At 40.1% G+C, this 70026-nt stretch overlaps 7 protein-coding genes, 2 long non-coding RNA genes and 1 pseudogene across 13 annotated transcripts in view; 6 read left to right on the top strand and 4 right to left on the bottom strand.

Annotated features, from left to right (window-relative positions):
• The window catches only part of LOC137733248 (protein JINGUBANG-like), a 1568-nt gene extending 114 nt beyond the window's left edge, over positions 1–1454 (top strand). The window contains exon 1 of the mRNA XM_068472394.2: positions 1–1454. This exon is cut by the window's left edge and continues 114 nt beyond it. Coding sequence (XP_068328495.2) covers positions 1–1248 — 1248 coding nt within the window. The 3' untranslated portion in view covers positions 1249–1454.
• A 6785-nt stretch (positions 1455–8239) lies between these two features.
• LOC148695432 (uncharacterized) lies at positions 8240–9214 on the top strand. The gene is made up of 2 exons (XR_015964908.1): positions 8240–8431; positions 8622–9214. It is a non-coding gene; the product is annotated as an uncharacterized LOC148695432 (long non-coding RNA).
• A 24066-nt stretch (positions 9215–33280) lies between these two features.
• On the bottom strand, positions 33281–38400 carry LOC137734872 (ubiquitin carboxyl-terminal hydrolase 24). The gene is made up of 7 exons (XM_068474182.2): positions 37966–38400; positions 36785–37447; positions 36442–36629; positions 35314–35561; positions 34535–34680; positions 34194–34370; positions 33281–33819 (listed from the first exon to the last, which is right to left on the bottom strand). The coding sequence occupies exons 1-7, from the start codon at positions 37978–37980 to the stop codon at positions 33634–33636; spliced, it is 1623 nt and encodes a 540-aa protein (XP_068330283.2). The 5' UTR covers positions 37981–38400; the 3' UTR covers positions 33281–33633.
• Positions 38401–40487: 2087 nt separating this feature from the next.
• Positions 40488–41668, top strand: LOC148695431 (PKS-NRPS hybrid synthetase cheA-like; annotated as a pseudogene).
• Positions 41669–45773: 4105 nt separating this feature from the next.
• On the top strand, positions 45774–51194 carry LOC137733780 (glycosyltransferase-like KOBITO 1). The gene is made up of 11 exons (XM_068472964.2): positions 45774–46232; positions 47214–47363; positions 47560–47612; positions 48184–48292; positions 48418–48552; positions 48701–48745; positions 49406–49593; positions 49680–49821; positions 50243–50289; positions 50418–50505; positions 50654–51194. The coding sequence occupies exons 1-11, from the start codon at positions 45882–45884 to the stop codon at positions 50939–50941; spliced, it is 1596 nt and encodes a 531-aa protein (XP_068329065.2). The 5' UTR covers positions 45774–45881; the 3' UTR covers positions 50942–51194.
• Positions 51195–52152: 958 nt separating this feature from the next.
• Positions 52153–53539, top strand: LOC137733864 (uncharacterized). Its single transcript, XM_068473061.2, has 2 exons — positions 52153–52480; positions 53142–53539. The coding sequence occupies exons 1-2, from the start codon at positions 52202–52204 to the stop codon at positions 53253–53255; spliced, it is 393 nt and encodes a 130-aa protein (XP_068329162.1). The 5' UTR covers positions 52153–52201; the 3' UTR covers positions 53256–53539.
• EMB3131 (Pentatricopeptide repeat (PPR-like) superfamily protein) lies at positions 53531–56976 on the bottom strand. The gene is made up of 2 exons (XM_068473059.2): positions 54607–56976; positions 53531–54228 (listed from the first exon to the last, which is right to left on the bottom strand). The coding sequence occupies exon 1, from the start codon at positions 56974–56976 to the stop codon at positions 54823–54825; it is 2154 nt and encodes a 717-aa protein (XP_068329160.2). The 3' UTR covers positions 53531–54228; positions 54607–54822.
• Positions 56830–61336, top strand: LOC137733863 (putrescine-binding periplasmic protein-like protein). 4 transcript variants are annotated; one of them, XM_088697332.1, is made up of 10 exons: positions 56839–56969; positions 57151–57233; positions 57354–57446; positions 57753–58202; positions 58306–58466; positions 58611–58859; positions 59607–59741; positions 60033–60215; positions 60470–60631; positions 60727–61336. In XM_088697332.1, the coding sequence occupies exons 4-10, from the start codon at positions 57863–57865 to the stop codon at positions 61144–61146; spliced, it is 1650 nt and encodes a 549-aa protein (XP_088553458.1). In that variant the 5' UTR covers positions 56839–56969; positions 57151–57233; positions 57354–57446; positions 57753–57862; the 3' UTR covers positions 61147–61336. The 4 variants fall into 4 exon arrangements, with proteins under 4 accessions (XP_088553455.1, XP_088553458.1, XP_088553456.1 ...); XM_088697329.1 differs by lacking the exon at positions 57354–57446 and having other exon boundaries at positions 56830–56969; XM_088697330.1 differs by lacking the exon at positions 56839–56969 and having other exon boundaries at positions 57104–57233.
• A 734-nt stretch (positions 61337–62070) lies between these two features.
• Positions 62071–66864, bottom strand: LOC148695430 (uncharacterized). The gene is made up of 5 exons (XM_088697188.1): positions 66589–66864; positions 66181–66271; positions 63862–64174; positions 63634–63761; positions 62071–62375 (listed from the first exon to the last, which is right to left on the bottom strand). Exons 1-5 carry the CDS (start codon positions 66862–66864, stop codon positions 62179–62181), a joined length of 1005 nt encoding a protein of 334 aa, XP_088553314.1. The 3' UTR covers positions 62071–62178.
• A 1290-nt stretch (positions 66865–68154) lies between these two features.
• On the bottom strand, positions 68155–69648 carry LOC148695429 (uncharacterized). 2 transcript variants are annotated; one of them, XR_015964782.1, is made up of 2 exons: positions 69257–69648; positions 68155–69083 (listed from the first exon to the last, which is right to left on the bottom strand). It is a non-coding gene; the product is annotated as an uncharacterized LOC148695429 (long non-coding RNA). The 2 variants fall into 2 exon arrangements; XR_015964781.1 differs by having other exon boundaries at positions 69292–69648.
• Positions 69649–70026: the final 378 nt, after the last annotated feature.

Raw genomic sequence — 70026 nt, 5'->3', positions numbered from 1 at the left:
CCCTTGCTCTCTGCACCAGCAACAAGCACCAGCAGCAGCACCAGCAGCGAGGCCGATGACAGCCCGCCGGATTCAGGCCGCTTTTCGCTCCAAGATCATGTCAAGTATCAATTCCCCTGCGTACCCTTATCCAGGTCCTTCTCGTATCGATCGTTGGCGGTGCTCCCTGGACATGTAGGCTCGGTTTCGTGCTTGGCCTTGTGTGGTGAATTCATCCTCAGCGCCTCACAAGGCAAAGACATCATAGTCTGGCAACAGCCGGATTTAAGGCCTTTCACGAAATTCGGACAAGGCGATGGCAGCGTCAAGGCGGTTGTTGCTGTCGGGAACAAGGTGTTTACAGCGCACCAGGACAGCAGGATCAGGGTTTGGAAGGTTTCGCGGAGGTCGGAGAATGTGTTTAGGCTTGTCGACACGCTTCCAACAACGAAAGACTATTTGGGTAAGTTCATGAAGCAGAGTAATTATGTCCAAACTCGGAGACATCACAAGCGATTGTGGATCGAACACGCGGATAGTATATCGTGTTTGGCTTTCCATAACGAGTTGATTTACTCTGGTTCATGGGACAAGACTCTGAAGGTGTGGAGAATCTCGGATTTGAAGTGCGTTGAGTCGATTAAGGCTCACGACGACGCAATCAACGGGTTGGTGGCAAGTAAAGGGACTGTGTATTCTGCTTCTGCAGATGGGAAAATCAAAGCTTGGGGAAAAGAGGGGAAGAAGAAGAGCACACATTGCTTGAAGGGTATTCTGGAGGGGCACAAGGATGTTTCGCTTAACTCCGTGATCGTTTCAGAGGATGGGAGATGGGTTTATGGAGGTGGCTCCGACGGGTTTGTGATGGGATGGGAAGCGAGTAATAGCAATACTAATGGTGGTGATGTTCAAAACAAACTTGTGGTAAGTTGGAAGCTGGTTTGCGAAACAAAAGCACATGGGATGGCGGTTTTGTCGATGTGTTTGATGGGGGAGATGCTGTGCAGCGGCTCGGCGGATAAGAGCATCGGCATATGGAAGAGAGAGGCTTTCGGTAAGCTATGTAAAGTTGGGGTAATTAGCGGCCATGAAGGACCAGTGAAATGCTTGCAGGCAGCACCAAATAACGTCGGCGGTGGATTCATGTTGTACAGTGGAGGACTTGATAAGAGCTTGAGAGTTTGGTGGGTTGCAAAACCCTCTAAACCCAGAGAGGAAGATACCAATTCAGTAAAAAGTTCAGAGCAATTTCCCATTATTTTGTGCTAGGATACATTTGAAGCACCCATCTTTTTTAATGGTGTGTCTGCAGGGCCTTCAAGCAGAGGGACTCTGTTCATAGTTTCAGAAAGATTAAAGAGTTTACAGAGGTAGAGAAAGGTCAATTTTGAAGCCTCAAATGTTTTGGAGTTGGTTTTGGGTTTGTGTTTATGTTGTAACATATTTTGCTCATATATATATGTTTTTTTGTTTAACTTGTTTTGAGAGATTTGTGTGTAAAGTTCTAGGAATACATTTGCAATCAATTGTATTTAGGATTTTCATGATTCAACAAGTTTTAGAGTCAATAACATTTTTTGTAGTTACATATGTGATCACTTGTGTTGCAGTTTTTGAGTTGCTACCTAAGAACTATCAGTAGTCTAATGGATGTTTGTCACGTATTAAAAGTGCACTACTCATCTGCTGAAGAAGATAAACTCTTGTACAACTGAGACATAATCTTTGTGGCAGGAATCATTCAATAACTATTTTGTACGCATTCAAGAAGTCACCACTTATCTAATAAATGTTCGTCACGTGATTTCTTTGGTTACAAGAGAGTTTCCCTCCCTCTGAAAACTGACTGAATTCTTATGAGATGAATCTGAGAATATGGTAGGCAGGGTTAGATCAGCAACATAAAACACTAATGATGTTGTTTAATTCCCAAAACCCCACCAATAGGGTTCTCCTACTGGATATATAGTTTAGTATTCTACGTCGCCACACTATCAATTGTCATCCATGATGCATTCAAATAAAAACTACACGAGAACGGTACATGTTATATTATATGGTAATTTTATATGAAACTGATAATTTTTCAAGTTCTTCTTTTCTAGATTTGCATCATATAGATGCTGTGTATCTTCCACTTGACTATTTCTTTATAAAGATCATCTTCTGTTCTTTATCAAATCAATTATTCTAAAACAACCAATTAATGCATTGCAATTATTGTCCTAACAAAATGAAGTGAATGTTGTTGAAGGTGCATGGACTAAAAGGAGTTTTGATTAGGAGTTGAGTGATCCAATGGGCTTTCATTGCACATGTATACAATCATTGTGGCGTTCTGTATCAACGATACAATGTCATGCGAAGAGAAACTTAACACTGTATCATTGGGACCGAATAATATGGTGATGGTATGTCCATATATTGAAATTTGGTCTCCAGGTACTAATTCCTCTTCATAGATGGTGTCTACCGATGGATAGATATTTAACTTATAAGTCTCATTTGGTGGATATTTAATTTATGTGAGATAACTAAGTCCCTTAAATCAAAGATAAAAAAAATTACTACGATCTCCTAATCTCGGAATCTAGGCCTAACGCTCGTAATATGGCCCAATTGTGCAGTTCACCACATATCAAGCATTTACTCGACAAATTATGCAATTTTCAAACATTAAAGACATATTGAACCCCTAATGTCATTAAAACTATATTTTGGTTGTAAGAGAGAATCTTTCATACCGCCTGGCTGCCAACCTTGGTCAGAAAAGCATCGCATTTAAAAAATAAGCTTTAACAAATGAAAGGAATGCCTCTATAGTTTCATTATTTTTTTGCCTCTATAATTTCATTCATTATTAGTACCAAATAAATAAAATAAATAAAAAGAAAACTTGAGCTCGTCTAAGTAGCAGCTACTCTACTTATCGAAGCCGCAAGCGGTGAACCACCAAATTTATTGGTTCAACCACCACCCAGCAGGGAGGGCCTTCCTTGTAACATGCATACATGAACACCACTTTAATATTATATATTCTGCCTTTGTTGCTGCAAGACTCAGGGAGGGACTGTCCGGATTTCATTGTCCACATCTCAATACATAGGTAATTCGGACCACTGAAATTGAATTCGCGCATTAGTTGTTCGCTTTCAGGTTGGGCAGTAAGGGGAACAAGTAAGACTCATTAACAGACTCTCTAGCCTCTCTTTCTCCATCTAATTGATTTATGTTCATTCTAGGGTAACAAGATGGTTAGAAGCGGTCCTTATGAACTTATTCCATGACCCGATTTTCCTAGTCCTTTGATCCTGAACAGTAAGATTTGAAGAAAATCCAAATTACTCAGGAGGGCCAATGGATTGAATTGGACCCCTATTTATTATAATAAAACAATAAAACTATAATAAATAAAAATAAAATATGAAACTTGAGCTAGAATTGTTTAATTGGTTCATGCGAAAGGAAGCTACCAACTAAAGCTACAAATTAAGGTGATGTTTTCATCACTTGAACTTGGTTTTTTAGATTAATTAATATAAACAGCCCTCTAATTTGGACCATCCTACAAGTATTAGTGGAAAATCAACTAATCAAAGCAATGCAGAAGCACTTTTTGGAGCAAAAGGGAAGGGACCACTGCACAAGTTGAAGCAAAGCAAGCGGTCGGGTTGTGAAGTTTTGGGAAAGAAATTATTAGTAAACCCTTTAGAAGAATTGTGCTTTTGGGAATTTCAATTAATTTATTTGGCTTTTGATGTTCGATTCACTTGTTTAAAATGCGTTTGTTATGTTACATATGCATGACATAATCGAAGGCATAGGTTATGACTTGATACAATAGAGTCAAAACATCTCTTTATCTAAAAGAAATGGTGCTCAGTGAAACGATCCAGATTCCACACTAGGTTACGGGTTGGGGAGATAGCGCTGCTCTGTGAAGGAGAAAAAATAACGTCAAATAGAAATGAACATGGTTTTACAGCATGATCACTATATCTTTTTTTTTTTTTCTTTATCTCTCATCTGTAGTAGAATCCGTAAATTTGAAGATTTGAGGTTTTAACGATTTTATGTGACAATTTGATTGGGTGCAAAAAAATTTAATTAATTTAATATTACATTGTTCTAAAATAATTTTGTAAACATTTTGACAATAAAAACTTCAAATTCTAACACCAAATTTATTTCTTTACAAAAACATAACTAGAATGGCTCCATTATTGGATTATGTCATGCCTATATCATGACTCCATTATTAGATTATGTCATGCTTATATCATGATCAGTTATTTCTTATCTAAATAAGATTTCAAACTCTTTATAACCATTAGATTAGATTTCCTTATCTCAATATCATCCATTGAATTGTTATCCATCTTCTATCTCTGAGTATAAAGTTGAGGTGATCTATTGAGGTCTCTATCCGCCTTTTTTTCATACTAAATCGCACCCCCACTCTTAGCTCCATCTTCTTGGAGGCACAACTTCTCCTCCACACAAATCCATGAATCACACCCTCACTTTCAGCTCCATCTTCTTGGAGGCACGACTTCTCCTCCACACAAATCCATGAATCACACCCTCACTTTCAGCTCGATAAGTCATTCATCTATCTCATTCGCCGCGAGACCGTCTTCGAATTCGAATAGTGTAATCTTCCACCACATACACTTCGTTCCTAAGAGGCTGCAACTCCCTATGGTATGCTGGTTTTGATATTTGGGGTTGGGGTTTGTGATCTAGGAACCTATTTTACTGTTAGTTCTCAACTTATTTTAACTCTCAAGTTTAGGGTTTACATATAGGTAGTATTGTTAAATTTCAGGTAGATGGACCGAGGGCCTACTCTAACAACACTGATATTGTCCCTACTTGGCCACCTTCTCAATCCGTTAGGTGTGGGGTTTTATTGCAAAAGGCCTTGGTGTTAGTTAGAGTGGAGTAATTCTATTTAAAGGGCTTGTTAAGCCTTTTGGCCGATGTGGGACAAAGGAATTCTAATACTCCCTCGCACATGAAACCCCATTTTTATGGGTCACACGTGAAGTTTCACACATCAGTAACCACATGGAGCCAAGTTGGGGCTCACCCGTTCGCGCTGGGCTAGTGGCACGTGGCATCTTTTGCTCTATGTGGAGCCATGTCGAGGCTCACCCATTCGCGTGGGGCCAAAGGGGACTCACCTGTTCACGTGGCAGTACGAGCTCGTCCCTTAGCTCTGATACCATGTTAAATTTTAGGTAGATGGGCCGAGAGCCCACTTTAACAACTTCGATATTGTCCCCACTTAGTCACCTGCTCAATACGTCAGGTGTGAGGTTTTATTGCGAAAGACTTTGGTGTTAGTTAGAGTGGGGTAATTCTATTTAAAGGGCTTGTTCTCAAGCCTTCTGGTCGATGTGGGACAGAGGAATTCTAACAAGTATGATAGGATTTTTAGAACCTAAAGAAAGAGTATAAGGTTGTTGTAGTATCGATGCTCATGCAACGTCGTTCTCCACAAGGACTATTTCAATAATTTATGTAGAAACAATTCCAATTAACTACTTAAAATTAAAATTTGAGAAAAGAGACTTTGGAATTGGGTAATATTAAAAACGAATTTTAATTAAAAATAAATAGTAAATTTGCCCAAACTAATACGATAAAAGAAAATAGTTTTAAATACCAATTCATAAAAGCACTAGGGATCCACCATCACCTAGCAATCCTATGAATTTTAATTACTTATGGGTTCCAGCATCACCTAGCAATCCTATGAATTTTAATTATTTATTCATGCTAAGGCTCAGGGCTTTACCCTAACAAAACGAATTAGTTATGCATATTCATAATTAAAATCATAGAAAATATTATTATCAAGAAAAGGATTGAAAACACCTTAAAGTAAAAATCTGAAATCTTCAAAAACCCTATCAATTATTCTCTGTCTCCTAAATCGCATAAAAGAAACGTAGCACCTAAACTAAACCCGGCCAAAGCCTTATATCCCTAACATCCATCGCACAATCCCTAAAAACAAGGTCTTTTATTCCAACTAGGAAACTAAATAATAATAAAATATCTTAAAAAAAAAAAATAAAGTCCTAATTAAGTTAGGAGAATTTGCAAAGAAATTGTCCATCCATGTTTTAGTCTCAAATATCCTCCAAATCCGACCCATGATTACTTGTTTTGAAGATCAGAACGTTCTAAACACATCTCCAGAAAGCCACGAACCCATCAGATATCATCTTGGGCTCCAAAAATGCAATTCAAGCTCAAAACGTCACTTTTCCAGCACCGCGCATTACTCCTTTATTTTATTGCCAGAAAATAGCCGCTTTATGGAAAAATATGATATTTGGACACAATCAAGCTAAGTGACTCACGAACGCCTCCAACTAGAATTACTCCAAAATTCATTCATTTGATCACGTTTTGCTCCAGAGGAAATCGAAAGTCCTATATTGAAAATACAATTCAAAGTATCAAAATTCTTCCAAAATAATAACCAAAATATACTAAGAATAAGGTTAAATATAGAATATAAAATCTACTCATCAAAATACCCCCAAATTTAGCTTTTTGCTTGTCCTCAAGCAAAACAAATCTAGACAACAAAAATAAAAGCTAATGGACTAAAAACTTGAATAAAACCTAGCTAAAACAAAATTTTCACTTTCAAGTTGCAATCTATAGAAAATATTAAAAATCAGAACATCTTTTCAAAGTTCCAACCAATCCCACCACAGAGTCTAAAGCCATTTAGAATCAATTAGAAAAGAATTCACAAACTTCCTTCGGTGTAAAGTGAACCATCATACTTAAGGAGACTCGACCGAAACTCTTACCTCTCATCCCTTTCATTTAATTCTTCACACACTTATATAATCAATTTTTTCTCTCTATTTTTTTCTTCATAATAATTTTTTTTTTTTTTTAGTAACAATAGTGGTCATGCAACGTCGGTTCCCTTAAGCTTTCGATCCAACCCATGTAGCAAACTTTAGGTCAATGACTCCCAAACCACTAGGGCTTTACGGCATTAGATGTAGAGCACCCCTAAGGACTTATTAACTCGAGCTGAAAATGTTATGAAACCAACTAACCACCATGCCCTATGCCAAAACTCTACCGTTTATGTCACATCCCGGCTCGGGGCGGATCACTTCCCGGGCCCGCTCCACCACCGTAGCACGATATTGTCCGCTTTGGGCCCCGACTACGCCCTCACGGTTTTGTTTCTGGGAACTCACACGAGAACTTCCCGATGAGTCACCCATCCTGGGAATGCTCTCGCGCGCTACTCGCTTAACTTCGGAGTTCCCATGGAACCCGAAGCCAGTGAGCTCCCAAAAGGCCTCGTGCTAGGTAGGGATGAGAATATACATATAAGGATCACTCCCCTGGACGATGTGGGATGTCACAGTTTAACGCAAGAATCACTGTTAATTAGGCAGGACTGGCCCAATTACTAAGCAAAGCCTCGAGTGGGACAATTATTACTTCATTTATAACAACTAGCTTTACTTTATTTAGAACAAAAATTAAAATACACTTAGACAAAATGTAAATGTTCCAAACTCACTCCCCACAAACCATCTTGGTGTGATGTGCAAATTTTAAAATATAATTCATGAATGAGTGTCTAAGCAATGATAAATAAAAAAGACTTTACTGTGAGATTAATCTTCACTATATCCATTTGTTATACCGTTTAAAATAAACTATGGATATTAACTTAAAAACGAAAATTTTTAACTGACACAAAAATTAAAATACCCAAAACTTCTACTTTCCCACCCCAAACTTAAATCACACATTGTCCTCAAGGTGTGAAAAATAAAAGAAAAATAAAAAAAAATAAAAAGACTATTCCCTAGAACAACAAATTTTTGAAAAAAAAAAAAACAGCGAGCAAAAGCAAACAAAATAAACTAGGAAAGGAAAAATAAAAACAGAAAAAATAAAATAAAATAACAAAACAAAATAAAAGGAATTGGACACAGAAATTTGACAAGCGCTGGGATCGAACTCATGACGTGGTATGCTTGGGGGAAACGCGCTGCCCAACACGTACAAGCCCAATACATGTGTCAAACTCTAGCAACGGCTGCAATATAAAGATGTAGCAGCTTGATTTGTTATTTGAAACAAAAAACCCTAGCAGCGTTTAATCCAACATTGGATTTGCCCTCGAGCCCAGAGCCCTCTTCTGTCCATTCCCATCTCCTTTTCAGAATAATAATAACGTTGTTTTTAAGAAACCAAAGCCACTCTCTTTCTCTAGAAAAATCAGAAGGGCTCTCATTTCTCCAATCTCAACCCTCGCAGCCCTCTCTCATTTCTCTCAGCCTCTCACCCGACGCCCATTCTTCCAAACCTTCCATCTCACAGCCGCTTCTTCATACGTGTTTCTCTAACTCATCCATGGAGGAACAAGCGTGCAAAGCTAAGATGCATGAAGGTAAATCACTCCTCCATGTGTGTTAATTTGTTTTTTTCTCGTTTCCGATTTATGGTTGTGAAATGTAGCAAGATCTAACACATGCATGTGTTTAAATCTGTGTGAGGACCCTCCAATCTTGCAAAACCGAGACAAACAATAAGATAAAACATTTAGTTTGTTTTTTTCTCGTTTTCGCATGTTAATGAAGATGATGCAGAAGTGCCTGAAACGTCATTCCCTGAACAAGCGTCGGGTTCGACTCGTTATTCAATTAGGCATGAAGGGAAGAAGGCTTTTAAAAAAAAAAAAAGTGCTTCCAAAAATGATTATTCAAAGTACATTGAAGAACTTGCTCGCTAAGATGAATTGACTTTGGCGTTGGAAATGGCGAAATTTGAGGCGGATAAGGTTAGAGAGGAAGCAAAAGCTGCAGTTATTGAGAGAGAATTTCAAGCTAATGAGAGAGAAAGAGAGCTACTCAAGCAAGAAAGGGAACAGGTTAGAGAAGAAAAAATGGCTCAACGAGATCGTGAGATTATCAAACGCCTTTAGAAGGGAAGTCTTCAAATTCTAAATATTTTTAGAAATCGGAGAAAGCGGACGTGATGCGAAGAAGGCGTGCAAGAGAAACGAGAGCAAGACAAGATGATCCTAGCACCACAAGAGAAGATCATCCTAGCATCACAAATTGGTTAAGTGATGATGAATAGAGTAGTTTTTGTAATCGGAACTCATAATTTTCCAATCAATTTGGGTTGTAATTTATTATTTATTGAATATAGTACTTTATGTTGTTTCTAATTTATTGAATTTAGTACTTTATTTAAAGTAAGTAAATTTATTGAATTTGGTAAGTTATTTATACTAAGAGAATATTTATTTAAATGACAAAAACATACCAAATAAAATTACATAAACATACCAAATAATAAAAAACTCACTAAAGCTGAACTAAAAAAAACATACCAACTAAAATTAAATAAACACACCAAATAAAAACAAACACAATAAATGAACTTAATTATCTTCAGCTTGTTTCAATGTCCACTGGTGATTTATCAAGTCATTTTGCTGGGCATTGTGCATACGTGGCCTTTGAAGTGCAGTATATCGTTGAATGACCAATTCATTGTAACGTCTATCCCTTTCTAATGGCTCATGTTGCACGGGTTCTTTGGTGGCGTCATGAGCGTAATATATACATGTTCTTGAATTGTTCATCGTGTTTGGCTCATATTCATCAATGATATCATAATCATACTTATCTTCCACAATCATGTTGTGAAGAATGATGCATGTTATTATGATGGATCGAAATGACTCTATATCAAACAATCTGGCAGCACCTCTGACAATCACCCAACGAGCTTGGAGGATACCAAAACAATGCTCTGCAACCTTCCTACACCCCTCTTGACAGCTTGCAAAGTGTTTTTCCTTTGCACTTCACGGACGTGGTACTGTTTTGACAAATGTTGACCACCTTGGGAAAATGTTGTTTGCTAAGTAGCATGGACCGTCGTACATACGTCTGTTGACGCAGTACGTGACTTTTGGTGCATTTCCTTGCAGGACATAGTTGAACATTGGGGATTGGGTAATAACGTTGAGGCCATTTTGAGCTTCCGGAACCCCGAAAAAGGAGTGCCAAATTCATCTATCAAAAGATGTCACCGCCTTCAAAATGATATTTTTTGCTCCTTTTCTGTCCCCATAAGCACCTTGCCATGCACTTGAATAGTTTTTCCACGTCCAGTGCATACAATCAATGCTTCCAATCATCCCAGGAAAACCTCGCATCTCAGCCTTCTTCAGAAACCTTTGCAAGTCCATGTCAGTAGGTTTCCGGAGGTACTCTGCTGTGTAGATAGATTCAATTGCTTCACAAAACCCCATCAGGGACTCAAAAATGGTTGATTTCCTCATCCTCGTTATCTTATCCACTTGGTCTGCAGATACTCCATATGCAAGCATCTGCAAGGTAATAGTAATTTTTTGCTTATGAATGAGACCCATAGCACCAAAAGCATCATTCTGTTGCACAAAGTAAGAATCATGGTTGCAAACAGCAATCATAATTTTATTGAACAAATGTCGTTCCATTCTAAAAGGACGTCTTAAGTACGTATCAGGGAATGCACTATTATCGATAAAATAATTGTCTAAGAGTTCTGTACCTCGTCGTTGCCTGCTTCTATCAAGGTTTCCGGAACGGCTGGGCCTGCAGATCTGAACCACAACTTGGATGACTTGACGGGAATGTGAGACTCTGCCCATTCTTGCTTCATCATCTCTCCTTCTACGCTCCTCATCATCTTCCTTCTCATTTTTTGCCGCTTGGAGATTGAACATTACTTTTGATTGGTTAAACAATTCTTCCTCTTGCTGATCGAATTCCTACATCATCCTTGAGAAAGAAGAAGACGTTATAAAAAAAAAAGCAGAAACTATGAATAATGATAGAGATCTTGAGAAAATTGGTGTGAGATTTGTGAGGATTGATGGTGGATTATATGGAGGATTCAGAAAGGATTAGGTTGTAGATAATGCCACGTGGCATGCCGTCATTTGTTAAAAATTTGATGGAAATCTATCCTCAAAGATTGTAAATAGATTATGACACGTGGCGCGACGTGATTGGTTAGTAATCTTATCAAAAATCTATCACCAATAATTGTATTTTCGGATAATGACACGTGGCGCAACGAGTACGATTAAAAATCTTATCGGAAATCCATCACCAATAATTGTCTTTTCGGATTTTATGATAAGTGGCGCAACGAGAACGATTAAAAATCTTATCCAAAATTACAAATAAAATTGTTTTGTATTATTTAAAAAAAAAAAAAATACTAATATTTTATTGTTTATTATCATGGCTATTGAAGTACAACGGTGGAGATGCAAAAGACGATTACTGTTCATTAATGACAGTTACTATTCACTGGATTGATTGCATAGTATATTGCCTAGCGGGAGATTTCACACACTGGAACTACTCTTAGCATTGTTTGGTTTTCTCTTGAATGCTTATTTTATGATATTATATATATATATATATATATATATTTTTTTTTTTAATATCGTATATCGTGTCTTCGCTTTTTAAAATTTGATGTATACCAATGTCGTATCGTAGTGTGCAACATAGCCTAGAACCAATCTTTTCTCTCTGTTGTGTCTTTGTGTTATGCTTAGCTTTTCACCCCTCTTTGGCGCACCCTATTTATAAGTGTAGGGTGCGGTTGACACTCATAGTATGATTAAGTCTTCTAATCTATTTGGGATTAGAAAGCACACTTGCATTCTTATTCCGTTTTTGCTTTCAGGATTCATAATCTGATTGTACAAGAAAAATCTTTTTAGGACAAGAATGTGTGCACCTTAGCTTTCCTAATACGTTCTTAAAATAAAATAGGACTCTTTAACAAAAGACGAACCAAGTCATATGCATGAATTGGTGTGTTAGCTTGACAAAAATGTTTTTCTAAATTAATTACCCTCTGTGTTGGAAATATGTTCATGTATATTTCATTTGTCCTTAGTTGTGTAGTGTGCCTTGATACGATTTTGCACTTAAACCATAAACAAACAAGTGACTTTCGCCACCTCGATTTTCCAGGCCTCAAGTCAAACAAAGATGTGGAGAATTTTGACTCTTGCGGAACCACTGGAATAGTAGTGATTTTCTACGGATTTGTGGTTCCCCTAGAATCAAATCCAAAGCTATAGCTACGCATTTGTGATTTTCTATGGATTTTCTATGGATTTGTAGTGAGGATCTTTCTGACTAGACTTATCGGGCCGTTCAAATTTTATTTAATTGTTATAATTATTATAATTTTTAAAAAGATTATCTGTTTGTAACTGTTAGATAAAATTTAAACAGTCCGATAAGCTGGTTAGGAGGATCCTAATGAATCCTGATGGAGCGTTTGTTACTAAGCATCCATAAAGTGTTCGTAAAAGAGAAAAATAAAATAAAATATGCACTTCCACAGAGGGGAGGCTACAGGGGAGCTTGACTGTCAGGGCTATCAGGAAGAAGAACCATCCAAGTGATAAATAATGCAACTAGCTAGTACGATCTCGTGAACCCTCACCTAAGGCTCGTAAGTCGTAACCTACTCAAGGATCCTAGCTTCCGGACCACACCTGGAGCCCCCGAGACCCGGCCTCAAGAATCCTACGTTGGGACGCTGCCATCTGGCGTCCGCCTTGAGAAAGCCATTGGCGAATCTCGTCAGTCGTAACGGTGACAAATTTCCTTTTTCTTTTTTTAATATTAAAAAAAAATTAAAAACTTAAAAAATAGCACTTCTCCTTAGCTACCTAATAACACATAGTATACCATTCGTGTTTCGGCAACAAAAAAGATTTTGAGAAATACAAGGGAGACTCTTTCAAAAGTCAAAATCTATATGGACTTTCTGTCATCTCATGTACGAAGAGTCCTACTTTGAAGAAGTCTTATTGGCATTTCTCAAAGATTTTTCCTTATAAACATCCATACATTAATATCATTTTAATACTATATTTTTCTTCTTTCTTTGTTTTTTTTTTTTTTTTTTTGATGAACAATATTACATTCTGCTTTCGATGCTACGAGAGCTGGTTCGGTATGAGATACCAAATCGAAACTAGTATCTCAAATCCCAAACCGAAATTTTTAGGAATGAAAATTTGAAGATCAATTACAAACCAAATTTTCGGTAATCCCAAATTTCGGGAATCCCGAAATATTTTCAAGATTTCAGAACAAATCGGGAATCCCAAATTAAAATATGAAATTATGAATTGTTCTGACTTCAAGCTAAAAAAACCTTATCACCAGATAAAACCAAACAATGCACAAATAGATATAATCACAGAATAATCGATGTATCCAACCAGGATGACAAATACAGAACCAAATGAAGATTGATGAGTAACATGATCGCTTCAATTTTTTCACAAACATCTATATTCAAGGAGCACCGACGTGCTAAATAACATGATCACACCAGTACATTGTCAAGGAATCAATCAAAATCTAATCTGCAGGTAAAACCATAAAAATTGAGATAAATTGTATAAGTAAAACATCGTAAAACAAAACGAAATTTAAGGAATGAATTGAATTACACCATCTGGTGAGCTAGTTCCACTTGCAGAACTATTCTAGTTACGAAATTGAACATAAATACGAAGAGTGTTGCAAGGATTTAAGCACAGAGGTCTTCCATTCTAATACCATTCGAACCCTAAATTAATATATATATTTTTATTTCAGTTCAGTTCGGGATTACCGAACGAATGAAAATGTGAGACCGATTCCTATACTAAAATTTCAGGATTGATTCGGGATTGGGTTTAAAGAATTTGCAGCCTCCATCTTCAGAGAAGGCGATGATCCCTTGAAAGCCAGATTCTCCATCTTCAGAGAGGTCCCTTATTATTGCCGCAACAGGTCCTTCAAATTCCACCCATTTCCTCATCCTAAACTCTAATTTCCAAACGGTTATTCATTAATTTAAAATTTTTAATTTTGCATGCACGAGGGCGATGCGTATTTCTACAAGGTCTTCAAGGTGTACACGCAACTATGAAAATTTCAGCAAGAAACTCCTCCCCTGTTTTCTCATTCATCTCTCAGCTCTGTCTCTCTCACTCCTGAGGTACATGCCGTTGGATTTCGTTTGTTGTCTGAAATTTTTAATTGCCTTTCTGTTTTGATGAAATCCTGATGGAAATGAGTGCTCACAAGGCACTGGAGTGCCCCTGCAAAGCCTGAAAGCACTTTGACAGCTTAATTTTCTCAATGTCAATATCTCCATTTGTGCCACAAAACATAGCCCGACGCCTTCTTTGCTTGCTGATAGAATTTGTTGTACAGCTGTTTGGGCCTAAAATATTATTGCTAGGCCGAGCAGCAGGATGCGCTCGGCCCAAGGTGGTGACAAATAATATGGGCCGAATAATAAGGCCCGGGCCAGCTGGCAGGGTCAGCCAAATCCTAAAAAGTCCAGATAAATAGAAAGGTCGAGGAAGTCCTGGTACAACTAGGATTCTCGACCAGCAAGGAATGAAGTCCCGAAAAGAAGGAAAATTCAGAATCCCAGTGGGAGTAGGTTTGTTCGAGGAAGAGGCGAAGTGGGACAAGGACTCCCAATCCAAATCGGAGTCGGATTCAAGGAATGGGGCACTATAAATACAAGAAATCATGCAAACGGAAAGGACCTTCAACTCAGCATACAATTGCCCTGCGCAAAACCTCTCAATCACCTTGAGATTTTTCCTTTTCTTTTTCCTGCCGACACACCTTCAGTTTGGATAAACAGCACTGTGGAAGCAACCGGCGAGCACCTTCAGTTTGGATAAACAGCACTGCTGCCGCAGAATCAGCCGACCAAGAAGCATCTTCAGTTTGGATAAACAGCACTGCGTCGAGGCCGACCGATTATCTATCCAAGTCTCGGTCGAAGAAGGTTTTCGAACCTTTGTTGGCAGAGGTCACCTTACTAAGCTTTCTCGGCATAGTTAGGTGTTACGAATTACATTGCTCGGCGTACTGGTTGCCGAGTGGTTTTATGATTGGATACTCACAGGTGAGTTTCAGGGTTCGGCATTCCGACGGCCGAACTACGTTTACCATCAAGACATATATCACGTTCGAGTACCTGTGCCCATACACCTTGGTCTCGATTCGACGTGCTTATACTCTCACGAATATAATCACAGTGACCGAATCGGGCTCGGACGATTTGTGAACTCCGCAGAAGTAGCAGCCTTGTCTTCAGGCTGTAGAACCCAGAGACCGAGAGTGTTCCTTCCTCGGTCGTAATCGCAAGTTAAAAGAAGTCAGCAACGCGCTCAAAGCTACATCAACAGATTTTACTCCTCGGCCAGGCTCGGCCGACGAGTTGGCACGCCCCGCATTCGACCGAAGGACGTAGTTAGCTTATTAGTTACTCGGCCTGCGCGCCACGTAGGTTTTGTAATTTTTAGGATCAACATTTTGGCACGCCCGGTGGGACCATTGTGCTAAACCTTCGGAGTTCATGACCATTGAGACACGGTCTACGAAGCAGAAAACAACCATGGGAAAGTCAACAACTGACTTGCCAGTGCAAGGCCTTGGGCAGGATTTGCATTCTACAAAAAATCCGATCATAATTGCGCCGCCCGAGGCCACTAGTATAACACGCCGGGAGAGTGAAGTCTGTCTCGGCGGACAACCTTACAACCCCACAGTCCCGAATCAAACAGCTGGAATGTTCATGGAAGGGATTGTAGAAGATTGTGATGACGATGGTGGAGAAGGTTCCGATCCACCAACTAGGACATTCCTTCGGAGACGACTGGATGAACAATATCGTCAGGTCGAGCAGTCGATTGGTCAGAAGATGAATGATTTGCTAGACGCAATACGTAGTAATAGCGATACACAGACCAGAATGCTTGAACTACTAGTCAGTAAAGCTTTCGAAGATGGCCAGGTCGGCCAACCGCGGCAGCTCCCGACGAATGTGCCCATACCAGCCGAGAGAGGGTCCGCTCGGCCACAACCAGTCCCCTTAGAAAGAAGAGGACCAGGGAATAGAGCCGAGGGACCAAGCCAGGGAGAAGAAGTCGCCTCCATAAACGTGACCGAAGTCCAGAGAATGATTGATTCGGCCCTAAAAAAAGGGCCGAAGTTTCCAAAATTCATTCACCCGTACCCGGCTTATGTGGAAAGGTTTGAATACCCACGAGGATTTAAGATCCCCGATTTCAGCCTCTTCGCCGGGGAATCATCATTATCCTCACTAGAACATGTGGCTCGGTTCACAGCGCAGTGTGGGGACGTCAATAGTGATTTTTACAAACTACGACTGTTTAACTTTTCACTGACAGGCTCAGCTTTCGCCTGGTACATTAATCTTCCACCCAACTCCGTGCAGAGTTGGGAAGAGTTGGTCGAAAAGTTCCATGAACAATTTTATCGGCCAGGGATGGAGATGTCCGTATCCTCCTTGGCCAGGATGGCTCAAGCATCTGATGAATCTCCAATGGAATACCTAACAAGGTTTAAATCGGCCAGGAATTGGTGCCGAGTGCCACTCCCCGAAGTAGAATTCGTCAGGATCGCCCTCAACGGATTAGACGTGGAATACAAAAAGAAGTTTCTGGGGGCAAATATTCGAGATATGTACGAACTTGCTCAACACGTCGAACAATATGAGTATCTACTCCGAGAAGAGAAGATATCAAAGTCACCATCCCGGGGGACGTTGTATAAGAACCCCACGGTGAGCTATGCATCGGCCGAAAGTGAAGACCCTCAGTACGCTAGCGTGGATGCGGCCGAGATAATAATAGACAAACCCTATGTTTGCAAGGCTTTGGCACAAGTAAATACCAAAGACGCCAAAACACGTTTGACCGCCGAGGAAACGGCTAAGTCATCAAAAGTATACACTTTTGATATCACCAAAGCTGACGCAATTTTCGATCAATTATTGGCAGCAAAAATCATCAAGCTTCGGCCGGGGCATACTATCCCTAAGGCCGATGAATTAAAAGGAAAGATATACTGCAAATATCATAATTCTAATAAGCATGCAACCAATAATTGTGTTGTGTTCCGGGACACAATTCAAAGCTGGATTGAAAAAGGAAAGTTGAAATTTCCGGAAAAGATGGCGATCGACGTTAATCCTTTCCCTTCAACAACGATTGGTATGGTGGATGCTCACCTTCCCAAAAACAAAGGGAAGGCCGAATATGTCCCGGTGCAGCATATCCGTCGACCAAATGGTCAAACAAGACTAAAGCTTGATATCTTTTCAAATGCACCACCAACGGAACAATCGGCGCAACCCGCCGATGAGCCGATGACAAGGTCAAAATCCGACGGAACTTGTGGATCGAAGGTGTTATGTGACCATTGTAAAACACCAGTGGAGCCTGGAAGGAAGATATCTTCAAAACCACCTGCGGCCCCTACAACATCGTCGACAGGGTTAAGTCCACGGCATCAAGTGTTTGATCGACTCGGCCCACAAGTACGGCCGAAAGACCAGACCTCGGTCAGGCGGCGTCTGGATTTCGACGCACCTTTCTACAATGAGGATTATTACTCGCGCAATGCTAATAGTTCGGCCTCACCGGCCAATCGCAAAACTTTCAAACCACCAAGGACATCGGATCAACGCTGGTACAGTTACAATTCTCCGACTGGTTTGTATACGGCACTGTCCAAATCCCAAAAACGTCGTCGTCAACGGATAGATTGCATGGCTCGGCGACGAGGAGCGCAGGCCAGCCCGGCCAATCAATGGCAACCAAAACAGGCCGTGGAAGATAGTAGCGAACGGCCAACCCCGACTATCATGACCGAGTTAGCCGAAGGGAAGAAAGTAGCGGAGGCTGATTTCGAAACCACCATTGAGGAGGCTGAGAAACGTATTAAGATCCTTCTCCGGCCTGGGGAAACGAGAGCTCGTCTAGAGTACTTTACAAAAGAGGCCGAAAGGAAACTTTCTCCGTTACCACCGCGCGAGCCGCTTATCAAAATACGGCGCAACTTACACCCTCCGTTCCTCGGTGCATCCATGGAATACATGCGAGAATTTCATAAGAAGTACTCCGCAAATGACTTGTACGGACTCCCCAAGGCATGTCAGGAAGCCCTCGACTTGGCGCTAACTTGCCCTGATGCCGAGCAAATTATCCAGAAAACTTCTGATCCAGCCATTAAAGCTAGGTTTCAACATATCCGGGAGGCTCGGGTCCTTGGTTTTGAGGTCGATCCTTATACAGATATCGACGCCGCCGAATTACCCTTTTCGCTCGAAGACCTTCAGCATTTACGCTATCATTTCGAAGTCTTCTCGGCTGTATCACTCTTCGGCCTCACGGCCGACGAGGAAAAACGGATAGCACGATTGGATACCTATTTAGACACAAGGAACGCCCGTATTGCATATGAAGAACGAGCCCGTGTAACAAAGGACCAACGAAAATCTTCGGCAGTCCACATCGCCGAAGGAAATGGCTCACCCGGACTCGATTTGGTTCCCACGTCTCGGATACCGGCTCTTACCGAGGAACTCAAAAGTTTGATCGAGGATTTTCCGACGACTGCTACAGAGGATAATTCTCCGGAAGACGACGACCATGACCCCATGGGCCCCTCGGTCCTCGAACATATGGAGATCAGTATGGTCCACGTCCTACCAGCTGAATTCCAACCGAGTACCCACCAGTCAAGTTTCTTGGACGGGGACGTAGTTGCCGAGGAAGCAACACAAGTAGACTTCGTCGCAAACGACGACGATAGAGAAAACCAGAGCGGGGACAACCTTAAAGCCGCTTTGGCCGAGCTATTTCCCCGCTCCCCCTCGGTTAATCTCCAACACCTGAAGCCGTTGTACGTCACGGCTCACATCGAAGGATTTCCCATTTCTAAAGTGTTTGTCGACTGTGGAGCCACAGTCAACATTATGCCGATATCCGTCATGAAGGCCTTACGTCGTTCTGATAATGAACTCATTCCATCAGGAATCACTATGAGCAGCTTTGTTGGTGACAAATCTCAGACCAAAGGGGTGCTCCCGTTGGAAGTTAGCATTGCCGGCCGTCAACACATGACGGCATTCTTTATCATTGATTCCAAGACCGATTATAACGCATTACTTGGCCGCGACTGGATCCACCAAACCAGTTGCATTCCTTCCTCACTATACCAAGTCCTCATCTTTTGGGATGGCAAATCGGTCGTAGTCCACCCAGCCGATAACCAACCATTTGAAACCAACATGATTCAGGCTCGCTATTATGATGATCACGTCGGCTACATCACCCTCCAAGGCCTTAACGAGGATGGGCGGCCGACGAGAATTTCGGTACAAAAAGTGATTGAGGTCGGCGCCGAGACTGTCCAACAGGATTCGGCGAGACTTGGCTTGGCGAACTTGATCATCAATGCCGATGATTGAGCACACCACGCAAGAACGGCGTCAGGCCGCGGTTTCATCTACAATGGAACGTCTGCTGGCCCATTGGTACGCCATTACCAAGCAACCACATTCTGGCATCAATTTGATCGAATTTCTGGCCGAAGCAGATAACGGCCCCGTTCTATCGTTCGATAAAGTTCAGGCTGCGCCGGCCGAACTCGAAGACCATCGACCTCAAGTCAAGGACCCGTTAGAGGAAGTTAACGTAGGCACGGCCGAGGATCCTCGAACATTATTTATTAGTGCGTTACTCCCACCGTCCATGAAGGTCGAACTCCGTAAGCTACTCCATGAGTTTAAAGATTGCTTTGCGTGGAGTTATCATGAAATGCCTGGCCTCGACCGAAACCTTGTAGAACATAAGCTATGCATCAAGGAGGGGTGTAAGCCTTTTCGACAACCTCCTCGCCGATTTTCAAACGAAGTACAACTCGGCATTAAGGAAGAATTAGTTCGGCTTCTGAAAGCCGGGTTTATTAGGACCGCTCGGTATGTCGAATGGTTGGCCAATATCGTCCCCGTTTTAAAGAAAAACGGTGCCCTTCGCATTTGCATCGATTTCCGTAATCTAAATCTGGCTACTCCCAAGGATGAATATACGATGCCGATTTCAGATTTATTAATTGATGCCGCAGCTAATCATGAACTGCTATCTTTTATGGACGGTCATGCGGGTTACAACCAGATTTTCATCGCCGAAGCTGACGTCCACAAGACGGCTTTCCGTTGCCCGGGGGCACTTGGTACTTACGAATGGGTAGTCATGCCTTTCGGCCTCAAGAATGCCGGCGCCACATACCAACGAGCCATGAATATGATCTTCCACGACTTAATCGGTACAATCGTCGAAGTTTATATCGATGATGTGGTCGTAAAATCCAAACGTCGTCAAACACACCTGGACGACCTAAGGCAAGCGTTCCTTCGCATGCGCAAAAACAACCTCAAGATGAACCCGGCCAAGTGTGCTTTCGGTGTTTCGGCCGGTAATTTCCTAGGATTTTTGGTACACCATCGTGGCATCGAGGTCGATGAAAATAAAGCCCGCGCCATCATCAGCGCCCCACCTCCGACGACAAAGAAACAGCTCCAGTCGTTACTCGGGCAGATAAATTTCCTCCGACGTTTCATCGCCAATTCGGCCGGTAAAATGAAGGCATTCTCTACGCTCCTTAAACTGAAGGAGACCGACCGATTTGAATGGCGCGAAGAGCATCAAACTGCGTTTACGCAGATCAAGGTGGCCCTTTCCACTCCACCAGTGCTCGTTCCACCTTGTCGCAACAAACCCCTTAAGTTATACATTTCGGCAGCCGACGAATCCATTGGTTGCCTCCTCGCGCAAGATAATAATGTCGGGCGTGAACAAGCTATCTTTTACCTTAGCCGAAACCTGAATTCCCCAGAGATTAATTATGCACCTGTCGAAAAACTTTGCTTAGCGTTGTTTTTCGCCGCATCAAAGCTTCGGCATTACATGCTCCCCACAGTTACGCAAGTCATCGCACAAACCGACGTAATTCGTTACATGCTGACTCGGCCTATGGTCAAAGGCCGAATTGGGAAATGGACACTCGCCTTATCCGAGTTCAGCCTTCAGTATGTACCACAAAAGGCCGTCAAGGGACAAGCCCTCGCCGACTTCCTGGCACAACACCCATCCCCTTATGGTTTTGAGGGGGGCGACGTCGACATCGGTTTCGTCACCACACGCGATAACCATTGGACTATGCATTTTGATGGTTCCAGTACTTCGACCTCTGCCGGGGTCGGTATCGCAATTCAGTCGCCGGACCACTGCCGATGGTATTTTTCTCTCAAGTTAGATTTCAGCTGCACCAATAATCAGGCCGAGTATGAAGCCCTCATTATCGGCCTCCATGTTTTACACGATCTGCGGGCCCCTCGCATTCTCGTCCTTGGTGATTCTGAACTTGTGATTAACCAGCTGAACGGCGTGTTTCGCTGCATGAGTTGTACTTTAGCTCCCTATCACATGGTCACCACCTACCTGGCCGAGTCATTCGAACGAATCACGTTTGAACACATTTCACGTATTCACAATACTGACGCTGACGAACTCGCCCAGATCGCCTCCGGAGCACAACTCATGGGGGGCAAACTAGGTCGAATTGTGGGAATTGCGACCACGGGTCAACGATCGTACCCCGCCTTGATCAATCAGCAAACTCTCCAACGCGCACACGTAATACGTACAAGGGTAATGTCGCTCCCATCCCTACGAGAACGAGGAGATCCCATGGAAGTATGTGCCGTCGAAGTAGAACCAGATGATTGGAGAAAGACGATGTTACGGTACCTCGATAACCCCAATGGGAAACACGACCGAAGAACGAAGGTGCTCGCCACGAATTATGTGTCGTATCAAAATGAATTATATCGCAAGGGCGAGGATGGTTTACTACTATTGTGCCTCGGCCCACACGAGGCTGCCCAAGTAATGGCCGAGGTACATGAAGGAATTTGCGGAGCACACCAATCTGGACGAAAGATGCGCTGGTTGCTCCAACGACACGGTTATTTTTGGCCCAATATATTAAAGGATTGCATCGAATATGCACGGAGATGCGTATCATGCCAAATTCATGGACCCGTGCAAAGAGCCCCGGCCGTATTGCTACACTCGGTTACTAAACCATGGCCGTTCAGGGGTTGGGCTATGGATGTAATTGGCAAAATCACGCCGTCATCAGGGGCAGCGAAGCACGCATGGATAATTGTAGCAACCGACTATTTCACTAAGTGGGTCGAGGCAAGGTCATACGCCGAATTAACTGCTAAAGAGGTATGCAACTTCGTAGAGGAGAATATTGTGACCAGATTCGGCGTGCCAGAAACAATCATAACTGATAATGGCACTATATTCACGGCCGATAGATTTAGGGAATACGCGGCAAGTTTGAATATCCGACTCGAGCAATCTACGCCGTACTACCCACAGGCAAACGGACAGGCCGAGGCAAGCAACAAAGTGTTGATCGGCATCCTTGAAAAAATGGTAAAAGAGAAACCTGGTTTGTGGCATTTAAAGTTATATGAAGCATTATGGGCATACCGAACTTCACCCCGGTCGGCCACTGGAACCACTCCTTATGCGTTAACTTATGGACACGATGCTATGTTACCGGTCGAGTTGAGTATAAGCTCGTTGCGAGTAATCGAGCAGAATGATTTGTGCAGTATTGAATACAGTCAAGCGATGCGACAAGAGTTGGAAGACTTAGAAGAAAGTCGAATCGACGCAGGTAACTTGTTGATTGCGCAAAAGAAAATTGCCGAACGAGCATATAACCAGCGTGTAAGACAAAAAACGTTCGGCGAAGGAGAATTGGTTTGGCAAACTGTGTTGCCTATTGGAATCAAAGACCCCAGGTTTGGTAAGTGGTCGCCAAATTGGGAAGGGCCATTCATCGTTCACAAAGTCCTCGGCAAGGGGGCATATCATTTACGAGATCGGACGGGTTCAGTTCACAAATTGCCGATTAATGGAAAGTTTTTAAAGAAGTACTACCCAATTACATGGGAAATGCAAGAGTAAGACCATTATACTGACAGCAAAACGACCATTGTATTGATGGCAAAATAACCATTGTATTGATAACAAAAAGAATCATTACAAGAGAACAAATACAATGATTTAAACTCCTAGGGGGTCGAGGGGAGGAAAGTCTCAAGGGCAGCTTTCAGCTCCAGCCACTTCGCCTCGCTCAAAATTATCTCAGCCTGCCGCGTCTTTTTGTTGCACTGCAGTTGCTGGATACGCCGTGCGCCGGCAGCGAAGGCCGTCAGCCGAGCCTTGTTAGCCTCAAAATCCTTCTCAAGCTCGGAAGCAGCAGCCGACCTTTGGCGTCGAAGGTCAGAAATCTGACGCTGGAGGTCAGAGATCTGGCGATCAAACTCGGTCAGCTTTGCTTTCTTTGCCTTGAAAGCCTCCATCTCTACTTGGCCAGCCTCATGCGCGACCTTGGCCACCTTCAAATCGTCCTCGGCCTGTAGGGCACGCTCGAAGATAAGAAAGTGTTGCCGAGTCCGCTCCAGGAGGTCGGTTAGGAAAGAGATGCCCTCCGGGCTCAGGTGACCACCACTGGCGAGGTCATTAAGACATTCTCCAACAGAGTCAAGGCCCTTGCACCGGAGAGCTTGGGAGGCAGTCAGAGACAAGACTTCGTGCAGCTTCACGAAGACTTCGGCGGGCGTGGCTCCCGCCGATTCGGCCGGAGCTGCAGAGGAGCCGGCCTCACCGGTCGTGCTCTGAAGAAGAGCGTCAAGCTCCACTTCCCACGACGGCTGCACATAAAAAGAGAACTTAGTGAAGGAAAGAAAAACGTGATATAATGCATAAAAAAGGGAAGTGTTTTAGACCTGCCGAGAAGAGACTTCGGCCATGCCCTCTGGGTCATTGCTCGAACCCAGGGAACTTAATGGCCGAGCCCAGTGCCTTAGACCGCTACGCAATTCACGCGGCCGGTGGAGGTCATCTACATTTGATGGCCACGATGGCGGCCAAGAAATGTAAACAACGCCCCTCGGCGCATAAAATTGCCGGTGAAATGAATGTTCGGGCACCTGACATTTAATAGTTTAAAAAAAAAAAAAAAAAAAAAAAAAAAAAAAAAAGCAAGACTTACAAAGGCCGAAGAGACTTCCTGCGGAGGAATGGGAGGGTCTTCGTCCTGCGGGTGGATCGGCGTTTCAGCCGTGGCCTCAGGATCGGCAACAGGTCTCTTGCCACGATCCGCCGCAGTAGGACGTGGTCGAGCGGTCGCCTCGACGACCGAAGGAGGATGGACGGGAGGAGAGTTGACTGGTCGACGACGGCGTTCCAATGGAATTTCATCACTCTCGCTCTCGACATCCTGAACAAAAGAGATCATTTAGCATTACGACCGGAAACCTAACCAACCAAGAGTAGGAGCAGAATTATACCTCCAAAACGACCGTTGGAGTCGAGGGAGCTTCGGCAGGCGCAGCCGACTTCCCCGTTTCAGGCGCCACGACCGGCTCCGAAGCTGCAGCAGGTGCAACGATTGGATCGGCTGGGGCAGCCGGCACAGAAGGAGAGCCGGCGGGAGTAGGCGTCCCAGTAGTGTCACTGGGGACGACATGAATTTCCCGGTCGCCCTTCTTCGCAAATTTCTTGACGCGTTTAGAAGGGCGATGGGCCTCCTCCGCCGGCTCGGCCTCTCGGTGGGGGCGTTTGGAAGGGACCGTCCGCTCGGTGACAAGGGTCCTCTTCTTGGGCACAAGCTTCTTTGCCCTTGCCACCGCGGCGACCACCTCGACCGTTTTCGACCCGCGACCCCCTGAAATAGCAAAGTAATTAGTAACAAGTACAAGTGAGTTTCTCTGTTTCTGGGGTAGCAAAGTAATTAGTCAACAATATACCTTGGACCGACTCCTTAGTTTAAGTCGAGGGCGCTGGTCTGGGCCGGTCACCAAACACTTTGCTCACCACGTCTTCGGCCGAGGCACCGAAGAAGTCGCCAGTGTACTCGTCCCACCAGTCCCCAAATGTGTCGGTGCCCAAGGATTCCGGAACGGTTGGCCGAAGACGGAACTTCTTGCACCGATCCTGAAACTCTTGCTCCATCGACCGGCACTCCCTCTCGGAAGAACCAGAAAGACGTCCCCGGCTCAGGAGGGAACGAGAGACGATCAGGGGTACGGGGCAACCTTGGAGGTAGCCGAGCTGTCGGGCGACAAAGTGAGGCTGGTAGACCTCCCAACCGGCTCGGCGGGCATCGCAACCAAGGGGAAGGTCGCGAGCCAGTACGATTGACCCCCAGGACTGACGAAGGCCTGCGTCCTCGGCCGCGGCCCAAGTTGCCGTCGGGAGCCCGATCGAAGCAGGATACTCCTGGCGCCGGCACACCAGGAACTCGTCGTCCGAAAGGACGTCAAGGCCGAAAAAGTGCTTGAGGACCTCGTCAGCCCGGTGAGGAGGAGCCGGTCGAGAGGCAAGTTGGGGGCCGAGGGCGGCCGAGCGCTGAAAGGCGAGGACCTCAGGCCGAAGGGTGGAGAAATAGACCTGCAGCCAGAGTTGGAAAACCCAGAGGGGCCCATTCTGGTGCGGGTCAATCTTGTTGATGGTCGTCTCGGCCAAGCAACGAAAGGGGTTGGCAAGAATAGCCGAGCTGAGCGCCAGAGAATGACCACTAGCCAGGGCCTGGGCCACCGGCATATTCTCGACCAAGCACTTGTTCGACTTGGTACAACAAATAAATTTGTTGTACCAATAGAAAAGGAAGGCTTCGTGTTCTCCCTTCTTGAGACTCTCCTCGCCTCGGCCGGCAAAGTGGAGAATCAGAGTGTTGTAGTTGAAGAAGTTCTTATGAAGCTTCTGAACTTCTTCTCTGGAAGGCTCTCGATCTCCTCGGCTGAGCGTTTCGACGGCCCGCTCGTCGAAAAGTGCCTTCAGGTCAAGAAGGGAGGGACATCCAGAAAGAGCAGCATCAATTGGGAGGCCGGATGGTGGAGTCCCAAGAATAGCCGAGATGTCGAGGATAGTAGGGCCGAGGGGTCCGAATGGAAGGACCATGGTGTTGGTGGCCGAGCACCATAGAGTCAAGGCCGCCATAAGCAGCTCCTTATCCATGGTAATCTCCATAGTCGATAACAGGATGGCATCATAGATGCCGAGGGCTTTCCATTCCTCACCGAAGGTTGATCTCATTCGATCCACCCAGGCAGCCCAGGCTGTAGTGGTCGAGGGCCAAGCTCCTTGAGGCCGAGCTAAGCACCATTTGGACCAGTCGAACCCCTGGAGCAGGGGTGTTAGGCATTGCTCTTTGAGAAGATTGGTGATACACGACGGCACTGCATCCCTGAAGAGGGGGCCCAGAATCTGATGAGAGGTAGCCATGTCATTCTCAAAGCGTAGTGTTTTGATCGCATTCCGATCAATGAAATCTTTGCATTTGTTGATCTCGTCAGAGAGCTTCGAGATAAAGGAGGCCATTTGGAAAGGTGATGGGAGAGAGTTTGGAAAACTGGTGAAGAAATCGCAGAAGGAAGAACGGGAAGGGTTTTGGCTTGAACAGGTCTGAGAGAATTGGGATTTTGGAGTTTCTGAAAGCGTAAGATGCGAATGGTGGAAAAGTGGGTATTTATAGGCTTTTCAGAATGAATATCAAACGTCTGAAATTCGGAAGGCGCTGGAATTAAAAAAGCACTGGTTTAATTTTGGGGGAAACTTAACCCGGAAAGATTCCAATCATTTCGGATATGTTGGGAACCTGCGAAGAGGGGATCGAGGAGTCGAAAATCCAGGACGCACGATCGCGTGCGGCGCCAGTTTCAAAGCATTAATGAGGATAAGACGTTCCAGTTAGGGCACGGTTTCGAGGCTCACGATTGAAAGTTTTAAGAGCAGCGGAGAATCGACACGTGGCCACGCGTTGGGGGCAACGAGGAAAGTGCAATCATGTCTCATAAATGCGCAGGAATAACGGTCATTAAGGAAGTAAAATCCAAAAAGCAATAAACGTTTTCGCTTCTTCAAGGTCGAGGCCCGACCAAGAGTTAACGGTCGGCGACCTCAGAAGCGAGGGGGCAATGTTTGGGCCTAAAATATTATTGCTGGGCCGAGCAGCAGGATGCGCTCGGCCCAAGGTGATGACAAATAATATGGGCCGAATAATAAGGCCCGGGCCAGCTGGCAGGGTCAGCCAAATCCTAAAAAGTCCAGATAAATAGAAAGGTCGAGGAAGTCCTGGTACAACTAGGATTCTCGACCAGCAAGGAATGAAGTCCCGAAAAGAAGGAAAATTCAGAATCCCAGTGGGAGTAGGTTTGTTCGAGGAAGAGGCGAAGTGGGACAAGGACTCCCAATCCAAATCGGAGTCGGATTCAAGGAATGGGGCACTATAAATACAAGAAATCATGCAAACGGAAAGGACCTTCAACTCAGCATACAATTGCCCTGCGCAAAACCTCTCAATCACCTTGAGATTTTTCCTTTTCTTTTTCCTGCCGACACACCTTCAGTTTGGATAAACAGCACTGTGGAAGCAACCGGCGAGCACCTTCAGTTTGGATAAACAGCACTGCTGCCGCAGAATCAGCCGACCAAGAAGCATCTTCAGTTTGGATAAACAGCACTGCGTCGAGGCCAACCGATTATCTATCCAAGTCTCGGTCGAAGAAGGTTTTCGAACCTTTGTTGGCAGAGGTCACCTTACTAAGCTTTCTCGGCATAGTTAGGTGTTATGAATTACATTGCTCGGCGTACTGGTTGCCAAGTGGTTTTATGATTGGATACTCACAGGTGAGTTTCAGGGTTCGGCATTCCGACGGCCGAACTACGTTTACCATCAAGACATATATCACGTTCGAGTACCTGTGCCCATACACCTTGGTCTCGATTCGACGTGCTTATACTCTCACGAATATAATCACAGTGACCGAATCGGGCTCGGACGATTTGTGAACTCCGCAGAAGTAGCAGCCTTGTCTTCAGGCTGTAGAACCCAGAGACCGAGAGTGTTCCTTCCTCGGTCGCAATCGCAAGTTAAAAGAAGTCAGCAACGCGCTCAAAGCTACATCAACAGATTTTACTCCTCGGCCAGGCTCGGCCGACGAGTTGGCACGCCCCGCATTCGACCGAAGGACGTAGTTAGCTTATTAGTTACTCGGCCTGCGCGCCACGTAGGTTTTGTAATTTTTAGGATCAACAACAGCATACGGTAAAAAATCTAAAGGTACTAGTGAAGAACACTATCAAATTTGGTGCCGAGTTTATAATTCGAACAATTTCGGATTTCAGACTCATCAATCCAAAACCTAATTTGTGTCTAGAAAAAGAAAATTACACGTTAATTTGAGCCAAAATTCAAAATTTAACTTCTCCAACAATCTTTAAGAAATTCACATAACGTTTAAACCTCTAGCAATTTCACAGCGCTCGACCAATAAAAAGTAAATTAATAGGAAAATTGAAAAATCACGCTCAGAGAGAGAGGCGTACCGATCGGAAAGCGGAATGACGCGCGGGGTGGAATTTGGCGACGGTGTCGCGGCGGATGAAAGCGTGGTCGAGCAGAGAGCGACATTGGAAGTCGAGGAAGCCGAGGATCTGAACGAAGGAGAAGTCGTGCCTCTCGACAACAAGCTCCGATCCAAAGGAAAGAGGTTATCGTCTGCTCCCTTTCTACAGCAGACCTCTGGGCCCATTCGCTTCCTCCTTTTGCGCCATTTTTCTCCTTACCTTTCACTGAGCTGTGACAGAGTGGGCACGGTGTGCGGTTCGGTCCGGGTCCACCTTAAATTCGAAATCAGAAAACTTCAACAGGATCGATGCAATGTTGTTCTGTTTAAATTTATGAAAAAACACAAATGACTTCAAATCTTTTCATCTTAATAAAAAATTATCTGATAACATTATTTAATAACAAAGATAAAAAAAAGATTAAAAAAAAAAAAAAAAAAATCTGCGCTGGGCGCGCTTACACGCCCACCTTCCACACTCCTCTTTTTCGTTGTCAGTTGTTGTTAAGGTCATTTTCAACCGAAGTCAAAGGGCTTGTTTTAACTTTGTCATAAAAAATATCTCTAATAGAGGGCCAAAGAGTATAGGGTCAAACTTAATTTATTATTTAAAAACTACAACTTAAATTCAAATCCAACGGGTAAATGACGTCAGCATAACCACCCAAAGAAGCATGGAGTAGACATTTAAGTTTTATGTTGTTAAATGTTTTTAAAAATGTTGTTTAAGTTTTATGTTGTTAAATGAATAATTTTTATGTTGGTTAATGTTACATCCAAGCCCGGGACGGATCACTTTCCTGGCCCGCTCCACCACCGTAGCACGATATTGTCCGCTTTGGACTTACCATTCCCTCACGGTTTTGTTTTTGGGAACTCACGAGCAACTTCGCAGTGGGTCACCCATCATGGGATTGCTTTGGCCCCCTTCTCGCTTAACTTCAGAGTTCCTACGGAACCCGAAGCCAGTGAGCTCCCAAAAGGCCTCGTGCTAGGTAGGGATGTGAATATACATTTAAGGATTACTCCCCTAGGCGATGTGGGATGTCACAATTCACCCCCTTAGGGGCCCGATGTCCTAGTCGGCACACTCGCGGCCAGGGTTAAGCTCTGATACCAAATTATCACATCCTAACTCGGGCGGGACCACTTCTCGGGCCCGCTCCACCATCGTAGCACGATATTGTCCGCTTTGGGCTTACCATTCTCTCACGGTTTTGTTTTTGGGAACTCACGAGCAACTTCCCAGTGGGTCACCCATCATGGGATTGCTCTAGCCCCTTTCTTGCTTAACTTCGGAGTTCCTACGGAACCCAAAGTCAGTGAGCTCCCAAAAGGCCTCGTGCTAAGTAGGGATGGGAATATACATATAAGGATCACTCCCCTGGGCGATGTGGGATGTCACAATCCACCCCCGTAGGGGCCCGACGTCCTCGTCGGCACACCACGGCTAGGGTTAGGCTCTGATACCAAATTGCCACATCCTCTGGGCGATGTGGGATGTCACAGTTAATGTCATTTAATGTTGTTTCATATTACTTAATTTAAGTTAATGTTGTATAATGGCTTAAGAAGTTATAGGAAAAAAATAGAATTTAAAAAAAAAATATGAAACAAATTTTGTAAAATAGAAGTTATAGAAAAAAATAGAATTTAAAAATAGAAATTTTAGAAAAAAAATTAAACTATAAAAAAAATTAAAAAAAAGGGCTAGCTGAAGTTAACTAGTCGTTGCATTTGAAAATTTGGCCTAGCATTCTTGTCGGATATAACCAACAGGAATGCTCACATTTATGGTCAACCCTTTTGCCCTTTCAGATTTCGTGGGGTCCACGAGCCCTCTGGCCTAGCCCTCGGTTGGAGACGATTTTCAGGCGTTTTTCGGCCCTTTGGACCTTTCAGTTGGAGATAGCCTAAGAGAGAAAGAGAGAGAGAGAGAGAGAGAGATATATATATATATATATATATAATTTTTTTTTCTTTTTTTAAGAAAAAACTTCAAATTAAATTACATTCCTCAATTTTATTTATGTGGTGTTGTTGCTCAATAGTAGTTAAGATGATTAGAGATTTTTCAATGTGCCCAGAATATGGGCTGGTACACTATGTATCTTTATATAAGTGGTGAAATTCTTGTGTTAAAAAATTAATAACATAAAAAATAAAATTTCTCACCACTTACACAATAACACATGGTGTACCACTTATGTTACAGACACAACGAAAAATTTCTCCAAGATGACACACAAGCTCAATAAATTAGATGGAGAGCTACATGTAATTATTGTAGGTATGTAAAAAATGTGTGGGAATTTTTAGACATAATTACCGAGAACATAATCTTCTTAAGTTTTTTATTTAAAGGATTACTTATGTGTTCATCGTTTTCGGCGCAATAGGACCAAACAAGGTCTAAGTTTCAAACTTTATGAAACTGAACCAAGAATTAAACACTGTTTATAAAACTAGACCAATAAGTAGACACTATTTATAAAACTAGACCAATAAGTAGACACTATTTATAAAACTAAACCAATAAGTAGACACTATTTATGAAATGAAACCAAGAATTAGATACTATTTCTAAAACTAAACCAATAGGTAGAAACTATTTATGAAACTGAACTATACATTATTTATCAAACTGAATAAAAAATTAGACAATATTTATGAAACATGACGAATAATTAGGCACTATTTATGATGGACCAATAACTAGGGCATTATTTATAAAACTGACTCAATAACCCCTGCACTATTTATGAAACATGACCAATAACTAGTCACTTTTTATGAAAATTGACCAATAGCCGGGCACTCCACGACTCTTTGATGCTTCTGCCCTTGCTATCTGTTTGCAGTTTGCAATTCCATTTTAACGTCAAATACAAACTAAACAAAAAAGAAAAGAAGCTGAGAATTAAGCAAACTGGATCACAAACCAAGGACTCTTTAGAGATATATGATGAGAAATTATACTCAACCAACGAACCAATTTGCACTATATAATATAAACCCTAAAGCTAAGAGTTAAAAAAAGCTGAGAATTAAGCAGCCTGGATCATAAACCCTAACCCTAAATATTAAAAGTAGCATACCAAAGGGAGTCGCGGCCTCTTTTTTATTCTCCCCCTGGCAGGATGATTCCGACCCGAGTGCGCGGATCACGGGAACGGAGTGTATGCGGCGGAAGATCACACCATTCGGGTTCGGAAACGGTCTCACGGCGAATGGACGGATGAAGCATGGTCCAGCGGAGAGTGAAAGTTTGATCCATGATTTCCATTTTGTCAATTCGAAGAGAAGTCAGGAGATTGTGGCCTGTTTAGTTACACTAGGTTTGGACGGAGAATTATTTAATTTAAAAAAAAAAAAAAACCTCCTTTTCTTGGATTTTTATTTTTCATAAACTGGAACTTACACTAAAAATTGATGGGGATTGCAATTTTTTTTTTTAACAAATGATTTTATCTTTCAAATTCGTCTTTGGCGAGAATCGAACCTAAAACCAAATTGTTTTTGGCGAGAATCGAACCTAAAATCTCTCAATTACAAATGGAGATGAATACCACTATACCGTAATACTAAATGACAATTTTTATTGTATCCCTTGAATTTGTATTATAAGAATACAAGTTTAGAAAATAAAAACATTAAACTGGTCATATAATTAATATCTAATTTACCTCTTATACAACCACTTAGTATTACGGTATAACAATATTTCTTATCAATTATAAATGAGAGGTTTTAGGTTTGGTTTCGCCAAAAACGAATTTGAATCATATTATTGCTAGCCCATTGTGAGGCTAAGTCCATTCCCCTTTCCCTTAGTGAAGATAACATTATTTCTTAAAAAAACAAAAAAAAATTACCTCTTCTACAATGAAATTTGATCTCCTTTTGATTCTTCATATATGTCCAATATTTATGTAAATCATGAATGATGTGCATTTTTGTGTGAAAACTAAGGGCCCGTTTGATATCCTACCCAAAAACTTTGATTGTTCCTAAAAATAATTTTCAAATAACATCACTTAAAAACAGGTTTCTTTTAAATCTCAAAACTTCAAAAAATCTGTTTGGTTGAGTTTTTAAAAATAATTTTTTTAGTTTGAATTCAAACTACCTTGAGCAGAAATTGGAGGAGAGAGACAATTGGGAAAGAGAAGAGATGAAATAGTTGGCGAGGAGAGAGAAAGACAGGGTAAGGGTGAGGAGGTAAGGGAGAGAGCAAAAAATTACGGTGAGAATGTGAGGAGTGAGAAGAAAGAGAGGGTGATGAGACAAAGGCTAAGGAGGGAGAGAGAAGACAATGTGTGACGTGGGGAGAGAGGAAAGAGAGGGTTATAAGAGGAAAAAGAGAGGGTTAGGAGAGAGCAAACAAAAGATGTTGAGGAGAAAGCAGAAAAAACTCTAAAAACTCACTTTCAGTATTTTTAAGAAATAACCTATGTTTTTAAGTTAGTTTTGATTCCAATTTTTAAAAAGAATCCTACCATACAAGAATTCAACGCCTAAAACTCAAAAAGTGTTCTTCAGTTAAAACAAGTCCTAAATCCCTTGTGCATTTTTGTGAAAAAACCAAATCGTTTCAAAACAAAGATACTAACTCCACCTCTGTAATCCAATTCAGGGTAATTTCATAATTCACTTCCGAATATTAGGCGGAACCTACTCATTTTCTAATTCCCACAAAGCTAATGAACTCTGAAATGTTTGGGAAGGCCTGCAATTCGATTCTCCCTACTCCTACCCCATTTGGTAAACACGCCATTGGCGTACCGGCACACCGAAAAATCTTTCTTCACATAATGGTCGTGCAGCAGAACAGGATGTAATTGAATAATTAAAAGCATTCACCAAATATAGTTGAAGATTAATATCAAAACATTCACTTGATATAAATGGGGGCACTGGCCTCTCTCTCTGTCTCGCTATATAAATATTTATATATATTACATCACAACAAACCTGAAAACTGCTGCAATCAGACAAGTTCAAAGAATTGTTACAGCCATTTTCAAAAGCATCGACGATCGGATGGAGACTTGACCAAAGTTTATCGCATCGACCCCAGGGGCCAGAGAACTGGTGACACTCCATAAACTATATGAACGAGAGGGGTCTCTCCAGTGGGAAGTGAGTTACTCCATGGTTAGCTTCCACAATTGTTCGTAAACGAAGACATAACCCTGTTCATGCAGTATACTACTTGTTTGAACTGCCCATTTATAATTGTTTGTAGATGAGGACATATGCCTGCTCATGCAGTACTTTACCGGTCCCAATTGCCGTGACCGACGCATCGTCAAACCGTAGCCACTGACCGGCATAGAGAGCATCAGTTGTGTAATGTCCCTTTGATGGCTCTCCCCCATGATGAGTTATTGTAGCAACAAGTTTGTATTTTCGACCCTACAGAAGCGAAGGATGGAAAAATAAGCACCAAAAATAGTATTTGAAATTCTGCCTACAACTGCCACTAGGTATGCAAACCCTAATTGAAAACAACAAGACTTGTTACAGCTCGACAATAAGGAAAATTCGGTACTTCTTTTCTTCTTTGGATAGGGTTTAGCGTTATCATTCATGTTTATAGGTTACGTCCTACTCCTACCAGACATCATCCTACCAGACACGTCAAAGAAGACGTACTGAAAACACACTATAACAGCAAACTAAAACTCAATAAAGTATCAATCAGAGTCGATGCACCCTTCATCAAGAAGAAATAAGGGTCACGAGATAAAAGTTCAAAAAGTGTTTAATTAGATATAAAAGAGCATCACCTCAGTATTTGGAGAAACAAGCAATTCACGACCCAACACCAATTCAAGTGGAAAACGCACGGGTTTATCCAGCTTAGTGCTTCCTTGGCTTCCATAACCAAAACGCATCAAGTGCAATATCATTATCTTTGAAAGGGTCTGTATCTTTATTGTTTTGCTTGCAGTCACAATACCACCCTGAAACCGATGTAGAAGTTTAATATTAATAATAAAATGTCATAATGATACAAAGCCTAGGAGGTACCATAGGACTTATATAGTATCTCGGTTGCATTAATACCTTGGAATTCTAACAATTTTATACTGGCATACATCAGAAATTAAAAAATAGCAATGAGTACCTTCCCAGCTGCTGATGTTCGATACCCATCAAGAGTTTCTGGTGCAGAAAACAACTTAAGTGCATCTTCAATGGTACGAACAGCTTCAGGGTAAATATCAAGGTGGAGCAATAAATATGGCTGAACAGTAGCGGAAGCTTTATTTCCTGCTCAACAAAAACCAAATGAACACATAAACTCCAGATAGAATCAACAGTGAGTGGGCAAAAAACTACAGAGCAAACCTGACTGTTGACATCAGGAGTTCCTTTCGATGGACCAGTAAATAGATACTTTGGTTACAAATATGATTAAAAGCTTCAGCTATATCTCTTCATCTAAAAAATCCCTAGGAAACAACAGAAACATTTTAAACTACATTTCCAACTAGGAAGTCCTTGACATTGGTGTACATCATCTAGAATGCCAAATATGGCATCTAACTTGGAACCACAGAAATAACCATGAATCCCTGCTAAAACTCATGTATCATAGATAATTTAATTTTTCTTCAATTCACAGGTCCACAGGAAATATGGAATTCAAAATCTGGAAAATCAGAAAGATATACTGTTCAAGCTGTATTTAAATTTAAAATTTTCAGACATGAAACCGTGTGAATCAACATTAACTGTTACCTATTTGAATTATGAGGAAAAACGAAAAAGTTAAGCTACTCTAGCCTGAGAATGCAAGTGCTAACGAAAAGAATTCAATAACACAAAGATATATCTAACAAAGCTGCTAGCAAAACTATAAAAACTTAAATGGCAATAATAATAATAACGCAACCGCCACACCTCTTGCCTTCACCACACTTTTCAATTGTCCTCCAAAAATATCACTCAATTCTGAAGGAACAAAACTTTGTGTCCTGGTTATTGCAGATGTATTCTTTGGACCAACTGTCTCCCATTCATCATCCTCTGCGGAAGATATGAGAGTTGATTTGCGCCCGTTAATGCTTGGGGATTGTCCTTCACGCTTAAGTAATTCACCATGCATCTGATCCATGATGAAGCTAAGGAACTCCTGAGCATCTTCTTGTCTGAAAAAACACCAACAGTTTCAAAAGGAAACTTAATATAGAAACTGGAAACTTCCTCTGTAAGCTTTCAATTATATTTCTGAATAATTGATTTGTACACTGTGAAGACATATATATATATAGCCTTTGGCTATTTACAAAGATACCCCTTAACTGCCTAACCTTATAACAGTTCTAACTAACTACAAACATTAGCACAGCTAATTACATTTAGAGATAACAAACTATTTAACAGTAACTGAAATGGGTGACTTGTCATTTTCCCTAATACTTAAAACAAATCAAAAGTAGAATATAGACATATAGATATAATGGCCATAGATATGCTGGGCAGAAAATATTGGCAGTAAAAAATATTGGCCAACTCAAAATAATAGAGAAGATTAACCTATTTGTTAAAAAGTTTTACGATCAACAATTAATTTCTAAAAACTCAGGGTCTAATCCCGTACTACACATTACATTCCTTGCAATTGGTGTAACAATCCAAAAACAGAAAGGAAAACATAGCAGGTTTTCAGAAAATATGACAACATATTCAGTGGAAACACCATAACTGCAGGCATCTTGATTGTGCTATATCAGACGGTGGCATTTTTTCTAACCATCACACAAAATTTCAAGCATGAGAATTGTCAATCAAAATTGATAATCCGGAGCAAAAACTATAACCTATCAACAGAAATTTTACAAAAACACAAGGTAACAAAATTACAACTGACATAATTGAGAAAAAAGATTGCAATCCATGTCTGACCTTTCCTCTTTATTTAGAAAGACTAAATAAAATTAATCACCAAATATACAGGGAATAAGAAGGCTTAAGATATAAATAAAAAAAACTAGAACTGAAAAGTATCAACCAATATCAGACACAAACCTTGGCCTGCCGGAGATGTTAGTTGGCACATCTGGAGTGAAATTCTTAAGAACGCCTTCAAACATGGCAGGGCCAAAAGGCCTACCAGTCTCGAGAACACTTGCATCTTTGTTCTTCGAACTTGAACCACTAGGCATGTCAAATTCAGAGACGAACTCTGCAAATGCACTCAATGTTGGAAAGTCAACCTAATCAATTCAAGTTTAAACGAGCAACATATCAGTCAAGTGATTTGTCAGAAAAAGAACCAGGGTTAAGCTAGGTAGCTACTCATTTCTGAGCAATTCTCCTAAAACCACAAGCCAAGGAATTGAACAAACAGATAACAATGAGGAGAAAGAACCTTAGGAACTTTGAGTGTTCTTAATTCCTGAAGAAGCTGAACAAAGGGAGAGCATGATAGAAGGGCCTGCAGGGTTGCATTTAGAAAGCACAGATTTCCTGAATTGATTAGACCACGAGGCAACAAGATTTTAGAAACAGTGACAGGCGCATTTGAAGCCTTCTGAAGTTCCCCCTTAATCTTAGAAACAGATAAATCATCAACACAGCCATTCTGCTCTCTATTCTGCAATTCCAGACTTGAAAATTGATTGGAGAGACCACCTTCGTCTTTGGATAAAGGCAATGAAGTTAAGATAACATTATCAGTTGCCACCACTTTCACACCATTACTATGGGCAGAAACATTAACATAATTATCAGTACATCCATTTTCTGTCGGAGTGGCTGTCGATGCAGGTAAATTATCATCTGCTGCTGTTACAGCCTTAACTTCATTCTGCTTATTAAGTGAACTTAAGGGCTGAGATTTGGTGGGCGCTTTCAAAGAACTTTTCTGTCCGCTTGATTCACCATTAAATTCACCAGAAGATTTTGGAGTAACAAAATTTATAGACCCAAACTGCAATACATTCTTTTCCACAGGCTTTTCCGCCTTCCCAGGTGATTGCTTTAGCAGCAACGACCTGGTCTCATCTTCAGAAAATGACCCAAATACTAGCAGCTGCAGACAAGAAATAACAACAAAAGTCAGCAGGCTTTCAAGCACATGAATGAAAGAGTAAAACCCAAACCAATAAAAACATTAGTATTCAAAATCACATTATAACCTAGCAGTAAATCAGCACGAGTTCGGGCAACCAGATGCTGACACAGAAATGATCATAAAAACTTTACTTCTGCATTATTACTCAACAGATAATTTAGAGCCTAGTGAGATACAACAGCTATTGTCAAAACGGAGTTGCCATCGCCATCACAATAAATTTCCACAATTCATATACATTTTAGTTTTAAACTTGGCAAAAATGAAGGCAAAAACACCCAAAAACTTCGCATTCATCACCAGACCAATAGAAGTTTCATCCAAGCACGAACTAATTCACAGTCACACTACCCAAATTTACAACCTTCCTAACTAAAAAACTCCACAAAACAAGTAAAAATTCATCGAAATAATCCGCCTCAAACGAAAATCATAACGGAAATACAAACTTGTCAAATGTGAAAGAGAAAACCCACCTTAGAATCACTCATTTCGTTTGCAGAACCGAATCAGAAACTCCAGAGACGCCCAACGAAAAGCAGGAATTTTGTGTGCGAGAAGATTGAGAATAAGGAACAAGTATGTGGAAAATGTCAGAACCGGAACCAAGAATTAGGGTTTTGTGAGGCCCTGAAGGAGCAGAGGAGAAGAGAAGGACGTCGATTGAAGACATGAAAGGAGAGGGAACTGAGAGATTGGTGAAGGGAGAGAGCATTTACCGAAGAAACCCTCTTCAAGAACCTCCTCAACAAACCCTAACATCGACTGCACAGAGAGAGAGAGAGAGAGAGATGATTAGGTTTAGGGGACGGTGTGGAAATAGGCCTCTTTGTGTTCGTTTAGGTGAGGACCTGTTGAGCATGGGCATTAGAGCATTTCCAGCGTGGGAAGGCCCCCAAGGGCTACTACCTATTAAATCCCCTTCAATGAATAATGAATAGTAAATGTCTTTAATTAACACTAATTATCTTTTATATTTTCATCCTTAAATTGAATAGTCATGACAATAAACAATACAATATTAGTATTTTTTTTATTTAATAAAATAATAAAAAATAATTTTATTTGTAATTTCGGATATGATTTTTAATCGGTCTCATTACGCCACATGTAATTAAATAAGAAACTACAATCAAAAGTATTTGAGAAAATATAAAATTGTGGTCTAAGGTGGAAGATAATGATAAGAAATTTATAGAAAAATTAAATCATTTTTTTTCAGATTTTTTATTAAATTTTTACATTTTTATTAATTTTTTGTTTTTTTATACATTTTTTATTAATTTTATAACGTAATTGACGTCAGCCTCGCATCAGCGCTCTCAAGGGCCCACCCCTAGCCCAATTGCTGCATGGGCTAGAGCAAGGGAGGCAGCCTATTGGGTGTTTTTGGTCCCCTATCCACCGAGCTATGCCCTTCGATGGACTTGCTCTTAGGCAGGCGCCTATTTCGCCTGTGCATCGAATCACTTTATAATAAGTGCTTGTGTTAGAAGAAAAATGATTTTCGCATATTTTCTTTTAGCTTTCAGCACATTTTTGCTCATTTATGTTTATTGAATTTTTTTTTTATTCAATTTATTAGTTAGAAATTGATATAAGTGTGTAGGAGTAGAATAAAAGTGTGTGAACCACATTTATTGTTAGAAATGTCTTTTTAGTAAACTGTTGAAATCTATATTATTATTAAGGGACCATTTGATAAGTTTCGTTTTCAATTTTTGTTTTTATTTCTTTTAAAATTAAAAAAAATGATAAATATTTTCATTTTTTAATTTAAGAAAATAAAAGAAAAAAATAAAAGCTATTTTCTTGATTTTGTAAATTTTGGTTTTCAATTTTAGTTTTTTTTTTTTTATTGGACTGTTCTTTGTATATGTGTTTTTTATTTTATTTTAGAGGAGCTTTCGTGTTGTTCATGTGTGACATCCCACATCGCCCAGGGAAGTGATCCTTATATGTATATTCTCATCTCTACCTAGCACGAGGCCTTTTGGGAGCTCACTGGCTTCGGGTTCCGTAGGAACTCTGAAGTTAAGCGAGAAGGGGGCTAAAGCAATCCCATGATGGGTGACCCACTGGGAAGTTGCTCGTAAGTTCCCAAAAACAAAACCGTGAGGGAATGGTAAGCCCAAAGCGGACAATATCGTGCTACGGTGGTGGAGCGGGCCTGGGAAGTGATCCGCCTCGGGCCGGGATGTGACATCATGGGTTTCAAAAGGAGTATTTATCAAATATAGCCAAATATTAGCCCCTAAATTCAGAAATGTCATTTTTTTATAAAAGCTTTCAAATGTATCCAAAATATCACTTAAATAGACATAAATAGCCTTAAGCTTTTAAACCTAATAAATTAAAAAAAATAAAAAAATCGAAACCCTTTTAGATTAAGAATTCTCACGGCAAAACCTAAAAAATGGTGGAAACCTAGTGAGGCATCAACGGTTGGTGGAGACATAGATGGTTAATTTCTTGCATTTTTCCTTGTCTACGTTTTCTCTTTACTTTTGTAGTTTTTTCCTTCGTATTTAATTTTCCCCTGCAACTTGAAGAAACAAAAACATGAGGTTTTATGATGATTGTAACACGGTTTACACTCCATTATATATTTATTTTGAGATTAACATCTGAATAGTCATGAGGTTTGTATATTTTGTGGTTTGCAATACTCGCCTTGAGAGATTTATTTTGTGTTTTTTTTCTTTTTCTTTTAGTCTGCAATTGTCGATTAACTGTACCAATAATTTGGCCAATATTAAATTAATTTTTTCAATATGTATGTCACTTTCTCCTTTGCCTATTGTTTTGCTTATATATTCAGAAAATGTCTAGTAATATGCAATCTAATGAACTCAGTTCTAACCGATCAGATGTTCACAAGGGTAAAAATATTGTACATGAATTAGACATGGCAGACCTATGCAATTCAGATAGAGATATGGTTATAGGTCAATTGTAAGAGACTAAGGAGGTTTAAAAAAAAAAGTTGGGTATTGATGCTATGAAGAACAATTATGAATTCAAAGTGAAGAGACCAAGCAAAGAAAGGTTTGAAGTTGATTGTGTCAGCGATGAATGCAAGTGGAAACTATGTACCTCTAAATTACGACAATCATCCTATTTCAAGGTCAGGAAATACATTACTATGCACTCATGCTCATTAGATGTTATCAATCGCCATCATCGACAAGCAAGTAGTTCTCTTATTGGTCAATGCATAAAGTCTAAGTATGAGGGTGTATCACGAGTACATAGACCACGTGACATCATAGAAGATGTACGGAAGGACATGGGTGTGTGTATAAGTTATGTGAAGGCTTGGAGAGCTAAGGAACATGCAATGGAGTTGGTTAGGGGATCACCGGAGGAATCTTATGCATTACTTCCATCTTATTTTGCTATGTTAGAAGCCAAAAATCCAGGTACTATAACACATATTGAAACTGATGAGAATAATTGTTTTTTGTAATATTTCATGTCACTTAGACCTTGCATAAGAGGTTTTCGAAGTGCTATTAGGCCAGTAATAGCAGTTAATGGGACGTTTTTAAAGGGTAAATATATTGGCACCCTATTTGTTGCTACATGCATGGACGACAATAAACAAATATACCCTCTAGCATTTGGAGTTGGAGATTCAGAGAATGACGCATCATGGAATTGGTTTTTGACAAAATTACGAGGAGCAATTGGGGAAATTGATGACTTGGTGTTCGTTTCTGATAGACATGAAAGCATTTGGAAGGCTCTCTCAACTATTTTTCCCAATGCCCATCATAGTGCATGCATATTTCATATAAGTCAAAACATTGGGCACAATTTTAAGCATGAGAGAACACACAAACGGTATTTTACAGTTGCCAAGGCATACAGAGTTCTTGAATTTCATCATCTCATGACAAAAATATATAAATCGACTATGAGGTGGGTGATTATCTTAATTTGGTTGGATACAAAAAGTGGACTCGTGTGTACTTTGATGGAAAGCGGTACAACATCATGACAACAAATATTGCTAAATGTCTTAATGCAATCACCAAAGATGCTCGAAAGCTACCTATCACACGATTTCTTGAGTATTTAAGAATCAATATTCTCCAGAAGTGGTTTTATGAGCGTCGAACCAAGGCAACCAAAATGAATACACATTTGACATATTGGGTTGGTGCGAGAAAATAACAAGCAAAGGATTATCATTCCAGATATTTTACTTCATTCACTTAACTAGAATTTATTTTAATTTATCTATTCAATTTTGGCACATTTTGATTTGTTCTCAAGTTTTTGAACTATTTTACTGATTCTTATATCAAATAATCTGTAACTTTATCCATCAGTACCATGTTTAGTAAAGAATAAATATATGTATGTTTGCAATGTAAGAAAGTAAAGTTAAAAACTTGGGTTTGACAAAAAAAAAAAAAGTTAAAACCGACATTAATGTAACTTCAACGTAATTTTGTTGTAGTTTTATGCCAATTGCTTTTTGTAGTTTTTATACGAATTTTGTTTTTTTGTTGTTGTTGTTTAGTTCTTCTTTTGTTTGAGTTATATATATGTGTGTGTGTGTATGTGTGAATATGTAGGTATCACTCATCACAGCTTACTCATTTTATATATACGATGGATCTCGTATTGAAGTTGTCAATTTAGAGGAAAAGAGTTGCACATGCCGGCAAATTGATCCTAACCAAATACCTTGCTCACATGCTTGTGTTGCTTGTAGACACTGACAAATTTCATATCATCCTATGTGTTCTTATTATTATACTAGAAACTCCTTGGTCATTGCGTATACAGAAGCCATATGACCAGTTGGTGATCAGACCGATTGGATAGTAACTGATGATATGCGTGAAAGAATTGTCCTACCACCAATTACACGAAGCAGATATGGTACGCGCAAAGAAAAGAGGATTTCATCATGTGGAGAAGAAAAATCAACTCGATGGTATTCTAAATGTGGTTCAAATGGCCATTATAAGCAAACTTGTAGGAATCCCATTCAACTTCATCCTACTTTGTAGAATCCTTTTAAATTTACAGTTTAATGAATACAATTTTCTTTATGTCATTTTATTATTTATATTGGTTGTACAAACCTTTAAATTTGAGACAAGTGAAAGTTAATTTATTATCATTTGTTCACTCTGGTATATTACCTTCTTCATCAACTTCATCTATATTCCTGATTATCTTTACCAGTGCTTGATGTATTGTTCCATCTTCCCTGTCAACTACTAGATTTTCAAAGGAAAAGTTATTGGGTTACTATTAGCCGAAAGACTAGTATAAGAGAAAACACTAATTTTAGGTTTTTCCGTGAGAATTCAATCATCTAATAGGGTGTTGGTTTTTTTTATTTTTTTTATTTTTTTTATTTTTTTTATAATGCAATGATATATTTTATTTTAAATTTATTAGATTAAAAGTTTAAGGGTATTTGTGTCTATTTAAGTGATATTTAGATACATTTGAAAGTTTTTATAAAAAAAATGATATTTTTGAAATTAGAGACTAATATTTGGCTATATTTGATAAATACTCTTTGAAAGAAAGTCTCATTGAATTCATTAAGTCGCGAACTATTGTTGAGTATATTTGAAGCATTACAACAACAAACGCGGATAACAAATAAAATATGGAAAACATATTCTCCATATGAATCTTTTGGTATTTGTTCATGTTTGTGTGGTGAAAAAAAAAAAAAGCTATGAAAAAGTATTCAATAAATTAGAGTTTATTACATGCTTGACGTATAGCAAGAGGCTAATTTAGTTTGAATACGAATCTAAATCAAATATTGCATTATAAACCGTTTATATATTGTTATAGTAGATTGATTAAACAATTTTAACGAATAAGGACAAATCTACCACTTTAAAAAGTCTTTTAAAACCTTACTAAGCCCTTATTTTGACACGCTCGACCCTGATATCCTTCCAAACATCAGGGTAGACACGTGTTGGCCGACACTCGAATGTGACGAATCCATACTAACATGCATGTGTAGAATGAATATGAATAAAATAGTATAAATTTAAATACAATGATTATGCATATGAGGAACGTGTTTAAAGCATACAACTACACTGAGATACTAAAAAGGAAATAATATAAAATTTGAATGAACAAGATGATGGGTCCTACACCGAGAGGACTCGAAGGTACTGATGCGGGTGTGCCTTGATGTTGGAATTGTACGCCTTGATTCTAAGTCCTGAGGGGGCGCAAAACAAACATGAGTGGACCAAGTTGATATATAAATAATACGAAAACAGTTAATCTTTAACATACTAATCCCCAGGTTTAGAAAACTCGTATATCATAATAAGTAATAAGTTTTACGAAAACCCTAGCATGCCATAATACCTTTCATAAAACATATATCATATATATTGTGCTAACTAATGGTATCATATATAAGTATCTTCCGACCGAAGCCAATAAAAGTATCATCGCACAGAACAGTGCCTTACACACGCCCGCCCGAAGGCAATATAAGTATCATTGCCCGTAGGTAGAACAGTGACCACTAGATAGGCACAAAATATTGAATATAATCTTTCCAGCATAAGTATATATCTCAATGGAGCTTAATAGCTCAAACATTATATCTCAAAACATCTTCATAGTATATAGTCATCCTTCATATATACTACAAAGAGAGTAAAAATCGATAAATCATGGTATGCCAAAATATTCTAAGTAAAACATGATAATCATAAAGCATGAATCCAATTTTCTCACAAATGTTTAATAAAACGTATCCATAAAATCATACTTTCATGTATGCATTTCTAGTAGTAAAATCATGCATTTTGGAAGCGGTCTACTCACAGATACTTTACCGTCGAAGAGCCACGCAAACTAGCAAATATGGAAATGCCGCTAACAAATGCACCTAAGCACATAAAGGGTCCAATTAATAAAACTTTATTCAAACGATTGAATTTGGAAAAAAAGACATCAGACACAGGCTCAGGACGTCGAAATTAGCTTAAGAGGGGTCCCGGACAAAACCTAAAAAAGTTAACGTTGACCAGTTAATGGTCAAACTGGTCAACGGTCAGCGTTGACCAGAAGTCAATAGTCAACCGGGTCCAATGGGTTGGGTTGGATCCAAATTGATTCGGGCCTTGGGTTTGGGTGGGTTGGGCCTAATGGGTTAAGGGCTTGGGCTGGTTACATGGCCAAAGGGTTGGGTCGGTTGGGGGTTTTGGGTTGGGCAAATGGGTTGAGAACTTGGGCTGGGTTCCAAACTCAGTTTTTGGGCCGAGTACAATTAGGTTTCGGTTTAGGACTGGGCTAGGCTTATTTGGGTTTTGGACTTAGGGCCTGGCAACTGGGTTGGGCTTGGCCCAGTTTCCTTTGCAAGTCGCTGGAGTCCAAAAAAAGGGAAAGCCGATTTTCGGCCGGGAAAGTTCCCGAGCTCCGATGGAGCTCAAATCTCAATTAAAAGTCACCATAATATACCAAATTAAAGCCCAGAACCTAAGGAATCGAATTATACCTTCCTTGGGGCTAGGTGTGGCCGAAAGGTGGTTGGAAAATGCCTGCAAACCTTCAGTATTCGTCAGAAAACTGGGCAAGCATTCCCTCGAGTTATCTTCTGTCCTAAACCAGTCCAAAATACACACACATGTGCAAAATCGAACCACAAAGATGTATGTACAAGATTTAGGGCATTCTTGTGGCATACCTTGCCCGGAGGGACGAGGAACGCGCCGAAAAAATGATGTGAGTGGTCTCGGTCCTTGTAATTGTAGAGGGAGAAGAGGAACGAGGGAGGTCCGAGGGAGAGTTAGCGTGTGTGTGGGTGTGTATATGTGTGTGATGGTCCTCGGGGTAGACAAGGTGCAGGGGGGGGAAAAAGAGAAGGATAGAGCTGTGAGGGGAGAGATAAGAGTGATAGTTGAGGGGGAGAGATTCGAGAGTGAGAGAGAGAGAGAGACTTGGGCCTCGGGGAACAAAACCAAAACAGATGGGCCTTACAGGTACACACATTAAGACTCGTAAATAATTTTTAAAATAGAAATATCCCAAACCAAAATGAAATTACAACATTGCCATTTCGTTCTGTAAATTCGGAGACGGGTTGTTACATATTTAATTACGGCCAATTTTATATGATTAATGCTATGGAGATTAAATTTGTCTTGTAAACCAAATGATGTGTTACCAATAAAAAATGAACACGTTTATCAATTATTAAGTAATAATTTAATTATTTAACTTCAATATTATTTAATTTATAAAATTTTACCTACAAATATATGGCATTACTCATTTTATATTTTTATTTTAAAAGACAACCTGTGTTTCTTGAACTCCCAGTAAAGCTTGTAATGTAAAGACCATCAACGACTCTCACGACCGACAAAAAACGACCATGACCAACCACCACCACAACCACCTCCATGCCCCTCTCCGATCAGCCCCACCATCCTCGTCCTCTCAAACCTTTACATCGAAGCTCCTCCTCCTCCTCACTCTCCTCCCCCTCTCTCTCGCTGCCTTAGCTTTCATCCTCCAATGGCGTGGCGGCATCCCCGACCCCACCACCCGCTGGTCCCCTCCTGGTTCCCACCACCTCTTCCCTGGCATGGACGCATCTCCTCTTTCCTCCGCCGTCGTCCATTCCTCGCCCTCCGATTGCCTTAGTCTCGGTCGTTCAGCTTCGCCTTCGATTCCCTACTATCAGAATTGGAAGTTGGATACTGTATCCAATTTAAGACCAAGGGTATGATTTTTTCGTTCTTTCATGGATTGGAGGTTGATCTGATTCTGGGTTTTGCTTGCTTTGGATTTGGGTTTAGTGGGTTTTGTTTGTACTGCTGTGTTTGAAATTTTGAAATTTCTGAGTGGTCGTGTGGATCTGTATCTGGATTTTCCTTTTTGTAGATTGAAGTTTATGGCTTTGAGGCTGTTTATACATGTACTGTTCACTCCATATTTCAAATTCTTTGCATTTTTGCTCACAAATATGTGACGAATCTCCAAATTCAGTTAAACTCGTCTAAGGGGAATTACTGGGGCGGTGAGCAACAATGCTGTCCTCTCATTGATCTCAAATGTTGTGAAATGTGAACTATGTTCATCCTTTTTCTTGCAATATCCAACCCAACCTTGCTTTCCTAATATACTTGTTAATGGGATACACTAGGCGGTATGCTTCATGCTTGCGAAGAAGTTGTCTTCTGCTACGAATTAAAGTTTGAAACCCGTGGAGTCCCTTCTCTACAGATCTGATATCCTGCACAGCTACAGAGTGTTATGTATGGTCTAGTGTTTATGCATTAGCGGCTTGGTTGTCCAATAGATAAACATAATACAATTGTTTCATTAACAACCTGTGCTTGCAGTGAGAAAATATGATAACACCACCATTTACTTATCAGACTTTATCATCCTGGTATTCAGAGTAATTTGTTGGGTAGTGGAACTTGATTGTGTAAGTTACGTATCATTTGAACCTTCCTGTTCTATCGTGTTAAATTTTGGGAAATATGCCCCTTCTAATCCTTTTTAACAAGTGTGATGCTCTGCATATAATGCGATGTCTTGTTTCATTGTTTATAGCACTTTAAATTTTATGTAACCCAATTGTTTGGATGATCGATGATGGTTTGTTATGTAATGAGTGCTGCATACTAATATCAGGATGGTTTGCATTTTGGGGGAATGCATTTTTCGTCTCTTATTAAGTTAGAGTTTTGTGCAGATATGTATTACTACAAGTACGTCAGCTGGTTTAGAACAGATTTTGCCGTGGATGTTTTATCACAAGGTTATTGGAGCTACTACCTTTTTCTTATTTGTGGAAGGAAAGGCTGCATCTCCTGAAGTATCTAAAGTTCTGGAGTCTATTCCTGTGAGTTAAATAATACTTCACTCTGACTGCCTACGTCCTCTTCAGTTGCCTTGTTCTCCCCTTTATTTTTCTTTTCCGTGTTTTTTTTTTTTTAATTGTAATCTTTTTTAATATTTTACAAATGCATTTTTCCAATGCTTAATATGGTGAAAATTACAAATGCATTTTTCCAATGCTTAATATGGTACTTTATCAGGGAGTAAAGGTGATATACAGAACTAAAGAGCTTGAGGAACAACAAGCTAAAAGGTGAGTTGATTCTGCCGCTGACACTTGGTGCCTGTCTTGTGCTTACTATAATGTAATCTTCTAGTATTGTTAAGACTTAAGACTCCTGGATATTTTGATTAACATAACCAACATCTCTAAATGCTTGAACATCTTTTATTTGTTTATCCTTTTCCTGTAGACTGGTAGATACACACACATTTATACATACCAACAATCCAGCTTTGGGACGGTAGCCGGAATGTGGCACCAGGATGATTCAAATGACCCTCTGGCTATTCAATTTGCGCAATAAAAAAAAGCAAAACACAGTTGTTTAGGGCTTTGGTTGTAACTCCTGATTTCAGGGATACTAAGTTCGTGGAGTTGAGAGTTAAAATCTAAAGAATAAGCCCTAAATCAACTCTACACAAAATAATAACCTTGTAGGGAAAATGTATTGAAAGCGACGTTACTGTGCTGTTTGAACAGCAAGCACAGTTGTTCAAATGGTGGACATATCAGCAGTGCTGTTGCTTCTGAGAATAATTCTGCATACATTTTTGCTTAAATCACTAATGTTTTATGTTTCTTGTTCTTTTGTTACCATCAGTCGGATCTGGAATGAGACTTGGCTGTCCAGTTTCTTTTACAAACCTTGCAATTATGAGCTATTTGTGAAGCAGTCTCTCAATATGGAGATGGCTATTGTCATGGCAAGGGTATGAAAGATTTTTCTCATGTTACTTGTGCCTATGTTGTTACTTTTACCTTGTGATGAGAGGTGTTCTTAATTTATTAATCTCTTTTGTTGCTTGGGATTTTGTGTTGCATATAAAACTATTAGGATGCTGGAATGGACTGGATAATTCATGTTGACACAGATGAGTTACTGCACCCAGCTGGGGCCAAGGAGTATTCTTTGAGGCAGTTGCTGCTTGATGTGCCTGGGAATGTGGATATGGTCATTTTCCCGAACTATGTAAGTGAAATATTCAGTTACTTTTAAGTTGTGTACGTGTAAAGATGATTAAGCATTCTAGGCTTGTTATTTTTGAGTATTGGCGCCCGTTTCAGTCTTTATGCATGTTATTCAGTGATTTAACTAACTGGTTGTTTGTTTTGTGCAGGAGAGCAGTGTTGAACGGGATGATATTAAGGAACCATTTACTGAGGTGAATCTCCTCTGTTGTCCATCATTATTGCTTCTTACTTGCTTCAATAACTTTCATTAGATCTCTGAAGTTCAACAATTACGAGATTGATATTTGCTATTCTATATGGGCAGTCAGCTTGGTAAGGTCTAACCTGCATACCATAACTTTGAATTTGTGAAGAGTTTGTAACCTTATCCATAGTCTTAGATTTAACATCCTGGGAAACAGCAGTATGTTGTTGTTACCCCGTTGAACTATGCAAGGATATGGTTGTTAGACAGTGACAAGCATATATTCCGAATTTATGGATCAGACCAAGCATGTTGTTCTAAAATTTTACCAAGATCTGCCTCTTTTCATATCTAGACATAAAACTTGGAAGTTAGTGTGTTAGTTCAAATAAGGGCATATTCTTTAAAGACAAGTACGTAAGTGTGGGATTAGAGTGAGTAATATTTATCATACAGATGGTGCTGCATAAAGATTTGGTAGTTACGAGCAGTAGAGTCGTAGACAAGGTCTTTCTGACTTTGTACTTCCAGAATGAGAAATAGTACTTTAAATAAATGTATCCCAGTTGATTCTAGGAATGCTTCACTTCATGTTTATTTTTACATTTCAATTAGCATGCATGTCCTGTCTTTGTCTTATGCCTTGCTCTTGTATCTACGAAATCAGGTTTCCATGTTTAAGAGGAATTATGACCATGTACCAAAAGACACATACTTTGGTATGTATAAAGAGTCAGTTCATGGTAACCCAAACTACTTTTTGACTTATGGAAATGGGAAATCAGCTGCTCGAGTCCAAGATCATCTTCGTCCTAACGGTGCACACAGATGGCACAATTATATGAAGACCCCAAAGTACGGTAATTTTATGTTGGAAAGAACAGTGTTTTGGGGTCAACTTATTGGTGATGGTAATCATATGTATCATATTTCCTTCTTAGCGAGATCAAATTTGAAGAGGCTGCTGTTCTGCACTACACATATGCCAAATTTTCAGACTTAACATCTAGACGTGATCGATGTCGCTGCAAGCCTACAAAGGAAGATGTCAAAAGATGCTTTATGTTGGAGTTTGACAGATCTGTGAGTTCAATTCTTTAGTTAGTTCTTTCTAAACTCTCTAACTACCGGTACAAGATCATCGAGCATATAATGCGATCAGTTAACTTTGTAAAGTTACCGAGTTGGTCCATGCAATAGAGTTCTTGAAAATTTAAATATATATCTATTGGTAGAGCGGTTACTTGGAAATCTAAAAGGGAATATAGTTTTTCCAACTCCAAGCATAACTTAAAGTGCTCCATATCGGGCAAAGTGGTCTTCTAAAACCATTTTGCAGATTTGGCTAATATTCTATGAGATTTGTAATAGAACAGTGGACTTGTCTTTTCCCTTATATTTCCTCTTTCTTTTGGTGTAATAGCTGCGAGCTCTTGAGCTTGCTTTTTCGTTTGCATTTCATCGTGCTAACTCTTTCATATACTAACAACATGTACCATTGCAGGCATTCATAATTGCATCAACTGCAACCAAGGAGGAAATGCAGAAGTGGTAAGATTTTCTTTACAAGTTATTACATTTATCTTGATCCTCCTTTAACTTTAAAATTTGAAGTATGGTGAAACCTTCTTTTTAATCCTTTATTGTGAATTAAAGTCTGCGCTTGGCTTTCGTTCTAGGTACCATGAACACATTGTGTGGGATGACAAAGACATAAGAATCAAACTTTTGAGAAAGGGAATTTTGACTCGGATATACGCTCCCATGGTAAGCCGATCAACCCAAACTTAAATTTTTTGTAGCTGATCAACTCATTTAAATAATGTAATTAACAAATGATTTTCATGAAAGTATTGACAAAACCTCAAAATCTAAATTGAATCGTTTTAAAGCTTTCACTCACTGTACATTTCAGGCCATAATAAAAGGACTAAGGGAGTCGGGCGTCTTCAGCTCCGTTATTGCATCTGCCCCAACAACTCTCTCAAAAGAAAAGTTTTTGTTGACCATTAATGGTAGTAGCTCCTCGAAAGCTGCTGCCTCCGAATCCCACCCGTCATTGAGGAAGATTGGTAGAAGCAGAGAGAGTAAGGCTACTGCCAGGAAGGCCTTGGATATTGAAACTGCTGAATTTCAAGAAGTGGCTGTTCCACCATTGTCCCCTCCGGGAATGGACGATAACCAGGCCAGTGTGGAAGTGTAAAATAAGGTCCTTTATCATGATTGAATCATTAAAATACATTACGGAGTAGGTTCTACAAAAACGTGTATCAAAAGTTGTGTAAAAAAAACTGTTCCACGGATCTGGCCCTCTATTCATGCATTATGAGTGTAATCTATTCTTTTCAATTTTGTATAGTGAATGTAACATTTAAATTGAGAATTTGAGATTCACATGTGATATTTTTAACCCTTGGCTCCTTTGGTCGGCAAAATACTTTGAATTCGAGCACAAATGCGATTAGATTCCTTTTTCTTTCTTGCATACAAAGAGGAACGCTTGCCTACTTTAAAATACTTTGTGGTCAATTCACAAAATTGTGTTATATGATGGAAAATATTCATATTATAAATCACTTTATAAATACCATTTCATAAAAAATTAGTTAAAAATAAAATCGTTTAGTCAATCAACGGTAACAAATAGATGAATGATTTGTAATGCGTTTATTGAATTTGACTGATTCGTAATGCGTTTACTGAATTTGACTATTTGTTTTTTTACAGTATAATGACTAAACGACTATATATATATGCACATATTTTTTCATAAAAATGTTTTTTACTAAATGATTTATAATATGAATGATTTTGATCATAAACACAATTTTTAGTAAATCAATAACAAGGTACTCCCATTCCATACAAATAAGAAGTGAGATTTATCTATGCTATTATTAAGAGAACCTTTCTTGTCAACTTTTTGCCACTTTTTTTTTTTTTCTATTTTACCCTCACTTTTGATACACAATATTTACATAAGATAAAAAATATGCACTTATTAAGAGAAATTGTCCCACCATCATTTTTTCATACAGGTAAATGAAATCATGATGTTTTTTGGATATTTTGAATGAACTGAAGCGGCTGTGCTTGAGGAGAACGTGGTAGGAGGTGGACGGTTGAAGAAGCTTTAATTTTGTCAATCATATCCCTATTTTTCCTATTTTACCCTCAATTTTTGACAAAATGACAATCATATATTTATTTTTCCTATGACAAAAAAATATGCCCTTATTAAGATAAACTGTCTCAATATCATTGTGTCATACTCATTTTTCAAATTTTAAAAATGAATCACACTTCTTAATAAAAAAAATAAAAAGAAGAAATTATTCACACGCTGTGTGCTCATCTTCTAGTTTCTAATTAAAAGAGGCGACGTTAACGTAACCTGCCGTTCTTTTATAAAAAGCAAAATGATAACATTATCTGCTCCGAGCGGAAGAGCTAAGCTGCTGCCATGGCAAAGCTTCTCATCTCCAACACAGCCTCACTCGTTCTCTCTCCTCCACCACCCGCTCCACCATCACGTGCTTCATTCATCCCTCCGCGCGTGCCCATCTCGCGGGCGTCACGGTATCCCGGCCGGCAAACCAGAGGCCTAGCGGTGGTGACACGTGCGGGGCCCACCACGAGCCAGTACGTGTTCGCATTCGTTTTGCCGCTCTCTCTGATCGCCGTCACCGTTTTCACCTCCATCAGAGTCGCCGATAAGCTCGACAGAGACTTCCTTGAAGAGGTTTGTCGAATTTCTGCAACTCCCTTCTTTGATATGCATGCGGTTTAATTCATATAGCATATGAATTAAACTCGGAAGAGCTAAAAGTGTTTCCTGACAATTAAAAACGCTTTTGAATATGTTTTGGAAGCAAAAGCGCTAGGGTTTTTAACAAAAAATTCAATATGTTTATAGTAACACGCTTTTTGCAGAAACGCTTACGAGCAGAAGTGCTTTCCTACCGAAGCAATCGCAAATGAGCTCCGCCTTTTTCTTTGTTACGAGTTTTTCCAGTTTCTAATCTCTCTTTTAAAGTAGTGTGCTTTAATCGTAGCAGAGCAATGTCTCTCGTGCGTGCAAATGTTGTGTAGTAGTTTTCTCGTTGTGTTTAACGGTTAATGAAGTACTTTGTCACCACGATTAACTCGTGATTTCGGGTGCAGCTTCCATGTTCTTAAGAGATTTATGCGTAATGCAACTCTGATGGTGCAGTTTCGAGTAATCGAAAACTCATCGTTGGAACCCTAGTTGAATAGCAGGGCCAGGAGAGTGAGCATTTTGTGAGCGCTGCTAAAAAAAGCATTGTTTCAGAGTCTTTTTCTTGGTGATGTTCATAAGCTACTGGGTTTTGTTTCTGTTGATGTTTTCTTTAGTAGTCATAGTGTTTGTGTTCTTGATGCAGATGGCAATTAACCAAGCGATCAGGGAAACGGATGAGGATGGCGAAGCTGACAGTTCGATAGAAGAAAAGCCTGCACTTCCCCGTACCCGCAACCGGCCCAAAAGGGAAGTCTAGGCTTCGGTTTCTTGCTCGTTAAGGTTTAGTTTTGTGCTTAGATCAGCCTGCGGCCGTGCATATGAATCTGTCAATGTACCGGAAAGAAAGAGATCGAGGAACAGTTAACATTTTTATGACAATTTTGTATGTCAAATGGATGTTAACATTAGAATGTTGTGCCAAGCGCCCCTCGAGAATAAGAGCGAACGGCGAGCTTGACGGTTTAATTCCGGTGAATGTATGCGTTGTGTATTTTGTATGTAGAAAAAGAAATATGGAATGAACATACCTCATTTGTGCAACAGGCAAAGAATATTAAGGGGTTGTGGAAAAAATAACTGTTTCATATTCACGTAAGACGGTTTACTAACATAGGCGTTGGTCTAGAGGTACTTCTCTTCTCGGTATTAGACGACAGCCCTAATACAAATCAATGCATTTAAACCTCACATGTCAAAACTCAAAGGTTTCTTTGCGTATTGCGAGAGGGCTTCTCCTCCAGATGAAGGTGAACATTATAGCAGTCACAATTTCTCTCGACAGATTATGAACATTATATATCTGGAATCTTCGACCGATCATTTAAGAATTCAGAGTACCTCAATTCCTGCAATCTGGAACTGCTTCTCTTCTTTGCCATCCAATTTCCTTGATATTGGAATTTGGAGCTTGCCTTGAGAGAAACATATATCCATATCATCAGGGAATACACTCACATTGAATTTTAATTTGCGACGTCTTAGTACCAGAACAGTTGTTTATCTCCCACTAGGAAAATATACTTCCATTCAAGCAACGACCAAACTGAACGACCAGCAAACCAACATAGAGAGTCCCTACCAGGGTCTCTGAGCCAAATTGTACACTGAACCTCCAAAACACATTGAGACCACGGGCGAGAAAGTTGCAGAGAAACAAAGAAAGCAGGCTACCCACGTTCAGCAGAATCATAGTGGCCAAAAGACACTTTCCAAGCAACCCAAATCACAAGCTGCCAAACCAAAAGTTTTAGTTTCAATAAGAGTTCACTAGCCTCTCCTACTATTTAGCTGTATGCATTTCTACAAACTTGTAGCTGAAGTAGGCTAAAAAAAACACATCATTTTGTTTCCAGGTTGCATAATAATTTGAGTCCTAGACTTCCAGATAAAAAGAATGGTAACAATAATATGATTGAGTTTAGGTTTAATCTCCAATTTCCCAAAAGATGCCAACTAAACAAGCAAAAATCAGCTAACTAAAGATGAAGAACTAAAAGAAGAACAAGCAAGAATCAGCTAACCAAAGCAAAGCAACGGAAAATAAACTGTAACATTATTGGAAGCAAAGGTTTAAACTTTAAAACAAGGCTTTACAGTACAAAACTAACCTGTTGGAATATTCATGAGACACCCAAAAAGCGAACATCATTGGCAATGCCAGCTAATAAGATGCCTCACAACCCGAAGATGTGTGCCTCCTCCATAGATGCATCTTAAATGGAGTGTTCTCACCACTTGATACAATTTCATGCATTATAAGCGAATTGCAACAGAAGGAAAGTCCGAAGTAACCAATGAATTCCGTACCTGCCTTTATAGTTTCATCACAACAGCAGCTTACAACCCTTTGCTTTCAATTTGTTTTCTAATCCAAAAAACTTCAAACCAGACACCACCAGATCTGCCGTCTTCTTCTTCATGTGTTCAATTAATACTTCATCATACACAATCATGTTGGCTTCTGTTAAAATTTTGTGCTCTTTCAAATTTGAAAATATTTTTCTTGCCTCCTCTATTGTGCCATGCTTACACATGCCAGAGATTATAGCAGAGTATACAACATCATCTGGAGGACAACCCTGCTGTATCATCTCATTTAGCACCTCAACCACCTTCTCAGCATTATTTGATTTACATGCATGGAGAATGGTAAGAGAATACTTGAATTCCAAGGGTCCACTTGTCACGCTGGCTAAGCAGTCACGAAGTAACAGCATAACGGTGTCAATCTCTCCAATTTTACAAAGCCCTCTAGCAAGCGAACGGTAGGCAGCAATCAAAGGAACACAAGACATCTCAATTATTTTATTATAACAGGCACAAGCCTCATGGATGTCCCCATCTTCAACAAAACACATTATGGCAATGCTGTAAGTAGAGGAGTCGAGCTGCAAACCCACATCCTTCGTTTCATTAAAGAGAGACAATGCTTTTTTCACTTTCCCAGATTTGTGGAGGGCCTCCATAAAGATATTGTAGATTCCTAAACTATAATAACCTTTGACTTTTAACTCTTCAAACACTTCCAAACCCATTGTTACTCTGTCCTCCTTTCCTACAATAAAGGAGAAGAATTTCGAAAGATCGTCAATGACAGGAAAACCACATTTCTCCATCTGTGCAAGCATCTCGCAGAACTTATCCACTTTACTTGTCTCAGCATAGAACGCCAAAATGGGATTCACCGTAGCGAAATCTGGCTGAAGACCCTCTTGAACAGTAACTCGGAAAATTTTATAAGCCTTATCAACCCGCTTCACATTACATAAACCCTCGATAAGAGAATTATATATCCCCAAGTCTGGCCTATAGCCCGAGTCCACCAAATCCTTCAACAAATCACAAGCCACCCCAACCTTCCTGTCCGCCACAAACCCCTCAATCAACACCCCGTATATCGCTCTATCAATCAAGAAACCCTTCGCCTTCATCTCCCTAAACAATTCGTACCCTTTCTCCACCCTGCCACCCTTACACAACCCTGTAACCAGAGTTGCATATGCCATAGCATCAGCCTCAACACTATCTCGCTTCATTTCCTCCCAAACCCTCAAACACCCATCTAAGTTCCCCTCTGAAAGCAAAACCTTAATCATTGCCGTGTATGCAAACACGTCCGGTTTACACAAATTCGCCCTCATTCTCTCCAAAAGCTGCAACATTTCATCAATTCTTCCCATTTTACACATACCCTTTATCAAGATCATGAAAGTAACACTCTCCTCCACCAATCCATCATCACGAAAGTCATCGTAAACCGATAAGGCCAAATCCAAATAACCCGTTTTCGCCAACGCATCCATGATCCTATTGTACAAGAAAACCCTGGGTTTAACCCCAAATTTCTTCATTTTTTCATACACATAATAAACCCTGAGACCTCTATTGGCATCAGAGTGCATTCTGATGAGAATCTCAAACTGTTTCTCGCTCGGCGGTTTGCCCTGCGAGTCCATCAGCTCGGGGACTTGGTCCGCCGACCGGAACCGGTTGGACCGGTTCAGACAATAAGCCAAGGCATTGTACGAAGCATAAGTGTGCTTGAAACCCTTTTGCTTACCTGCCCAGTGGAAGAACTTGGAGGCCGAAACGGGGTCATTCTGGACCTTGAGCACCTCGGCGACGAGGTCCGGCGTGACCCGGCGGAGCTTCCGGAGCTCCGAGACGACTGGCGGGCCCCAGTGGTTCCGGTTCTTGCGGAAAGCATCGAGTATGAAGCGAGCGATGGGGGAGAGAAATGAGAGGAGGGTCGTGTCGTCGGGGTTGGGCGATGAAGTGGACGGCGAGGTTTGGGGCAGGTGTGGGTCCCACTTGGAGAGATCGAAGGGCTGGGATTGGGTTACGGTGGTGGGGTATTTGCGGCTCGGCTGAGAGACACGGTCGGAGAAGAGGCCGCCGCGGACGGTGGGCCGGTTCTGTGTGGGCTTGCGGTGGCCGTGGAAGATCTGGAATTTAGGGGGTGGGGACTGAGGTGGCATTTTAAAATTTGTTGCTGCCCCTTTCTCTCTAATTCTTTTCGTTTGATAATGTAGTGACAAAATGGCCACCGGCAGTTCCCTTTTAAATAAAATAAAAAATAAAAAATGATTATTATCATCACTGCAGAGCGTCGTCTTCTTCTCTGAGCTCTCTCTCACTCTCTCTTTGCTCAGTTGTCTGCAGTGCGCAGAGTGTCCTCTCTCCTCTGTTGGCCGTCGTCCCTCACGCTCGTAGCTAATGACACACACTGAAAGAGGTGAGCTACTTTCTTTTCCATTTGGTGATTTAGGGGTTTTGTAATTTTCTAATTTTCCTGCTAATTTAGGGTTTACGAACCATAAATTTGGTCACAGATTATTTGTATATACATGTACAGTCGATGATTTTTGGATATGTATACTTATTTCTTGAAGAATCTTGGACGCATATCGAACCGGAAATGGACGCATTGTTGTAAGAGGGAAAAAAAGTAATGTTGAATTGCTTGATTATTGTGAAACAATACCGAAATGCCCGGATTATCGTAAAAGGGACAACTGTCTTGATGTTCTTGCAAGTAGCAAATAATCCTTCTAAACTGCTAGATTGTAATTCTTCACTTTAAAAGTAATAAAAGTTCATACATTTTCGTTGTTTGTTTTTTGTTTTTGTTTTCGTTTGGATTTTAGAAAGTGTAAGTGAAATTAGGGGCGAAAGTGATTGTTTTGGATGTAGTGGTTCAGAGTCTTGAGAAATGAAATTGTTCTAATTCTGTTCTCATTTGTGTACTTTGTAGATTTTAAGTGCCACGAGAAATGAAATGCTTTCGGGTTGCTACCTGATCACATTATACTGTGCTCCCTCTGTCATCACATTTTCAGCCCAATTACTAAAACTCCTGTGAATATGGCTGCTGCTGCGTTGGTGGTACCATCATACATCCCTTTCCCCTTAGACCGCTCTGGTCCCCATAGCTCTAAGCTCACCTTTTTCTTCTCTACCAAACCCCTACCAAGGTTCCACTATCATAGGCCTCTCACATTCTCTTGTGGCCTCAACCTCACTCCACATTTGCCAGTGCCGGAGCCTCCCACCTCCGCTGTGTCTCAAACCCTGGTTCGACTTGCTGCCTCCACTGCAGTCTTTGTTGGGCTTGGGCTTTGCTGTTGGGCCAGTTCGGCTCATTGTCGGCCTCTTCCTCTCGGCAAGCCTCAAGTGGCTCTAGAGGAGGAGCACACAGCTCAATGTAATTTCTCAAATCAGTTGAGTTTAGCATTTTTTTTTTATCAATAAGGCAGGTTTGTTTCGCATAACTGTAGTTTTTGAAATTGTACATTTGATGAGCACAGCCAAAGATGATGGAAATGAAGCTAAATCTGAAAGTTTGGAAAAATTGGAAGATAACAAGTTGGAAGCAGCATTTGCAGCTTGGAAGTCTAAGACTTATGCTTTGACAGTCCCTTTGAGACTTGCTGCTCTCCGCGGCTCTGTGCCTCCTTCATGGGTTAAGGTATGAGGTGCTTTTTGTTTTCTGTATTTCGTCATATGACATCAGATTTGGTATTCAGTTTGGTAGGTAGCTGGGATTACAAGTGTTGGATTATTTTATTCTTTTAGAGCGAGTAACTTAATTTATTTCCTTTTGACAATGTAGGATTTTATGCAATCTCAAGGAAAAAGATCAAAGGTTCACATGAAGTCGCATGCAAGCCTTGAGGGCATCTTTTCTGATCTATCAATGGCCCTTAGCAAAGGCAAAGTTGGGCCTTCATCTGTCGTCGCAGCTGACCTCGTTAGTGTTGGGGACTCTTGGCTCAGTTATGCCATTAGCAAGGCTGTGATTGAGCCCATACAAGGGGTAGAAGACCAGGACTGGTTTAAAGGCTTGAGTGACCGATGGAAAGTAAGAAAACAACTGCTCTTTCATGTCCTCTTGATTCTCGATTCTGAAAAAATTGTGTTCCCTTGGCTCCCTGTATTATACATTGAGTAATGCCTTGCTATGCTCATTTGCTGGCCGTGCCATTTAAGGTTGATGTTGTGAAAACTGTAAAAAGGTCATAGGTCAATTGAAATACAAAGCTTGTGTTCATGACCACAAATCAGAGGACTAAAAAAAATGTATTACAGTATTACTAACTCCATGTGATGGAATATATCATTAGCTTTACCATAAATATTAAATATGTATGAAGAGGGTAGGCCCCGAAAACTACAGATATATATCTTCTTTTGCAGTAATTTCTAAGAAGAGATTTAACTTTTCTTTTTTGCTGTTTTGATCACCGGGGCTATCTGTCCTGAATTAATTGTTACAATGCATTTCTAAGATATATGTTGTGTAACCAGAAACTCAGGAATCAAATAGAATATACTGAAGGGGGTAATAGACATGTAGATAACATGTGAAGGGAAAACCTGCTTAGATGTTTCACCGGGCATGCCAGACACTGGAATCAGTATTATTATCTTGTGTGGTTTTCCTAGTATGCTTGGATATTGGTTTTGAGTTTTATTGTGCATGTCTCCTTATGTAGTTTATGCATTCTCTTGCATTTGGAGTACTGTTTCCATTCTTTCGAACTGGCAATGCCTTTTTGTTCCCTCAGAAATCAGTTATGGTGTTTTACTTTTACTAAAAATGACTCAGGTATATCTCCGCAGGAACTCTGAGGGGGGCATTGACGCTAAGGGTAAAGTATGGGCTGCGCCATATCGCTGGGGCTGCATGGTGATAGCATACAAAAAAAGTAAATTTCGAAAGCATAAGTTGGCTCCTGTAGAGGTATACATGTCCCCGAACTGTTTATTATCTGCTAATTCTTTTTAATTAAACTCTTTTTTTATATCAGTACTCTTTACCTCAAAGTATAACATTTGATTGATAAACACAATATTCTATGAAGTGGGAAATTTATGAAAAGAAGTTTGAAAAATGATTCGAGGGGTAAATTTGCTAGCTGAAACATATGTTAAAATTCATACTCACTGGCTTTCATTTGAATCTGGCACATTTTGAATTTTTTAAAATATTATCTTATACAACATTTCAAGAGTTGTAAAACCACCATCGCAGGACTGGGCAGATTTATGGCGACCTGAACTTGCAGGGAAGATTTCTATGGTTGATTCTCCTAGAGAGGTTATTGGTGCAGTATTGAAGTATATGGGAGCATCATACAACACGAAACACATCCATTCGCAAGTTGACGGTGGGAGAGATGCTGCCAGGCAAAATCTGGCTTTACTTGTAAAGCAGGTATTGAGAGAAAAGATCTAACGTCTTTGTTTTGGGTGAGGGTGTACTTGATAAACTAGTGGAAAGGTAGATTGCTCCCAAATCTGGAGCTAAATTTAGGGAATGGACCTCAGTTTTGGAACTACGACTTAAAATTATTCTACTTATATAGGGTATTTCTAGCCGTGGCTTGCGCAGTTCGGATGTCTTTTGTGATGAACATGTTTCATGATTATTTGAAAAAGAATCGTGACATGCTCATTGGCTTTCTGTAGGTCCGACTATTTGACAGTGTACATTATTTAAAAGCATTTGGGGTTGGAGATGTGTGGGTGGCTGTTGGGTGGAGCAGTGATGTTCTTCCTGTTGCCAAACGCATGTCTGATGTTGCAGTAATTGTTCCAAAATCTGGAGCTAGTATATGGGCGGATTTATGGGTACATCCTCCATCATGCTCTCTTAGACATTTACGTTATCCTCTATATTGTATCTTCTCCTATATGTCAATTTATATTTTTTGTTCTTTTTCTAGGCAATCCCTGCCGCCAGTCGGCTTGAAACAAATCGAATTGGGGGGCGAGTTAGAGGGCCGTCTCCACTCATCCATCAATGGATGGAGTTCTGCTTGCAAACTGCTAGAACACTCCCTTTTAAGCAGGAGGTAATCCCAGGAGCTTCCCCTTCTGTGCTTGATAGTGCTCAGCCTGAAGATTTGAAAGAGCTCAAGGGTAAGCCGAAACTGGACACAAACCTCGTGGCAGGAGTACCGCCACCTGAGATTTTGGAAAGGTGTGAGTTTTTGGAGCCCTTAACTGAATCTACGCTATCAGAATATCAATGGTTGATTGCTAGTATGCACAAACCTAGAGATGGTTTGATCACTAGTACGCGTGATTATATGTCATCCTTGATCCAAAATTTTAGAATGAAGCTGCAATCGAAGCCAACATAATCCTGAATTATAACAGGAGCCTAAACCAAGTCCAAAGTTGTATGATGAGAAATAATTCATTTGTTTATATCCAATGTTGTACTCGTACATCATCGGAACATAAGTTCGTTGAGACATGGAATGTTCAGCGGAATTGTACAAATATTATCGATGAGCTACTTGTATAATACGGTGGATAAGTTTACTGTCTCGTTTTTTTTTCTGTTGTTTTCAAGTTTTTGAAAGTAAGATAGGTTGTCTTTGAGCTTCTAATTTCTATGTTACCAGGATCCCCTAACGTATGATTTTGCTCTCTTTGAAAGCCAGAACATGTGGTATCCATTTACGCATCAGGACTCTAAGCGGATACCATATGTTCGGATACCACCAGCGTGATGCTGTAAGCGGAAAGCTGCTTTTGAACAAAGCAACACCATATGTTCGGTTACCACTTGCGTGATGCTATAAGCAGAAAGCTGCTTTTGGACAAAGCAGAAAACTTAACGGGCATTCGTAAGCAGAAAATCAAACACGCCAATATCCAATCAAGGAATTTATTATAACCTTGCCAGTCAATTTAGTATTAGACGTCATAGAACCGAGCGCAATGGCATTCTAGAATCCATATAACCGAACTCACTTAGTGAAAAAAAGCTTTGTTGTTGTTGTTGCCAGTCAATTTATCATTGTGAGCTTATCCAGTAAACATTATATGTATCTCACTTCTTTCCGGGAAAGCATCTGCAGGACAACGCTCTGCTATTAATACATTCGAGTAATTGTCGAGTAATTGTGCAATGATACATGCTGCAAAAGTTGCCTGTATTTATCAAATGTCCACTACCCTGAATGTTAGTCACATTCTCAATGATTTGTATGATTATCTAGGACCGTGTTATGTTCATCGGGAGGAACAAAATCTGAATATTTTGCCTTTCCCTTCTCTCTCGTCAGGAGCAAAGTATTCACGATCCACCTCCTTAATGAGTGCACAATCGATATTGGGGCTCCAATCTATTGTATCAATATATATATGGATCAGGCTGAGAGGCGTCAAGCGAAGGCCATTGATGTCTGCCGGCCAAAAGCGTTTTTTGGAAATGCCTCTTCAGCAGCCGAGTCATTCCAATTGAGTACCATACTACTTCCATACAGATAATTCTTGGCATCTACTACCTTCCACCACGGTATACACCCGACCAACGTCCAGTAGTGCTTTTCCCAATAAGGTATACCATCCTGCCAACTCCCTATGAATGAAAAAAAAAAAAAAAAAAAAAAAAAAAAAAACACAAAACTCGAAAGATTTGAGTAATATCCAACACCGTTGCTGCCAGAATGACTCTTTCAAATGATACAGAATTAAATCCGCACGTGTCTTGTACAACATCGAAAACAAGCCACATAACCACCCAGTATTAAAACGAATGGGAAAACACAAGTAGAGAACCCACATCCCTAACAAGTAATACCTAGAACTAATACTATGATGCATCAGAGAAGAAACATCTCTATGAACAATTTCCATAGTCTATGAAATTATGATAGAAACCTTACAATCAGGTTCTAAAAGACGCTAGGCGGTAGTCGGAAGGCGGGCGCCTATGCGGATTAGTAGGATTTAAGTAAATTTGTTATATTTCGTGTAAATAAGTGTTTGCTTATAATTAAAATATATTTTTTTTCATCATAAACTACTAAATAGAATGACAATATATTATGAAATATTGGAACATAATGAAAACATAGGTACCAAAGATATAATGTGTGTTCATTTAAGTATGCAACCAATATCTTACAATTTATTGAAAAAAAAATAAAATACAAAATTAAAGTTATATATTGTCCGCCTAATTGAGTCGCAACCTAGGCGGTCTAGGCGGGCATCTCAGCAGTTTTAGACGCCCTTTCTTAATTTTCAAACGTCTAGGCATTAATCGGGACAGTGGCCAGCTAGGTGGCACTAGGCGGAGATTTTTAGAACATTACTTACAATGCACGCGGCGACGGAATTAGTTATGTTACACACGGCTTCTTCTTTACGCATACTGAAGATAGCAAAGATCTAAAAATGCAATAGCCGCCTTTCGAAACAGCACATAACACAGTACTACTTAGAAGCCCAGTTAAATTTAGAATATAATCTCCAATCTATATCCAATTATCGGTCTTTAATACGAAACCAGTGTCTTTAACACGAAACGAGTGTCTTATAACAAGTGCTTTCTAGCATTGCTCTCCAGAATATTGTCAAACTCACCTTACATTTCCAATAATTTTCTCAGTTGAACAAATAAGCAATCCGAAACATCAAAGTTCTTTTAAGTCGATATTTTCTCGGGAACAAAGCATAAATCACTGTTACATTACTGGAAAGAAAGAAAGAAAAGGCAAAAATTGAAATGATAAACCCACCAAGAAAGACCCACAAAACCAACAATTTACGAAGAACCCAATTCAAATTTAATGATGATATACACAAGAAACAAAGGAAATTAGAAGACTTACCAGAAGGGGGAGGAGGTTGAGGGTGAAATGGGCAGAGGCAATGCGTCCGGAAGCTTTTCCTGTCTGCAGAATCTACGGCGGGGACGATGAATCCACTTGCGCATTTGCCAATTCCGGCAACATATTGACTGACAAGCAGAGAAATTGGATTCAAATCAAGAAAATCAAAGCTTTCAGAACTGCTATTGCAGATTCTTCGCTATGTTGCAGAAAGAGAGAAGATTTTACAGTTGAGAACTTTTCGGTTCAGAGGTCGGATAATGGGCTTCAGTTGGGAAGATGGTACGCTGTAAATCTGGCAGGAGGCGACCGAGGAGGTTTTGACAGGCCCATGTTTTTGGGTGAACGGAGTCCACTGGGTGATGAGCAATTTTTAGGCCCAGTTCAAATCTGAAGTTTACTTTTAAATTTGAGCTGACAATTATTGTTTGGTGCGCACTAATCAGAGGTGGGTGTACCCCACTAACACGAACGCTCAGAACGTGCTTAATGTAATCTATGTATGATGTGGTTATGAACCTCTCACCTCCTTGACTTAATTCTTCATACAATTAATTACTTTAATGTTTAGCTTAGTTATAAGCTTACATTGACCATATATCTTAGAATAATGTTAGTGAGACCAAATTTTAAACCAAATTTACAAATCAAATGATATGTCACTAATAAGAAATAAGCACGTTAATCAATATTTAAGTAATAATCCAATAATCTATATCCACATCATTTGTTTGCAAATTTAGTTTAAAAATTTGGTCTTCCTAACATTATCCGTCTGATCTTATGTCTGAAATTCAAACATAAAGTATTGAAATCTTTATGCAAAATCAAAAAATTTTCATCGGGTGAGCTAGTCAAAAAGTGAAATAAATATAAAATGAATTTGAATTTGACAGTATCAGATGGTGAATCACTTAACCCAATCATGTTAGACAAGTAAAGGAAGTTGGTTTGTAATTCAAAAAGTGCGGAACATTAGTTTATCCACAAAGCAATAATATAGTGTTGAATTTAAATTACATTTTGGCGTCTCTGCTAATTAGTAGCAAAAGTTATCATGTATTTGATGTCTTTAACTTGTAAGAGATGATCACGCACTTTGGAACCGTTGAAAGTCAATTTCACAGAGAGGTTAAGAGAATGCACAGAATACATTCATGTTCTGAAAGATCAAGACTTTCGAAGACGTATACGAATTAATAATTCAACCTTTTTAGACTGCATGCGCTACAATTTCATGCTTCAGAGGAATTATAATTAGATTGTCTACCATCATTCATGAATACACACACACAAATATATTTATGGGATAGGATCAAGGGACAAATGATTTTACAAATATTTTTACACTCCTTGTTACTCTTTAGATCTATTTGAATCCAATGATCCTGAATAAAACTTATATGACTCATCTAAACTACTAAATGATGTGGAGTTGATGACATGGAAATAAAAAGACATTAATCAATTAAAAAATTTTAAGGAAAAATTATTAGGTTATGGAAACTTAAACACTTTGGAGCCTCCATCTTCATCTAACTCCATATGCCATTGTTAATTAAGATGACAAGAACTCAATCATGGATATATCAATCTCGCTCCATACAACCTAACTGACTTTTTCACTTTCTTCTTCCTGTTCTCTCCCCTCTCTCGAATCCTATAGTATCAATACTATATTTTCATGGGTTGCCTGTAAATGATGGGAAGGTATAAAAAGTGGACTGAAGAAGATAGATTCATAACTCTCGCCCTGTTAAATTTTTATTTTTGTTTATTTTTTTTTATTTTTTTTTCTGTTTGGTTCAATCACTGAAGATCCCCTGGTTTCTTAGCCCAGAATTTGAATATGGATATAGTCGGGGAAACAAAATTGAATCTTCCTAGAAAGGGATGAGGTTTTAACCCTAAAACTGATTTACATCAAATTTCTTAAGTATGTCCTTGATTGACAAGAAAGCTTTCTATTGGCTGGTTATTGCATAATATAAACAAAAGAACTAATCAAAATCTCTTTCGTTGTCCTTCTTTATTTTGGACTCAGCAACAGTTTTTATGCACAACACAATGGCATGAAGGAAGATGGTGTTTGCCAAGGAAGATAAATGGTTTAGGTGCAACAGGACTCTTTTCAAAATATTTTGAATTTTTAGTAGAGGTTTATGTTAATTTATTCTAAGTCATCGCCTCATCACCTACTAAATTATAACAATAATCTTAACTTTTAGGGTAAATCTCTGTTTACTAACCTCATGTTTCGTAGTTTTCAACATTTATTACATCAAGTTTTTTTCGTCCCAGAGACATACCTAAAGTGTAAATTTTGGGACAGTCTCATACATCCGTTAGTCAAACTGTTAAGTCTGCTGTTAACTAATGACGTGGTGCCTATATGGACAATGATCGGGCGCTACGTATCATTAAGGGGTCCACGTGGATATTAAAAAATTACAAAAAAAAAATAAAACAAAAATTTAAAATTTAAAAAAACTAAAAACCAAATCTAAACCTAAAAAATTTAAAGTTGCCGCCGCCTTTGCACTCAACCTTCTTCCTCTCTCTGTTTCTTCTTCTCTATCCAACACAGAAAGCCATCAACCGCACGGCCTAACCTAACCCACTTGTTCCTCCCAGTCCACTGAGACCACCCAAGCCGCTACCTAAGCTACCAAAATCGAGTAAGCCATCATCCTTTGGAAAACTGCTTTGCTTCACTCATTGAAAAAGGACCTCCATTTTCGGTTTGCATTTGTGGGTTGTTTTGGGAATTGCGTTGGAGCCGTCATTGTTCTCGTTTTCTTCCTCATTTCGCTTTGGTTCACTTCCCGCTGCAATAGCAACAACTCCTTGAAAGCCAAGACCTTTACACACAACTCCTCCGCCATCCCAAACGTCTCCAAAGAGATCCAAGAAATCCGAATTGACAACTTACGGAACAACCTATCATAGCCTGACCCGAAACCCATCAACCACCAGAACCATCCTGACCTGGTTGCTGACTCGGACTCTGCCAGAGCCCAGCCCCTGTTTCTCAAGTAAGACGATCACCACGACAGCCCGGTTGGGAGCGGAGGCAGACAGAGAATTCACATTGAGATTGGAAAGGACCACCAGATTTAGTACCCGGAGAAAGGCGGCGGCGATGGGTCGTCGTATGGCAGCGAGAAGGCTCGGTCTGGGGACCAGGGGATGATCGCTGCGTCGGAGGTTTCGCATTTGGGGTGGGGACATTGGTACACTCTCAGAGAGCTTGAGGATTCCACTAATGGGTTTGCCAAGAGTCGGAATGAGTGTAAAGAGGATCTTCTGCTTGCGTTCCCGTCGCCGAAGATGAAGAGATTGTGCAGCGGGCTGTTTTCCTTCAATCAGATCCCGGTCAGCCCGTTCGGGTCAATTGATATGGTCGAAGGGTTGGTAGCTGGGTTTGGAAATTGTGTGAAGAAGAGGGCGGCGACCAAGAGGGCAATTTTAAATTTTTTAGGTTTAGGCTCGGTTTTTAGTTTTTAAAATTTAAAATTTTTGTTTTAGTTTTTTTTTCTTTCAATTTTTTAATATCCACGTGGACCCAGATTGACATATGGCACTCAGTCATTGTCTACGTGGGGGCCACGTCACCAGTTAACGGCTGATTTAACAATCAAACTAACGGATGTATGAGACTGTCCCAAAATTAACACTTTAGGTATGACTCTGGGACGAAAAAAACTTCACGTACCAAATGTTGAAAAACACGAAACTTGAGGGTAGTAAACCGATATTTATCCTAACTTTTAATTATGACCATTAGATTAAAAAGGATCCAAGGGCTAATATGGAGTGTAAAGATATTTGTCCCTTAATCCCCTGTCTCTCTCTGTCTCTCTCTCTCTCTCATGTTTGTCCTGTACTTCCAACATATATCTCTCTCTCTCATGTTTGTCTTGTACTTCCAACATAGGCCATTGGAGTTAGTTAGACCTAACAAGTAATTACACAAAGCACGTGGGAATTTCCTGAAAGCTTAGGTTTAGGGGTGTGATATTCACACACCCCATTTTACATTTCACATACTCTTCTAATTTTTGACCGTTAGATTGGATGAATTGAAGAAAATCAACTAATAAAAATTAACAACGGGTGTGTAAGAAGTAAAATAGAGTATGTAGATAACACATCCCTAGGTTTATATGCGACCGACAAATATTATTTACCTAATCAAACCATGCAACATTATTTGTGGAGAGAGACTTTGAAAGTCTTCTTTTTTTTTTTTTTCTTTTTTTTTTTTTTCCTTGGTCACAAAATTAATATAGTTGCTTATTTGGCCGAAAATGTTGAGGTTGGGGGCAATCTTTTGGTCTTCAAGTGGAGGCTTCAGGGTTGTGGGAATCTTTCATCTTACATTAATATTGTCATTTAAAAGAAACGTTCGAAGTTTGAACTGCAGACATGTTTTTAGGATGCTGATCATTGAAGTTGTGTAACAATTAAATTTTTGGAGTGTCAACTACAATTTTCATATTTTGATTAAGTTGAAAGCTATTCATAAAGAAAGATATCTTACTAATCTCCACAAAAATGGTAGAATTACAATATGGATAATAGGATTACACATCTGTCATATGACAATATAATATACAATCCACACCTAATAAAACACAAAAGTCCACACTACTACCAACTAGCATGAACTCAGACATGATCAACGCCTAAAACATACAAGTATTAACTCAAAATCCTATAGATAAATGATACACCAAAATAATTTAGGGCACGTTAAATAAAAAGTCAACAGTAGGCCAAAGTAGGCCCCGTTAGGATCAACAACCCTAGATTCTCAAATCTAGAAGATCCGAACGTCAAATTTCCGTTCCACAAGTTCTCAAAAGTCTAAAATCAATTAGCATGCCCAATAAGTTGCATAATGATCCAACAGTCAAATTGTCATCAATGATGAAAATAAAGACGACGGTAGAATTATCTCAAACATTGAATAATTGATTGAACATTTGAACATGCATGGGCTCAAGGTATCGAGTATGTATCGATGCCAAAATCCATGTCATTTGAATTTCCCACTCACTGCTGCTCGAGGTGGTTTCTGGCGAACAAGAACTCAGTTTTCCGACCAACTTTAAAGTTTACCAAATTTTTACAGCATGTATAACTCAACATGAGAACAACTTTTATACCTGAGACAAAGTGCCAGTACAGGGCGCGGGTGCCGTCAACTTCACATCATCGACTTGCCGCCTACGGTGATATAGTGAGGTCGGGGTTGGTCCGATTTTACTCCCGGGATGATGGGCTAAAAGATTAGGTAGTAAAGACAGTCGCCGTTTGGCCAATTCGCCAAACAAAGGATAGGGCAGTCGGAACTCATCAAATTTCACAGCCTTAAACCTCCGCATACGGTGGTTATTCGAAGTGGTTCTTGGGTGGGTTTAGTAGATGGAAGTGTGGTCTTCAATCTGAGAAGTTAAGAAAAGAGTTGGGGGTAATTAGTTTGGAATTTACTACAGCAAACTAACAACATAAATTTAATTACCTAAACCTAAAGGAAATAACCCCGCGAATTCAACCAAGTTGCGAAATTGAAGTTATTAAGTGCTGAAAAACCGAATGTAATTAGTTATTCACATACATGTGCAAATTTTCTCGATCAACATATATACATACTTTCTTGTGACTTTGATGTGGTAATGTTTTCATGAAAAGGAGATTGAACATGAAGCTTCATTCTGTGACGGAAATGAAAAGGTGAAGATCTAGAGAGGATGAATGAAGTCCTTCACAATAAATACTTTGACTTAATCAATCATTTTTTTAGCTGCAGTAGCATCAGATGATGAAAATGTAGCAATGAGGACGTGGAATGATAGTAAGGATCACATTATATGCATGCTGCTGGGGCTAGGGTCACATTCGTTTGAAGAAATTGAAAGAAACTGTTATTTAGGGTTTGCTAGTTTGGCAGCTATATCGATCGATATTTCATTATCTTTGCATGTCTTTCAAAAAGTGTGGAACATTAGTTTATCCACAAAGCAATAATATAGTGTTGAATTTACATTACATTTTGGCGTCTCTGCTAATTAGTACAAAAGTTATCATGTATTTGATGTCTTTAACTTGTAAGAGATGGTCACGTACTTTGGAACCGTTGAAAGTCAATTTCACAGAGAGGATAAGAAAGTGCACATAATACATTCATGTTCTGGAAGATCAAGACTTTCGAAGCCGTATACGAATTAATAATTCAACCTTTTTAGACTGCATGCACTGCAATTTCATGCTTCAAAGGAATTATAATATATTTCAGGTTTATACTGTGCTTCCAACATTCGCCATTGGAGTTAGACCTAATCGGTAATTAGATGAAGCACCTGGGAATTTCTAACATTGGGCTGTTTA

This window comes from Pyrus communis, chromosome 7 (genome assembly GCF_041283825.1).
Source record: "Pyrus communis isolate YQ-2024b chromosome 7, ASM4128382v1, whole genome shotgun sequence".
NCBI classification, from domain to species: Eukaryota; Viridiplantae; Streptophyta; class Magnoliopsida; order Rosales; family Rosaceae; genus Pyrus; species Pyrus communis.
Note: the sequence above shows the minus strand (reverse complement) of the source record. Positions and strands in the feature narration are given on the sequence as shown.

Bases quoted from the DNA above. Each gene is read 5' to 3' on its own strand.
- LOC137734872 (XM_068474182.2), bottom strand. The intron at 36,630-36,784 runs GTTCTTTCTCCT...TGAATTGATTAG, and splicing joins GAACACTCAAAGTTCCTAAG to GTTGACTTTCCAACATTGAG. The intron at 33,820-34,193 runs GTGATGCTCTTT...TCGCTTCTGTAG, and splicing joins TTGTTTCTCCAAATACTGAG to GGTCGAAAATACAAACTTGT.
- LOC137733780 (XM_068472964.2), top strand. From the start codon at position 45,882: ATGACCAACCACCACCACAACCACCTCCATGCCCCTCTCCGATCAGCC. The intron at 47,364-47,559 runs GTGAGTTAAATA...GTACTTTATCAG, and splicing joins AAGTTCTGGAGTCTATTCCT to GGAGTAAAGGTGATATACAG. The intron at 49,822-50,242 runs GTGAGTTCAATT...GTACCATTGCAG, and splicing joins TGTTGGAGTTTGACAGATCT to GCATTCATAATTGCATCAAC.
- LOC137733864 (XM_068473061.2), top strand. From the start codon at position 52,202: ATGGCAAAGCTTCTCATCTCCAACACAGCCTCACTCGTTCTCTCTCCT. The intron at 52,481-53,141 runs GTTTGTCGAATT...TTCTTGATGCAG, and splicing joins ACAGAGACTTCCTTGAAGAG to ATGGCAATTAACCAAGCGAT.
- EMB3131 (XM_068473059.2), bottom strand. From the start codon at position 56,976: ATGCCACCTCAGTCCCCACCCCCTAAATTCCAGATCTTCCACGGCCAC.
- LOC137733863 (XM_088697329.1), top strand. From the start codon at position 57,863: ATGGCTGCTGCTGCGTTGGTGGTACCATCATACATCCCTTTCCCCTTA. The intron at 58,467-58,610 runs GTATGAGGTGCT...TTGACAATGTAG, and splicing joins TGCCTCCTTCATGGGTTAAG to GATTTTATGCAATCTCAAGG. The intron at 59,742-60,032 runs GTATACATGTCC...CCACCATCGCAG, and splicing joins ATAAGTTGGCTCCTGTAGAG to GACTGGGCAGATTTATGGCG.
- LOC148695430 (XM_088697188.1), bottom strand. From the start codon at position 66,864: ATGTCCCCACCCCAAATGCGAAACCTCCGACGCAGCGATCATCCCCTG. The intron at 66,272-66,588 runs GTCAGGCTATGA...GGGTGGTCTCAG, and splicing joins TGGTGGTTGATGGGTTTCGG to TGGACTGGGAGGAACAAGTG. The intron at 63,762-63,861 runs GTAAAATCTTCT...TCTGCTTGTCAG, and splicing joins GAACCGAAAAGTTCTCAACT to TCAATATGTTGCCGGAATTG.